The sequence below is a fragment of the Cetorhinus maximus genome, chromosome 8 (genome assembly GCF_964194155.1).
Source record: "Cetorhinus maximus chromosome 8, sCetMax3.hap1.1, whole genome shotgun sequence".
Classification (NCBI taxonomy): domain Eukaryota; kingdom Metazoa; phylum Chordata; class Chondrichthyes; order Lamniformes; family Cetorhinidae; genus Cetorhinus; species Cetorhinus maximus.
In genome coordinates this window covers 100912246-100984334 of record NC_135886.1, presented here as the reverse complement: position 1 = coordinate 100984334, position 72089 = coordinate 100912246, and the positions used below count along the sequence as shown (strand labels likewise).

Here is a 72089-nt window from a genome sequence, read left to right as displayed (position 1 = left end):
TCCCATCTTTCATTCCTGCAGATGATTGAGAACCAGTGTCGCTGAAGACTGCACATGTCTAAGGAACTGGTCAGTTACATCTGCCAGCTGCTGCAGGAATTAGCACCACGGGGGCATGGAGGGCATCCACTGCCAGTGACCATGAAAGTAACTGCAGTGCTCAATTTTTTTGTCAGTGGCTCCTTTCAGGGCTCCACAGGTGACCTCTGTGGGATATCACAAGCCTCCACCTACAAATGCATCCATGAGGTCACGGATGCCATCTTCGTGAGGGCACACTTCTTAGTGCATTTCGCCCGGGACCAAGACAGCCAGGATGACCAGATCTCGGGTTTACCTCAGGTACAGAATGTGACCGATTGCACTCATGTGGCATTCAGATCTCCATCACACCATGGGGTCAACTATGTCAACCGCAAGGGCTTCCATTCGCTGAATGTGCAGCTGGTATGCGGCCACCACAAACACACCCTGCAGGTCTGTGCATGGTTTTCGGGGAGTGTCTATGGCTCCTATATTCTCAGTCAGTCACAGATCCTTGATGTCTTCCAGGGTTGTCTCCTTGGGGACAAGGGCTACCCACAGAGGCCATGGCTGATGACACCTGTGCGGCGGCCTCAGACTGCAGCAGAGCGAAGGTGTAACGAGGCTCATGCTGCAACTAACTACTTGGTGGAGCAGACCATCAGGAAGGTGAAAATGAGGTTCCAGTTCCTGGACCGGTTTAGTGGAGCCCTGCAATACAGTCCAAAGAGGGTGTCACGCATCATCGTTGCCTGCTGCACCCTTTACAACCTGACACTGCAATGGGGAGACAAGCTGGCTAAGGAGGAGATACAGGGACAGGAGGACGTCGACAGTGATGAGGGTGAGTAGGTCCTCAAAGATGATGATGACTGCGATGAGGCCCTCACATTGACTAGATGAGGCAGGCACTCAGGAGGCCTTCATAGCTGCTAGATTTGTGGAAGATGTTGACAACATATGATGAAGGGACATCATAGATCTTCACATTGCATCTGTGAACGTTTCACTCCAGTCTGGCTTATAGCAGCACACATACCCTCTGTGATAATTCTCCTGTCCTCCACTGCTCCTACACAGTGTAGGTCCTTATAGTCACTCGATTACAGGATGATGATGACAGGCAGTGAGGACATTCCATAGATCTTCACATAGCCTCTGAGAATGTCTGACTCCTGCCTGGCCAAGGGCAGCTTGCTTGCACCCTGTGATCAGGGTCATTGCACAGTGATGCAGCCTTAAAATCTTTGTCCACCTTAAGCACCTCTACCCTTCAGGAGCACAACATCACTGGTCACAGATGCTGAAGAGATGGGGGCCAGCCCCACATTAAGGTGGTGAGAACATAGAGAATGACAGAAATCTGTGACGCCTGCCCATTATATTCTGGCAGCAATGACAAGCACCATCGAGGTGCAGGCATCAGTAATGTGTCCAGGGAGTGTAAGGCTGGACTATCACTTTGGTCTGAAGGCTGCATAAAGCACAGGGAAGAGGCCCTGAACAGAGACACCTACCTTTATCTTGTGCAGAAAGGTTTCACATCTGAGTGACAAGAACACTCCTCATCAGAACAAGGAGCCATAGGTAGGGAAGCATTCTTGGGAGTTTATTGACAATAGTGAACAGTATGTACAAATGATTAACACCCATGCCCAGGCTGGGCAACTACACCTTCCTGATAGCCTGGCCGAGTTGGCCATTAACAGGCCCAGGCAGCGGGCGATCGAGGGGGTCGTCCCGACTGTCTTACCCTCTTCCATGGCTGTGTTCACGGCCGGGTGTCCCTGGAGAGGGAGCACGCGGTGTCTGCTGGCACCATCGAGGCTTTCCGTGCCTGGTGGGCACCGCGGGGACTGGGGTGTTTTGTTGACCCCTTTAATCACATTTTGGTTTAATGTTTGTAAGGTTCCTTTAAACTTTGTCCTTGGTTTTACAGCTGACCTGACTTAGGGGCTGTGCCTGATTTATCCCTTATTGTGTTAATTTAGTTTATTGTTTTAACACTGAAAGAGATACACCTTCCTGATGGCCTGGCCAAGTTGGCCATTAACAGGCCCAGGCAGCAGGCGATCGAGGGGGTCGTCCCGACTGTTTGCCCCTCTTCCATGGCTGTGTTCACGGCCAGGTGTCCCAGGAGAGGGAGCACGCGGTGTCTGTCGGCACTGTCGAGGCCTTCCGTGCCCGGTGGGCACCGTGGGGACTGGGGTGTTTTATTGACCTTGTTAATCACAGTTTGATTTAATGTTGGTAAGTTTCCTTCAAATTTTGTCTTTGTTTTTGCAGTTTCCCTTTAAGGGTCTGCCTTTTACTTTATCACTAATTGTGTTAATTTAGTTTACTTGGATGACTCAAAAGAGTTGCACCTTCCTGATGGCCTGGCCAAGTTGGCCATTAACAGGTCCAGGCAGCGGGCAATCAAGGGGGTCGTCCAACCCGACTGTCTGCCACTCTTCCGCGGCAACGTTCGTGGCCGGGTGTCCCTGGAGAGGGAGCATGTGGTGTCTGTTAGCATTGTCGAGGCCTTCCATGCTCAGTGGGCACTGCGGAGACTGGGGTGTTTTATAGACCCCGTTAATCACATTTTGATTTGATGTTGGTAAGTTTACTTTACATTTTGTCTTTTGGTTTTGCAGGTTCCCTTTAAGGGGCTGCTTTTACTTTGTCCCTGATTTTGTTAATTTAGTTTAATTGGTTGTGACCTGCTAGTCTTACATTTTAACTTTACTAACCCTTTCATTACGTCTTGGTGCTACCCGGGCATTCAGGGCAGAGGTGGAGGCAGCCAGCTTGCTGATACGTCCTGTTTATGATGACCTTGGTGGGCTGAGACTGGACAGCCCTAGCCTGCTTTTGGGATCCTGCTATATGCCAGTGATACCTCCTCGAGCTGTGGAGCTGGAACTGCTGAGGTCACAGGGAGAGGGGATTCGGATGGCTGGGCACTCCTGGAGTCACCTAGATGGATGGCCCCGGGGTGTGCTGACTCTCCTCCCTATGGGTGCCCGAGGGCCCCAAGCTGACTCCTTGAGGAGAAGGGGTAGCTAGAGTGAAATCGGGCTGCCTCACATCCGTCTCGGGTACACACTGTTGGAGGCCAACTATAGCATCAGCAATGGAGTTCGGCCCACACAGCAGTGCGACACCCTGGACCAAGGTCTCAATGGCAGCTGCCATCCTACCAGTGTTGATCTCAGTGCATTGGCATGTTGGCACTATCACCTCAGCCTGAAGACAGACAGACTCCTTCATCATGTCTTGCAATCTGAGGAGTGCAGCGAACATCCTTTCCTGATGTCTTTGCCTTGCCTTTGCAGCTCCAGCAACTGAGACATGACCGAGTCCAGAGGCTCATCATCTGACTCGGACTGAGTGAATGCCTGGCCTCCAGCAGTCCTACGAGTGCCAAACGCCTGGGAAGACCCTGCCACCGCTTGCTGTGGATCGGACAGTGCGATGTGCTCACCAGACTGTGATTCCGAGGCTACTGTAGAGTTAGGCCCCACTGAGGTTTGTGTCTCTGTACTGGTGGAGTGTGTGGGTGAGTGCTGTGAGGGGTCTTCAGGAAGGGTTTCAGTGGATTCCTCTTCTGATCTTCTCTCAGGGCTTGATTGGAGGCCCTGGGTTGTGGACTCTCTTTGCAGTTTCCCAGATGTGCCTGCAGAAGAAAGGAGAGATAATTGGTACATGACAGTGGCCTGTGAAACAGGACACATCACTCACAGCATGGTTGTCTGATGGATGTTGCACTGCTGGATCCTCACTTGGTAGACCAGCGCTGACCTCACTGTCAGCACAGGATCTTCGCTGGCCAGTGGATGGCTCTGTTTTCAAATTCTATGAGGACCTTGATTTCAGGCATTCTTCCATCAGTCTGCAACCTCTCCCTCTTGTTGTGTGCCAGCTTGTTCTGCACTGATCGAGTTGGAGAGAGTGTAAGCAGGATACCTGCTAGGCCAGACAATAAGTATGCCTGGCATGTGTGGGTGGTGAGTGGTCCCTTGGATGGGATGCAGACAATGACGGTGTGTGTGAGAGAGTGAGTGGTGATGTCCCTTGAACTGGCAGTGAGTGAGGGCCTGTGGATGTGTAATGGGTTTGTGAGTGTGTGAGTTGAAAGTGATGAGAAGAGTGACTTCCCCTGACAGAACGAAGGAGATCATTCATCCTCTTTTGACACTGGGTGTCTGTCCTCTTCTGAAGGGCATTGATGCTGACCACTGCTGCCACTGCCTCCCATGCCGGAATTGCCCCCACCCTGCTGGATTATACGCCCACGTTGGCGGGAAAGCACTCCGGTGTAGAACACATCTTGACAACTGTGATGCGCAGAAATTGGGACTTACCTGCCAGGGCTTTGCTCACATCGCGGACAACTGAGGAGCAGAAGATGTTGGAGCCCAACACCAATGGCACACTGGAGGAATGTCCATCGCATGCTGGGTGGATTCTCACGGACATGGCTCCACTGCGAAGCAGCTCACGGAAGTTGGAAAGTCACCGTTGGTGCTCACAACAGATGATGGTCGAGGGCATGGGAGAAGAGGGGCTAGGATCTGGGTGAGGAAGAGGTGTTGTAGGGGAGTGAGGTTGGAAGGGGGGAATGAAAGCACCAGGATGGGGTCAGGTTGGCGCGGGGGGAGGAAATGAAGGGGTCAGGGTGGGGTGAGTGTGCGAGTTGGGGAATGAAGGTGTCGGAGGGGGAGGTTGGGAGTGGGGAAGGAGAATGGGGGAGTAGGGGGTAACGGGGAAGAAAACCACGACTGAGAAGGTAGGTGTAAGGGGCTTGAGGAAGCAAGGGAAGGAGTGCAGAGAAGGGAGGGTGTCCAGGGGAGGGAGAGGTACTGGGGGGGAAGTGTTTGCAGTGGGGGAAGGGGTGTGAAAGAGGGAAGGGGTTCCAGATGGGGAAGGGGTGCGGAGAGGGGAGGGTGTCCAGGGGGAGGAAGGGGTTCAGAGAGGAGGGGGAGTAAGGGTTAAGGAAGAAGCAAAAGTGGAGGGAGGAGTCAGGAAGGGGGTAGGAGTAAGGCTGGAGGAAGGAGCCGGGAGGAGGGAGGGACTAAGCTTGGGGGGAGGGGAGTCCAGTGGGGCATGAGAGTACTGGGAGGGAAGAGGCTCCGGGGGGTGGGGGAGGGCGGTAGTGGTGCGAAGGGGATAAGGGGTTCTGGGGGGGAAGGGGTACAGAGGGGAGAATGGGTGCGGAGGGGTGGATGTGCAAGTGAGCATGCACAGGAGGAGTCGGAAAGGTCCATGAATGCCTCCTGGGAAGCGAACTGAGGGTGGGTGTAGTGTGGAGGAAGGGTGAGAATGAACGAGGGCAGAGTGAGGCAGTGTGCTGGGAGGGTGAGAGTTCGATGATAGTGATAAAATGGACAGTGAGGGTGGTTGGTGGGGACTCGGAGGCAGATGCGGACCCTGGGGGTGGGAAGGAGGAGGTCACGGAGGTGAATGTGGATGGGGGTGGGAATTTTGGGAAGGAGGGGAACATGCACATTCACCTGGACATCCCCGAAGGAAAAGGGTTGTGGCTGGTAGGTCATGGGGGGGAGGTGGAAGGTGATGCTGGGAGGTTGGGGGGGAGTCAACTGTGATGGGGGAAAGGAAATGGGTGACTTGGGGAGGGTAAGAGAGGGAGTGCACAATGCGGTAAAACCAGGCCATGCTGGCTAAATCGAAAGTGAAGCGAGAGTCGTGGTGAGCAAGATTATGTGCTGCATGGGAGTGTGATCAGTGGTTGGGTGGAGATGCAGGTCAGCTCAGATGGACGACTAAAATCCCAGCAGGCAGCATTCGAAATGCTCAGGATGTTGAGATGATTGTGAAATGTGAAGGTCCCGTGTGTGTGTGAGAGTGCTTGCACGAGGCTCCGAAAGGCCCTACCACACACATACTTTTCCCTCCAGAATCACTTGTGGGCCAGCTGCTCCCTCTGCAGTGACAGGTCTTCCAGGCTGCTTATTTCCACCTCTTCACTGGAGGAGGAGTCCTCTTGGATGGAGGCGAGGATCTGGTTGGAGCTGAGGGACTGGTTGGCTGAGTGTGTCGGTCACTTGGCAGAGCTCCCTGTGAACCAAAGTAGAGATAATTTGTGTATGGCAGCAGAGTCAAAAGCAGGAGAGAGAGTTGTGTTGAAAGGGGATGATGGGGTGCAGGATCCTCAGGTGAGTATTCACTGTCGACCACATCTTCACCGGAGACATGGTTCTTGTCCTTACCAATTAGCGCGATGGCATGCTCCTCAAAGTGAGTGAGGGGCCTTAATGTTGGCCACTCCACCCCCAGTCTGGGACCTCTCCCTGCTGCTGTGAGCCAGCTTCTCCTGCATGAAAACAGATGGAGAGAGTGTGAACAGGACACATGGCACTGCGTGGAATGTTTGTGTGGTGAGCAGAGTCATGGACGAGATGAGGGTGCCAGCTCGAGAGGGTATGAGTCTGATGGAGATGTGAGGGTGCGTGTGAGAGTTAGTGGTGTTGTCCCGTGAGGTGTGAGATCTCTGTGCATGTGTGATGGGTTAGGTTGTTTGTGAGTTGAGAGTGATGAGAAGAGTGAGTTACCCTGGCAGAACAGATGAGACCATTCACCCTGTAGTGGCACTGGGGGGCTGCCCTCTTTTGCAGGGCATTGGCGCTGACCACCACCTCCCAAACCACCGCTGCTCATCATGTGGCCAGTGTGGAGGCGTGGGACATCATGGAGGGTCTCCACGGCGTCCAAAAGGTGACTTATCACTAAAGCTGGGGGCAGCAGTCTTTTTACCTTTCGTGGGTTTCTTCCCTCCAGTAGTTGTGGGCTGGAAGCACTGAGATGTGCGCACGCAGCTGGACTTTAAACCTGGCCCCTGGCGTGATGAAGCGGCGAGGTGATGGCGTGGCGGGCGAATGGAAATGGTGTGTTTCCCAGGAATGCATAATAATGCTGGCGGGATTGTGACGATACGGCATGAAAAGCCGCCATTGCAGCCGACGGGCAAAACAATGTTTTAGTTCAAACCTGGGCTGATTCTGCCGAATGCTTCGAGTCCATATGACTCTTCTTGAAAAAGAATCATCCGGACCCGAAGCGTTAAGTCTGTTTCTCCCTCCACAGATGCTGCCAGACCTGCCAAGTTTTTCCAGCATTTTCCATTGTTCTTTCAGGTTTCCAGCTTCCGCAGTATTTTGCTTTTATCTGATGTGAGATCTTATAGCTTGGCCAAATAAAAAGATAAAGTTTAAAAAAAAAAATTCCCAGATTACCCAGATGCTTGTTTATAGCTGAAGCTTCATTTTTACAGTAGCTGCTGGTACTGGGAGATGGTGACATAGTAGTAACATCACTGGACTAATAATTCAAAGGCCCAGGTTAATGTCCTGGGCAGAAGGGTTCAAATCTCAACAGGGCAGCTGGTGGAATTTAAATGAAATTAATAACCTGGAATTGAAAATCTAGCCTCAGTAATGGCAACCATTAAACCACTGTCGGTTGTTGTAAAAATCCATCTGGTTCACTAATGCCCTTTAGGGAAAAAATCTGCCACCCTCACTTGGCCTAGCCTACACGTGACTCCAGACCCACAGCAATGTGGTTGACTCTCAACTACACTCCGAAATGGTTCGGAAAGTCACTTGGTTAAAGAGCAATTAGGTGTGGGCACAAATGCTGGCCTTGCCAGTAATGCCTACATCCCATGAAAGAATAAATGACATCAGCTGCTCATTAGCTCTGCCACCTCCAGCCATACCTTCTTCACTAGGCTTGCTAGTCTCCTCCTGTTTGCTGGGAACAGGGCATCTCTCCTTTGCCTTACTCCCTGCAGGAGCGCATCCAGGGATGTGTCACTGAATCAACGAGCAACTCTTCCTCATGGCGAATCCTTTCCTTTGTACTATAGACCCCCTTTTTTTATATAATAAAAATAAAAGCAAAAAACTGTGGATGCTGGAAATCCAAAACAAAAACAAAAATACCTGGAAAAACTCAGCAGGTCTGGCAATATCTGCGGAGAGGAGCACAGTTAACGTTTCGAGTCCGAATGACCCTTCAACAGAACTAAGTAAAAATAAAAGAGAGGTGAAATATATTTGCCTGGGTCAGCAGCATTCCTGGGTGCTTTACATGTGCCTTTAGAAATGGCGTCTCACATCGAGCTGCCGGCACTATGGCTTCCCTGCCTTCACATCCCACTTAATTGGCTGGACCCCCCCACCTGCCAGCCCTCAGCCGTCGCTTCCTCGTGAAACCGCAGAGGAAGTCCTGCCATCTGCCTGAGTGGGCCGCCGACCTGGATATTCTACCCACCACAGCATCACCCATCCAATCAGTAAAATTCAGGCCAATGTTTCAGGTGGATGATGTTTCGTCAGACCTGGAAAGCGTTAGAGATAAAACAGACTTTAAGCATGTACAGAGAAAGGAAAATCGGGAAGGGGGGAAAAGAAAAATGGCAGACCTGTGATGGGGTGAAAGATAGGAGAGATTAAACAACTAAAAGGATGGCGAAGCAAGGCAAAAAGTGATGGTAATGGGTCAATTGAATGAAGTGAGAGATTGATTTAGAGGAGGTATAAATGAGAGAAATCAGAATCATCACCAGCAGCTATCATCCAAAAACAAATAACACAATAAAACATGAGAAAAAGAAATGGGGGTGGAGGTTATGTTCTGAAATTTTTAAACTCAATATTGAGTCTAGCAGATTGTAATGTGCCTCATCAAAAAGTGAGGTACTGTTCCTCAAACTCACATTGAGCTTCATTGGTACAGTGTAATAGGCCAAGGACATTGAGGTCAGAGTGAGTTCCAAGTGGTGAATTAAAGTGACAGGCAACAGGAAGCTCAGGGCTATACTTGCAGACTGAATGAAGGGTATTTCGAAAAGTGATTACCCAATCTGTGTTTGTTCTTTTCAGTGTTGAAGAGATCACATTGTGAGCAGAAAGTGTTGTGTGTGTTATAATGATATAAAGGCACCAATCACTCATAAGGGAATTGGGTAAATGCGTTGTGGGTTCATTTGCTGAGACCAGGCACATGGAAACATTTGTACAGAGGCATAAAGCATGAAGACACCAGCAGCAGAGTTCTGTGTATGTGTTCTGCTTGAAAGCAAAAGTGAAATTAAAACCAGATCGCATGACACACTTCCTTCATGCTGCAATTCCTTAAAGGCGTATTACATCCAAAGGAAGTACAAGTAAATAACTGTCCCATCTGGAAGGAGTGTTTGAGACCCTGGATGGTGGGAAGGGCAGAGGTATAAGGGCAGGTGCCATGGAAAGTGGAAGAGCTTTGAGGGTGACTGAGGAATGGACTCAATTTGTTGAAAAGGGAACAGTCCCTTCGGAATGTGTAAAGGGGAGGAAACAGGGAAGATGTGTTTGGTGGTGACATCACACAGGAGGTGGAGGATGATCCGTTGAATACTGAGGTTAGTGTGGTGGAAGGTGAGGACAAGGGGAATCCTACCATGGGTCTAGGAAGGAAGGGAAGGGGTGAGAGCAAAATTTCAGGAAAAGAACAGACATGGCCAAGGGCCCTATCAATCTTCAGTTGAGAATAAAGGAAGACTTCGCAGAAGCACTCGATGCAATGGATTTGGAGAAACTAGCAGAATGGAATTGAGTCCTTTTGGGTATAGGGAAGTGCAGTGAAGGTAGCTGTGAGAGTCAGTGTGCACAGAGTGGATATTAATCAACAGCCTGTCCCCAGAAATGGAGGCTACAATGTCAAAGATGGAAAGGAAGAAGTTGAAGATGGACCATGTGAAGGTGAGTGATGGGTTGAAATTGGAAGCAAAGTTACCCATGATCAGACCATAATCAAAAACCTACCCTTAGACTTTCGATTTCTTTAAAGTGAGAATTATTATTATACAAGCACAGAGTCATCCCAAATGGAATGCACTGTACACCGGTAGTAAAAGTTGGAAAATTGGAGAGAGTGGGAATTGGTGGGGAGAGGTGGAGAGGCGCCGTACAGCCTCGCGTGGGGGGAGAGGGATGGGGGGGAGGGGGCTCAGAGGGCGGGGGGTGACGGGGGTGGCAGACATATCTGGGCAGTTTATTCCAGGCCTCAGTCACACCTCACAGAGGTACAGATTCACAATGAGGCTGGTGTGACTAGGAGGTGCAGAATGAGGAGAACTCAGGCAAGGTAGGGAATGAGAATGCCCACAGAAATTGCTTCTAATCAACAGGTGTGACATACCTATTACCTGTGAAGATAAAGATAAAAACTATTGAAAGCACAGCCAAATTACTGACCATGAGCCTTAGAATATAAGGCTGTCCAAAAGTGGGGAGGAAGGGTGGTGGGGAAGAATAATGCGATAGTTGCAGGTGGTTCAGTGATTAGGAGGATGGATAGCATCCTTTGTTTGCAGGATTGAGAGTCCTACACGTTGTCTACCTGGTGTCAGATGAGGGATACATTGAACTGGCTTGAAAGGTTATTGGAGAGACAGGAGGAGAGTCCAATCATTGTGGTCCACGTTGAAAACAGCAACACTGGGAAGAGTAGGCCAGACGTCTTGTTTTGAGAGAACCAGGAGCTAAGAACCAAATTAAAGAACAACACTTCAATGGTTATAGTTATTACCTGAGCCACATGCAAACTGGCATTGGGCTATGGAGATTAAGGAGGTTAACAAGGTGTGGTGTGTGAACGAGGGGTTCCTGTTTATGGGATACCGACACCAGTGCTGGGACAGGAGTGGTAGAATGTTCGCTAGAGTTTAAGCTCAAGGGATCAAAGTCAAGTCATTGGCCTTGTTAAAAAAGTGGCCGTGGGAAAAAACAGGCACTATGAAACTCTTCCACAAACGGCAATTGTGAGATTAATAGATTTTTGTTAACTAAAGATATTAAGGGATATGGGCAAAAGCAGGAATATGGAATTAGGTCAGGGTCAGCCATCATCTCATTGAATGGCAGAACAGGCTTAAATGGCCTATTCTTTTTCCTATGTTCCTTTGTGTTTAACACCCACCCAAACTGTTTAATCAGTCTCTGCAGATTTGTTTTAACAATTCTGTTATTCATTAATAAATCCACACGATGGCACTGCGGCTGTATACAGTGTTCTGACATAATGGGTTTTCCATCCTGGTAATGATAGATGCTCCACCATTGGCGGGCATGCGCCATGCTTTTAGCCGGCTGGGCCCTAACCTCTGACTAAGCCTCTCTGCCTGTCTCTCCTCTTTTAAGGCATTCTTAATATCTGCTTCATCGACCAAGCTTGTAGTATCACCTCTCCTATTGTCACCATATGGTTCAGTATCAAATCTTGTTTGGTAACTACCGTTTCTGTGAAACCCCTTGGGATGTCTTTACTATTTTAAAGTTGCAACATGAATGCAATTTGCTGTTGATGTGTACTTCCAGCATTTTTCTGCTGTTATTTTAATTAAGACAACTCATCTCAGTGTTACCATTTATGTAGAAATTGACATTAAAGAACTAACAACTGTAACCTCCATACTCTGGCATATTGCTTTCCAGCAAGGTCCTGGACCAAGGTCTCCATGGCGGCCACCATCCTATCAGTGTTGACCTTGGTGCATTGGCATTCTGGCGCTATTACCTCAGCTTGAAGGCGGACGGACTCCTTCATCGTGCCTTGCAATCTGACGAGTGCAGCAGACATCCCTTCCTAGGTTTGCCTTTGCAGATCCAGCAATTGCGACATGACCGAGTCTAGAGGCTTGTCATCTGACTCGGACTCAGCAAAGTTCTGTCCTCCAGCAGCCCTCCAAATACCGGACACCAGAGAAGCCCCTGTCACCGCCTGCTGTGGATCAGGCAAATGCGATATGCTCACTAGATTGTGACCCTGAGGCTACTCTAGAAAGAGGTCCCACCGAGGTGTATGTTCCTGCCCTGGTGGAGGGTGTGGGTGAACTCTGAGACAGGTTTACAGTTGGGGTTTCAGCAGATTCCTCTTCAGAGATTTCTTTGGGGCTTAAGTCGCGGACCTGGGCCATGGACCCCCTCGGCTGCTTCCCAGATGTGCCTGCGGAAGCAAGGAAAGATAATTAGTGCATGGCAGTGGCCTGTAAAACAGGACACATCACTCACAGCATGATTGCCTGATGGATGTTGCACTACTGGATCCTCACTTGGTTGAGCACCGCTGACCTCACCGTCAGCACAGGAATGGTCCAGGTAATCGCCAGCCAGCTGGATGGCTCTGTTTTCAAAGTTCTTGAGGACCTTGATTTCAGGCATTCCTCCACCAGCCTGTGATCTCTCCTTCTTGTGTGCCAGCTTGCCCTACATGAAGACAAATGGAGAAAGTATAATCAGGGCTTTTGCCAGGCCAGATGATAAGTATGCCTAGCATGTGTAGGTGTTGAGTGGTGCCATGGATGGGTTGAGGACAATGAAGGTGTGTGGGAGAGAATGAATGGTGATGTCTCTTGAACTGACAGTGAGTGAGATCTCTCTGGATGTGTGAAGGGTTTGTGAGTGTGTTAGTTGAGGGTGATGAGAAGAGTGACTTACCCTGGCGGAATGGGGGAGATCATTCATCCTCTTTTGGCTTTGGGAGCCTGTCCTCTTCTGCAGGGCATTGGCAATGACCACCACTTCCACCGCCTCCCAAGCCGGATTAGTGAGTTTACGGCCCCTTCTGCAGCCAGGGGAGTGGTAGAGCACATCACGGCAGGCCTCCTTGATCTCCAAAAGACATTCCAGCGGCGCATCCTGAATCGGTGGGGGGGAGTCTGCAGCCTTCCTGTATTGCAGTCCCATGTCTTCTGTGCAGCAGTCCTGGGCTAGAAGCACTGAGAGGTGTGCGCGGCTGCACTTTAAGTATGGCGCCCGGCGTTAGGAAGTGGCGAGGTGATGGCATGGCGAGCGAATGAGCATCTGGCTGCCATGGAAACAGCTTGTTTCCAGGGAATGCATGATTAATGAGGCGGGATTGGGATGATACGGCGTGTAAAGCCACAATTGCGGTTGGCGGGTGAAACGTTCTTTTTCCCGCCCACTTCCGCACTTAGTGCAAATGTGCAACGATTCTGCCCTAGGCTTGTTTAATGATACCAACCCCCCAGGTTTATCTTGGCATCTCCTGGAATTTTTTTTTTTCATTTATGGATGTAAGGATCATTGGCCAGGCCAGCATTTATTGTCCATCCCTAATTGCCCTTAGCTGGTAATGGTGAGATGCATTCTTGAACTGCTGCAGTCCATGTGGTGCAGTTACACCCACAGTGCTGTTAGGAAGGGAGTTCCAGGTGTTTGACCCAGTGACAGTGAAGGAAAATCAGTATCATTCCAAGTCAGGGTGATGTGTAAGGGTGGTCCTGATCTTCTTGAGTGTTGTTGGAGCTGCGTTCATCCAAGGGAGGAGAGAGTACTCCACCACACCATGTCCAAATGCATCAAGACCCGGACAATATCCAGGCTAAGGCTAACAAGTGGCAAGTAACATTCACACCACACAAGTGTCATGCAATGACCATCTCCAACAAGAGACAATCTAATCATCGCCCCTTCATGTTCAGTGGCATTACCATCACTGAATCCCTCACTATCAACATCCTGGGGGTTACCATTGACCAGAAAATGAACTAGACTAGCCATATAAGTACTGTGGCTACAAGAGCAGGTCAGAGGCTAGGCATCCTGTGGCGAGTAACTCATCTCCTGACTCCCAAAGCCTGTCCATAATCTACAAGACACAAGTCAGGAGTGTGATGGAGTACTCCCTACTTGCCTGGATGAATGCAGCTCCCACAATACTCAAGAAGCTTGACAATGTCCAGGACAAAGCAGCCTGCTTGATTGGCACCACATCCACAAACATTCACTCCCTCCACCCCTAACGCACAGGGACAGCAGTGTGTACCATCTATAAGATGCACTGCAGGAACTCACCAAGGCTCCTTAGGCAGCACCTTCCAAACTCACAACTACTATCATGTAGAAGGACAAGGGCAGCATATAGTTGTGAACACCACCACCTGGAGGTTCCCCTCCAAGCCACTCACCATCCTGACATGGAAATATCTTGTCATTCCTTTATTGCCACTCAGTCAAAATACTGGGACTCCCTCCTTAACAGCACTGTGGGTGTACCTACACCATATGGGCTGCGATGATTCAAGAAGGCAGCTCACCACCACCTTCTCGAGGGAAAATAGGGATGGGCAATAAATGCTAGCCCAGCCAGTGATGCCCACATCCTGTAAATGAATTTAAAAAAATAATCCTGGCCAGTGCCTTAAGTAGATCGTGGAGAAGCTTTGGAAAGTCGGGGGTGAGTTACTTGTCGCAGAAATCCCAGCTTCTGGCCTGATCTTATATAGCCACATATGTCTGGTCTGGTCAGGTAGTTAGAACTAGGAAAGAGGTTCTGCAAAGTCAATATGAGGAGCTAGGTACCAAATTAAGGAACAGAACCTCAAAGGTAATAGTCTCTGGATTATTACCTGAGCCATGTGCAAATTGGCACAGGGCAAATAAGATTAGAGAGATGAATGCGTGGCTTAAAGACTGGTGTGGGAGAAGTGGGTTCCGGTTTGTGGGGCACTGTCATCAGTACTGGGGAAAGTGGGGGCTGTATCGTTGGGACGGTCTACACCCGAATCGTGCAGGGACGAGTATCCTCGCAAATCACATAACTAGGGAAGTAGAGAGGGCTTTAAACTAAACAAGAGAGGCAAGGGATCAAGCTTGGGTAGAGGTAGAAAATCAAGGTGTAGAGTAAAGACAGGAGAGCAAAATAGTATTATGAGAAATGAGGGTCAGAAAATGGCAGGAAGGGACAGAGAGAAAAAATCTAAGAATACATCAACAGTCAAGACTAGGTGTTACAAAGGTAACAAAAAGGCAAAGCTGAAGGCTCTCTATCTGAATTCACATAGCATTCATAGCAAAGTAAATGAATTGATGGCCCACATTGAAGTAAATAAATATGATCCAATGGCAATTATGGAGACGTGGCTGCAGGATGACAAAGGCTGGGTCCTTAATATTGAAGGGTACATGTCATTCAAGAAGGATAGGAAGCTAGGTAAAGGTGGAAGCGTAGCTCTGTTAATCAAAGAGGGCATTAGTGCAATAGTTAGGGTTGACCTTGCTTCAGGAAATCAGGATGTAGAATCGGTTTGGGTGGAGATGGGGTATAGTAGTGGAAATAAGTCATTAGTGAGAGTGGTCTACAGGCCTCCTAACAATAGTCACAGTATAGGACAAAGTAGTCAAGAGGAAATATTGTGCGCTTGTGATAAAGGGACGGCAATAACCATGGGTGATTTTAATCTACACATAAACTGGAAAAATCAGATTGGCAGTACTAGCCCGGATGAGGAGTTCTTAGAATGCTTTGAGATAGTTTCTTAGAGCAGCATGTTCTGGGAACCAACCAGAGGGCAGGTTTTATTAGACTTGGTATTGTGTAACATGACAGGATTAATTAATGACCTCAGAGTAAAGGCCACCACAATATGATTGAATTTTACATCCAGTTTGAAGGGGAGAGGAGCGGGTCTAAGACTTAAATAAGGGCAACTATGTGGGGATGAAAGCTGAGCTAGCTGAAGTGAACTGCGAAACTAGGCAAGAGGATAGATCAATAGGAAAGCAATGGCAGATATTTAAGGGGATATTTCAGAGTATTCAGAATAAGTACATTCCCACTATAAAGAAAAATTCTAATGGAAGGACCCACCCTCCATGCTTAACTAAAGACGTTAAGGAAAGCATCAAAGTTAAGGAAAAAGCATACAACTCCGCAAAGATGAGTGGCAGGACAGATGATTAGACAGAATATAAAGAACGGCAGAGACTGACTAAAAGGTTAATCAGGAGAAAGAAATTAGAGTGTGAGAGGGAGCTAGCTAGAAATGTAAAAATGGATAGCAAGAGTTTCTACAGGTATTCAAAAAGGAAAAGAGTAAGTAAAGTGAGTGTTGGTCCTCTAGAGAGTGTCCATGGGGAGTTAATAGTAGATAATAAGGAAACGGTGGAAGAAATGAACAAATATTTTGCTTCTGTGTTCACTATAGAGGATACAAAAAACATTCCAATAATAGCTGCAAATCAGGAGGTGAGCGGGAGAAAAGAACTTGGTGAAATTAAAATCACTAGGGAAACAATACTGAACAAATTGATGGAGCTGCAGGCTAGAAAGCCTCCAGGTCCCGATGGACTACATCCTAGGGTCTTAGAAGAGATGGCTGATGAGGTAGTCGATGCGCTAGCATTAATTTTCCAAAATTCACTAGATTCTGGAAAGGTTCCATCAGATTGTAAAGTAGTAAATATAACCCCTCTATTCAAGAAGGGAGGGAGGCAGAAAACAGGAAACTAAGGCCAGTTAGCTTGACATTTGTCATGGGGAAGTTATTATAATCGATCATTAAGGAGGTTATAACTGGGCACTTAGAAGAGCTCAAGGCAATAGGGGAGAGTTAACATGGTTTTGTGAAAGGAAAATCATGTTTAACTAATTTATTGGAGTTTTTTTGAAGGAGTAACATGTGCAGCGGAGAAAGGGGAGCCTGTAGGTGTACTGTACTTGGATTTCCAGAAGGCATTTGATAAGGTACCACATCAAAGGTTATTATGGAAAATAAAAGCGCATGGTGTTGGGGGTGACATATTAGCACGGATGGAAGATTGGCTGGCTGGCAGAAAGCAGAGAGTATGCATAAATGGGTCTTTTTCTGTTTGGCAAGACGAGGCGAGTGGAGTCCCACAGGGGTCTGCACTGGGGCCTCAACTTTTTACGATTTACATCAGTGACTTAGATGAGGGGAGTGATGACATGGTAGCTAAATTTTCAGATGACACAAAGATAGGTAGGAAAGCATATTGTGAAGAGTATATGAGGAGGTTGCAGATGGATATAGATAGGTTGAGTGAGTGGGCAAAGATCTGGCAAATGGAGTTTAATGTGGGAAATGTGAAGTTGTTCACTTTGGCAGGAAGAACAAAAAAGCAGAATATTACTGAAATGGAGAACGGCTGCATAATTCTGAGGTGCAGAGGGATCTAGGTGTTCTAGTACGAGTCACAAAAAGTTAGTATGCAGGGACAGCAAGTAATTAAGAAGGCTAATGGAATGCTATCCTTTATTCCGAGAGGGATTGAACTTAGAAGTAAGGATGTTATGCTTCAGTTATACAGGGCATTGGTGAGACTGCAACTTGAATATTGTGTGCAGTTTTGGCCTCCTTACTTAAGGAAGAATGTAAATACATTGCAGGCAGTTCAGAGGATGTTTACTAGATTGATACCTGGTCTTATGTGGAAAGTTTGGACAGACTGGGCTTGTTTTCACCGGAGCTTAGACGAGTGAGGAGTGATTTGATTGAAGTATACAAGATCCTGAACGGCCTTGACAAAGTGGATGTCGAAAGGATGTTTCCTCTTGTGAATGAGTCCAGAACTAGGGGGCACTGTTTTAAAATCAAGGATCACCCTTTTAACACGAGATGAGAAGAAATGTTTTCTCTCAGAGGGTTGTGCGACTTTGGAATTCTCTGCCTCAGAAGGTGGTGGAGGCAGGGTCTTTGAATATTTTTAAGGCAGAGGCAGATAGATTCTTGTTATGCACAGGAATCAAAGGTTATCAGTGTTAGATGGGAATGTGGAAATCGAAACACAAGAAGATTAGCCATGATCTTATTGAATAGTGGAGCAGGCTCGAGGGGCCGAATGGCCTAGTCCTGTTTCTATTTCTTATGTTCTTATGTTCTATGTTTTTGGTCAATGGTAGCCCCCAAGAATGTTGAATGGAGGATTTAGCAATGGTAATGCCACTGAATGCCAAGGGAGATGGTTAGATTCTCTCTCTTATTAGAGAGAGAATTCCCTCTATGGCGCTTGTACGGTGCAAATGTTATTTACCATTTATCCACTGAGCCTGAAGGTTGTTCAGGTCTTGCTGCATGCAGTCACAGAATGCTTCACTTTCTTAGGAGATGTAAGTGATGCTCAACATCGGGCAATCATCAGTGAATATCCCCACTTCTGACCTTATGATGGGCAGTAAGGTCATTGATGAAGCAGCTGAAGATGGTTGGGCCTAGTACCTTGGACCTGAGGAACTCCTGCAGCATTGTTCTGTGACTGAGATGATTGGCCACCAACAACCACAACCTACATGTGCTAGGTATGACTCCAACTAATGGAGAGTTCCCCCACCAATTCCCATTTACTTCAATTTTGTTAAGGCTTCTTAATGCTACACTTGGCCAAGTGCTGCCATGATGTCAAGGGCAGTCTAGTCTTCTGAACACTGCAGCCAGCAACTCCAGGAGAAAAATCCTTAGAGCATTAAAAAAAATGGTAACGTTTCATTGAGCACGTCTGCTTATTAATTGTATAAACATTGAAGATGAGAATGTTTGATTGACCAGGAGTGCTGGGGCAGCAATGAAGCCTCCAGGAATATGTCCAAGCAGAGTTAGCAACCTTCAGTCTGGTCGCGTCAACCGCTAATACACTGGATAGATTCCATTGCTCATCTTCACAGTCCAATTGCCACTTCTGTATCCTGGGGATGGGATTGTTGTATTCTCTTACCCAACCTCAGCCCAAACCTCTCTCTGTATTCTCCATCCTATCTGAATCTGCTGGTTATTTACAAATTGTGAATGGACAAGGATATCCATTTTCCTCCATCTTACTTCATCCTCCAAAAGAGCCCTGAGCTCCCCATGCTGCGGCCTCTTTACTTTTTCCAAATCATTCAAGGTTTATTTTATATGGGCTGATGCCTATGTTAAATGTTTCCATTTTAATCAGGCCCTGCTAGCTGTTTTATGGAAACTGGCTGTTCTGCCAACATGCCACTGGAAACTTTACAATAAATGAAAGAAACCAGCTGAGGGCCACAACTAAAGCAGGTGCAAGGCACAAATGGCCCACTGCCTTAAAGCCTAACAATATAATTAGAATCAGTAGTTATCCCTTGTGATGCAGTAATTATACTTTCTGATTATTGATATGATTATGGATTATAGTTTACAACTAACAGCTTTGCATGCAGGATGCCAAATACATGAAAGTCTTGGCTAATATGCTGTTCCCCTTTCTGTTTTTAAATATTTCCAAATTAGGTAGACAAGCTGCCTCTATTCTCTTCCATCAAATTGGATGAATGGTGACTGGAGCTTTAATTTTCAGTAAAGAAGGAAAAAGGAAAGCAACTCAGTCCCATATTTCTTGAACACAATGGGGGTAATTTTGATGATGACCGATGATCTACAGTAAAAAATATCAAATCAGAGACCAGTTATATACCTCTCCCAATATTAATTTCTATTGAAGTCAATGAAATGTCTGGTGGATAGATCGAAAAGAAAGACTTGCATTTATATAGTGCTTTTCATGACCACCAGATGTCCCAAAGTGCTTTACAGCCATGAAGTATTTTTAAAGTGTAGTCGCTGTTGTAATTTAGGAAATGTCATAACTAATTTGTGCACAGCAAACTCCCACAAACAGCAATCTGATAATGACCAGATAATCTGTTTCTGTGTTGTTGATTGAGTCCTGTTGGTCAGGACACCAGGGATACCTCTGCTCTTCTTCAAATTAGTCCCATGTGATCTTTTACATCCACCAATTTAGACAGATGGTCCTCAAGATCTCATCCAAAAGGCAGCAATTCCAACAGTGCCTTCTTCTTCAAAGGCAGGCCCTCAGGATCAAGGATGACTTGCTCCACTCCAATTCAATGGTTTTTGAGATGGCTGATAAGTCCAATATACAATCTGCCACAGGGCAGGTGATACTCAGTAAGTTGGGTAGATAAGCTGTTGGGAGGTTTTTGCTCTCCCTCCAGCACAGCAACTTCACCTCTGCACAGTCCCAACAAAGTTTCCTCAATATGCTCACTGCCTTCCCAAAGGGACCATCTCCATTTTAATCAGTCACAAGAGTAGCAGGAATGTTAGCCTAGGATTGTGTACAGAATACCTCATGTGGGATTTGAACCTGCAACCTTATGAATGAGAAGTGAGAGTACTACTACCAACTCAGCCACACTGACACACAGCAATATGTAAGAGTAGATGTCGTACTATGCTAAATTCTCAAAACTGAAGTAAATGGAGATAGTTGTGAATAGCATTTATGTACCAAATGATCTTTTCTCATATTCTCATCATGTGCCAAATATAACTGGCCTGACTTGTTTTCTATCTGAATTATCAACTACGCTTCTCTCCCTCATTTGAATAATTTGGACTCATTTACTATCCAGAAATCAGTTGCTCACTCCTTGTATTTGAATAACTGTCAGTTAAGTTGTAAAGGCACTGCCAGCCCCACTGAACAGTTCACACAGGAGCTGATGGTTGAATTGTGTAGCTTGCCTCCTCCCCTAAAGTCTTCAGCATTGGAGTCAAAAGTGACATTTGTATTGAGTTGGCGGTGGGGTAGCAAGATTCGAAATGATGTTGATATTAAACACCACCCATTGCTATTAATGAAAGAAATCACTATTAAATTAAAACAAGCAAAAAATTCTTCAGCTATATCAATGCAAATCTTTCTTTCAATGTGATATCCTCTGAGGAATTTCTTGTATAAATGTATTAAATTGTGAGGAAATGTGATATCAGATGCTAGATATAGCAGTGACATAACACTGCACCTCCACTGTGCTTAGCATTGCCTAGTGAATACTTTATTAGATCCAGGCTTACTTTATCGTCAGGAGGCTGAGGACTACAAATCCCAGCATGCCTGGGGAGTTCCACACATGCACAGGCTGGGAGCGGGTAGCTCATGCACAAGCCAACGTTTTTGTAGTTCTTCAGGATGAGGTCGGCCCCAGTTCACTTGAGCAAAAAGAAAACGGTGTGGAAACGCCAGTCATATGACCAGGAGAGGGGCACCATAATCTAGAAGAGTCCCAGGCAGGGGACAGGGAGAGAGAGGGGACAGGGAAAGGGGATAGGGAATGGGAACAGGGAAAGGGGATAGGGAATAGGAACAGGGAAAGGGGGCAGGGAAAGGGGATAGGGAAAGGGGACAGGGAAAGGGGACAGGGAGAGGAAACAGGGAAAGGGGACAGGTAGAAGGGACAGGGAGAGGGGGCAGGGAAAGGGGACAGAGAAAGGGGACAGGGAGAGGAAACAGGGAACGGGGACAGGTAGAGGGGACAGGGAGCGGGGACATGGAGAGGACCCAATTAAGAAGAAAGAGGAGCAGAGTAAGTAGCTCCAAGCAGAAAAAGGATCTGGTTGGCAGACCATAAGAGGTGAGGTCTCAGGAGAAGCTCTGGCAATTGAAAAAGGCAGCAGCAGGTTGGTGACTCTGTGCCATGGGTCACTGGGGCAAGGGTACCCTTTTGCAGTAATAGAGTTTCTCTTGGCGCAGCTGAAGAGCTGAAGCTCTGCTTGTGAGTTGGTGCCTGAGTGCAGGCTCAGGAATCCAGCTAGCTGGGTTGTTGTTGAGGCTTCCTGAGTTGGAGCAACTTTTTTAGAGAATTCAGAGTAGAGATCTTCAAAGGTGAAGACTGGGATCCCTCAGGAGAGAGAGACAGAGCTTCAAAGAGATTGGTTGACCCACGGTGTAACTGATGCCTGGGTGCGTTGTTGAGAAATCATGGAATCTGTCTTGGTCACACCTGTCATTTATTGCATCATGTGGTGTGTTCAACCACAATTTACCTGTTAATTCACATGTACCTCATATTAACCCTGAATGTTAGATTATTAAATTGATATTGTAAATTGTTTTATCTTTCTGGCCTTGTATAATAAAGTTTATTTTTGCTTGTCCAAAACCCGTGGAATATTGTGGCTTTATTCTCTTAGCAAGTGTCTTGAATCTCAAACTTTGTCTACTTAAAGCAAAAAGTTCCTGGTCCCTAACCAGATTTTACCAAAAACTTAGGGATCTGGTCCAGGATCATAAAAATGCAGATGCAAAATTTGAAAAGCTTTTTATCCATTTTGTGTCAGACAAGTGAGTTGTTGCAGAAGGGACCTAATCTTACTCCCGGCCACCCCATCTCTCATCTACACTCTGCCCCTTGGTTCCACCATCTGAAAACACAACACCAAGTTCCATAACCAGCTCTGCCTCGCCACCATCTTCAGTGTCTGCTTTGTCACATGGCTTCTCTGACATCCAGAGAAATTTACTATAACTAAATATTGTGATGACCAAAATCATTGTTTTTGGTCCACATTACAATCTCTAGTCCCAAGCCATCAATTCTGTCCCTCTCCCTAGTAACAACAGAAGATTAAACCAGACTGTTTGCTACCTTAGTTCTGAGATGAGCTCCTGACCACACATCAACACCATCACCAAGAATGCTTATTTCCTCTCCTGTTGCATCATCCACCCCTGCCTCAAATCATATATTGCTGAAACATTCATCCATGCCTTTGTTACCCCTAGACTTGACTATTCCAATGCTCTCCTGGCCAGCCTCCCACATTCTATCCTATTGTAGAATGTAGAACTTAACCTCATCCAAAACACTGCTGCCTGTATCCTAACTTGCAACAAGGCCAATTCACCCATCATCCCTGTGCTTGCTGAACTACAGTGGCTCCTAGTAAGACAACATCTCAATTTTAAAAGTGCCATTGTTATTTTCGAGTCCCTCAATGGCTTTGCCCCCTCTTAACTCTAATTTCCTCCAGCTCTGCACTTCTCTGAGATACCTGCACTCCTCCCAATTCTGGCCTCTTCAGTATTCTTGGTTTTGATGCCACCATTGGTAGCTGTCCCTTCAGCTACCTTCTTCTTGGGTTCTGTAATTGCCTCCCTAAACCGCCCTATCCTCCTTTAATGCATTCCTTAAAACTTACCTCTTCGATCAAGCTTTCTATCACCTATCCAATGTGCCCTCTAATTCTTTTTGTTGGAGCGCGCAGGTGATTTGTTTTAGTTTGTGGCCCCTGTAAATCTATTTGTGCGGCCGTGTATAGTTTTCAATGATTCTGTGTTTGATTATGAGAGTCTGGCAACTGATCTATGCTCACTGTGCTTGATTGGTTAGGGCTGGGTATGGGCTCAGAGCAAAGTATGCAGACACCACAGAAGCTACTTAAAGCTGCACTTTAAGCAAGTGTGCAGACATTTTGTGATTGCAGAGATATCTTAAAACTCTTCTAAATAAACCTGTGGCACACTTAGAAAATAGTGCCATTTCTGCATAGCCCTGAGGCAAATCAAGTATCTAAAATATACAATACCTCATGTGTGCAGTAACTTGAAGGTGCTGACTTGTGTGTGGCCTGCATAGGATCTTTCAGGTTGCCTCACAGCCTCACAGCTTAGGGAAAACATTGCACCTGCCCTAATATCTCCTTGTGTGACTAAGTTTCCATTTTTAAAAATTGTGCGGGGGGAGGCAGCAGTAATCTAAATTAATCTTGAAATGCCTGCAGCACCAACTCAGTTTACCCCAGCCCCACAAAAGTAATTTTAACCTTGCCTTGGTTTAGGGTTGTTTAATGCTTCTATCACCCAATGAATTCCAGGCAGGTCAGGTTAAAACCCACTCCAGCAAATCAGAAAACCACAAGAGTATGTAGCACAGAGGGAATCTATTTGGCCTGTCATCTCCATGCCATCTATTTTCCTCAGCCATGGTGAAGGGGAACAGTAAAGGATGGGGCAATGACACAGGGGTCAGAGTGGAATTAGGGCAGAGAATTAAAATGGAAGATGACCATACAACCTGAGGGTTTCTCTGCTTCTTCCTTGAACAGGTCCCAATCAGCCACCACCCCCATCTATCCTCCTTCGTCTGGCTGAACCTGAACGCAAATTGAGCAACTTCTCCTTTACCTCCACCCACTTCCTCCAAATAACAGGTGTTGCTACAGGAATCCTTATGCATGTTAGCAATGTCTGATATTTTGTGAGGCATGTGGAACATTCTTTGTTCCAATCCAACTCAGGCCCCCTCCCTCACCTTTTTCAGGTACATTGATGATGGTGTCAGTGTCATTTCCTCTTCTCGACCTGAATTGGAGAATTTCATTGATTTCTGTTCCAGTTTCCACCCTCTCCTTCACATAGTCCACCTCTGACTCTTCCCTTCTCTTCCTCCACTTTTATATCTCCATTTCTGGGGATAGGTTATTGGCCAATATTCAATTTAATGCCACTAACTTCCACAGCTACCTTGACTACACTTCCTCTCTCTCTACTTCCTGTAAGGACTCTATTCCATTCGCCACCTTAGTTGCATCTGTTCTGGCAGTACAACATCCATACCACAGTTTCGAATATGTCTTTGTTTTTCCCCAACTGAGGATTCCCCTCCACCATAGCTGATAGGGCCCTAAACCATGTCCATTCTATTTCACACACTTATGCTCTCACCCCTTCCCCTCCATCCCAGAACCATGATAAGGTTCCCCTAGCCCTCACCATCCACCCCACCTGCTTTCGCATTCAATGGATCATCCTCTGCCATTTCTGCCACCTCCAGCATAGTGCCACCACCTGCCCTCCCTTTTCAGCATTCTGAAGGGACATTTCCTTGCAGTACCCTGGTGCACTCCTCAGTTACCCCCAACATCCCCTCCCTTTTGTATGGCACCTTTCCATGAAAGCTCAGAAGGTGCAACATCTGCTCATTTACTTTCTCTTTTCCCACTGTCCAAGGCACTAAACACCCTTTCCTGGTGAAAAAGTGATTCTTTCAATTTAGTATAATGTTATCACTGTTCCTGATGAAGCCTCCTCTATGTTGGCAGACCAAATGCCAACATTTGGTGGCTGCACTGCAGAACGCCTCCACTCAGTCTGCCAATGTGTGACTACCTCCTGCAATGTTTCTGTGAAGCACAAGCTAACCTCAAGAAATAACACCTCATCTTTCAGTTCAACACTTTACAGCCTTCTGGAGTCAACACTGAGTTTAACAATTTCAGATCCTAGCCTCTGCCTCCATTTATTTTTGGGATGTAGCAGCTCCCCACTTTCCCCTTCCTAGGTGCTTGTTTAAAATCTAGTACGCCTATAACTTTTTCCAGTTCCAACTGAAACATTAACTCTGTTTTTCTCTCCACAGAGACATGTTGCCTAACCTGCTGGGTATTTCCAGCATTTTGTTTTCATTTCAGGTTTCCAGCGTCTGCAGCTATTCTGCTTTTTTGGGGGGATTATAGCCAGGCCCAGATTTTAAAATTGCCTGGGCCTTGTGCTTGGTATATGGAAGCGGCTGGGGTGTGGAGGTTGGAGGGATGGTGGAGAATTTGCTGCCTCTCTCATCCACCCACCCTCATATTTGCAATTGGTTAGAATCAGAGTTTCTGTGTCTGAAATAGCAAGTGTTGTTCCGCCCTATTACAGCCCACAAGTTGATTTTAAAAATTTCTATGTTTATGGAATGCACAAGTCTAGATATTTGATGACATTGCACAAATTTTTCAGGGGCTAAATGGGCACTTAAGCCTCCAGCATGGTGTGCGCACCCAATACCAGCTGGAAGTGTGCCATATTGGTTTGATAAAAATGGTCTCCATGGCCCGTGCCTGAAACAGGCATTCAACCTGTTATTTGCACAGGCAATGAGGCTAACGCATGTTCAAGGCCCATGCTACCCAGTTTGAGTTGGTCTGCTGCTATGAGAAAATTTACAGGCTTTTGTATTTTTCAAAAAAAGACACCCACTAAAGGTAAACATTTTACATACTTTAATGAATCCATCGGCTTTTCAGATTATGTAGGTTAGGCACAGTTCAGGCATAATCATAACCACTTAAACATTTAGAAAACACAATTGTGACAAATAAGTTAGCATGTTCAATAGAAAGTAAAGCACAACTGTCTTGTCCATCATTTAAATGTTTTGGGACGCACAGCAACGTGTGACTAACTCGTGTACAGCATTTCCATCAGCAAAGCATTCATTTGCACGTTTCCGATCAGTGGTCGAAAGAACAGTTGTGTGATAGCAGGCGCATTGATACTCTTTAAGGATGTCAGTGCAAGCCGTATCTGACTGAAGCGGGTTGTGTCCTGAAGGTGGACAGAGTGGGTGTATTCAGTGAGGGCTTGTTCAGCCTCCTGCTGCAGACACAAGATGTATTGTGGAGAGTGCAGCCCTGATACATCTGCAGAAAAAAAAACACATAAATATATTGGCACAGTTGGTTAGAGATAATAATTGGGCTGCATTTGTAAAATCCTAATAGATTTGTGTAAATTCCTGAGCTATTCGTGCCATGGGCCTTCACTAAAATAGCTACTTTCCTCTGAAAAATGTTGAACTTAGCACATTTCCCAGTAGGAATATTGGACAAAATCAGGCTGGCAAAACATTGATCTTCAAGGACATCCATTTGGCTCAGAAGCAATTCTTCAAAATTCTAGAAATTTAATCTCATGCTTGCATTTAAGGGAAAATTTGCATTTATATAATCATCCTTCATGTCCTCAGGGCACCCAAAAGCACTTTATAGCCCAGAAGATAATTATGAGGTGTCGTCATCTTTGCAATGTAGGAAGAACAGAAGCTAACTTGTGCAAAGCAAGGTCACAGTCACAGCAATTATATAACTGATCATGTAACCTGTTTTCGTGATGACGGTTGACAGATAAACATTTTCTAGAACACAGGGAGAATTCACCTACTCAAATAGTGCCATGGGTTCAATGTTTCCTCTGACAGTGCAGTGCTCCCTCACTACTGCAGTGAATGCCACCTTAGAGTATGTGCTCAAGTCTCAGGTCACAACCTCCTAAAACAGATGAGATATCAATTGAGCCACAGCTCATACCTCAAATATATATGGGTTCTGGCTTGGGTCAATTCACCTGTTTTCAAGCCCCTGAGAAAGTTTGTCATTAATAATTGCATTGCAACCTCAAATTCAATAGCAATTAAAAGCAGCACACATATTCCAGTGTTACTTTTTTAGTATTCCAACTGTTGTCAGAATTGAGTTCAGAAGGCTCTCCGGGCAATGTCTCAGCTTCATTCTGTTCCATCATTGTTATGTGCAATGAAGGGCATTGAACTGAAACCAATCCTTTTATAAGATCTTTAATCTGTGATGAGAAACTGGGCTCAGTAACTCATCTTTGGGGCACTACTAGTATTTTTAAACATCCAAAATTGCACATGTGATACTGCCACAGGATTTGATGCATGCCAGATGGCACCTTGGTAAAGAGATTAGCGCGCAAGCAATGAATGTCCAGTGGAAATATGCAGAGCAGGCAGATCATGATGTCAATCAGTACGCAACGAGCGCTGCCATTTTAGTGTCTGCATGAAGGGCAATTATATAAATACAAATTTTCCCTTAAATGCTCCACAATCCTGCCATGTCCCTTCTTAAGTTTGCACAGCTGAAAAGGTGTTCAACAGCAGGAATGATCCCCATCAGGGCTATTTAAAGAATCATTACTACTTTCAGGTTATTTTCTGGTTGCTTTCTTCTAGCTGTTGCTACAATTCTACACATCCTTTGGAGCTTTCCGTGATTGTCTCAAGTTTCAAAGGGAATGGTGTGACTGATGTAAAATTACTTCTTGCTGATTTTAAAGCTTCTGCACAGATTTGGGTGCACTAGTTGACATTGCCTTTGGAATACAGCATGATGGGGAGAATGAGCAGGTGCCACATTGAGCAGGACAAGCTACTGGAAGAGGGAAGATGAGGAGGAGAAAGCAGGAGGCTATGTCCTCCTAGAGTGTTCAAAGACCAATTCTCTACCTGAATCCCACAGAGTGTGCAATGTCTTTGCTTCACTGAAACCTGCCACCTGTGGCAGTGATAACATTAACCTCGGCAGGGCATGGACTGCATTACCAATTGCTGCAAAGGTGACCATGGTGATGAACTTTAGTGCATCTGTTTCCCTCCAGGTTGGTGCTGGAGATATTTGCAATATCTCACAATTTGCCATCCACAGTTGCATAAAGAAGGCTACTGAGGTTCCTTATTCAAAGAGAGTTAAATACATTTCACTCTCTTGCCAGGGACAAACAGATGGAGTGAGCACAAAGCCTCATGAGGATTGCAGGCTTCCCCATGATGCAGGGTGCCATTGATTGCACACATATAGCCTTGCGAGCACCATATCTCAACTCTGCTATGTACTGGAACGGAAAGGTATTCCACTTCCTTAACATCAGGCTACTGGGAAACCAAAACAACAACAAAAATACCTGGAAAAACTCAGCAGGTCTGGCAGCATCTGCGGAGAGGAGCACAGTTAATGTTTCGAGTCCAAATGACCCTTCAACAGAACTAAGTAAAAATAGAAATGGGGGGGAATATAAGCTGGTTTAAGGTGGGGGGGGACAAGAAGAGCTGGATAGAGGGCCAGTGATAGGTGGGGATAACCAAAAGATGTCACAGACAAAAGGACAAAGAGGTGTTGAAGGTGGTGATATTATCTAAAGGAATGTGCTAATTAAGGGTAGAAAGCAGGACGAGCAAGGTACAGATTACCCCAGTGGGGGTGGGGTGGGGGGAAGGGATCGGGAAACCATAGGCAGCAGATCTTGGAGGTCAACGACTGGTATCCTGGCAGCAGTCATAATGCCTTTATTCTACAGCAGCCCACGGCATTTCAACCACAACAGCAAGCCAAAGGAGAGGCGATTGGGTAACAGGGGTTTTCTGCTGACCACGTAACTCATGAGTCAGATTTGCCAACACACACACGCGCAGCATGCATAAAGCGAAAGCCATGCTGACACACAAAATGTGTTTGGTGTGCTAAAACAGTGCTTCTGCTGAACCGCACTGGAGGAGCCCTGCAGTAATTGGCAGACCGAGTGTCAGGTTTTTGGCTGTTGTTGCATGCTGCACAGCCTCGCCATCGTGAGGGGATAGCCCTTGGCTCCAGTTATCAGGAGAGAAGCTGATGAGCAGAAACACCAGAAGGAAGAGACGGAGGAGGAGGGGGGAAGGGTGGGGGTGGGGGGAAGAGGAAAGATGCAGAAACCTAGACAGATCCTTTCTAGCCAGGCTGCACACAAACGCCGGGATTTTCCGCTCCCGTTTGCAGCAGGAATCATAGCGGGCGGGAGCGGAAAATATCAGGAGATCACAAAGATCAGTTTCACATTGTCGTGACACCAGTTTGCGATCATCTGCCCTACCTGTCAATGGCAGGCTGCATTTCCCACCGCTGCACATCACAAACCTAATTTCAATACTTTAGCATCTCATTATAAGCCCTGGTCACTGGAACCTACCTCCTACATTGGATCATGAACTCACTTTGGTGTGATTTCATGCTGGTGTATTTCACAACAGTACATAAGGAGGAGAAAGCAGGAGGCTATGTTCTCCCAGGGTGTTCAAAGACCAATTCTCCTACCTAAACCCCACAGAGCGTGCAATGCCTTTGCTTCACTGAAACCTGCCATCTGTGGCAGTGATAACTTTAACCTCAGCAGGGCATGGACTGCATTACCAATTGCTGCAAAGGTGACCATGGTGATGAACTTTAGTGCATCTGTTCACCTGGTGGGCTGCACTTCGCCCGGGGCTCCGAGGTTCGTTTGCTTACCTGAAACAGGCAGCACTCGCAGTCATCAGTGTCAGGATTCGCTGGCAGCACCACATCGCTTTTAGGGGGTGTCACTGGCAGGTCTCTTCCTACCAGACCACTGGTGAGGCGGGGGATGACTTTTCAATGTCTGCAGGGCTAGGGCTTGCTTGGGGAAGAGGGGTATCCCAAGGTATATGTGGGGGCACATGCTGATCTGTGCAATTGGCCTCAAGATAGTGAGGGCTGAGGAGTCAGCCTCCAGAGGAGATGAGGCCAGATGGACATGTGAGGGCGTGTGTGAGAATGGGTGGTGATGTCCTTGAGCTGGCAGTGAGTGAGATGCCAGTGAACGTGTGATGGGCTTGTGAGTGTGTGAGTTTAGGGTGATGAGATAGCTGCCTTACCCTGGTGCCACAAATAAGATCATTCGTCCTCTTTCTGCACTGTATGGCAAACCTCTTCTGTGAAGCATTGGCACTGACCATCATTGCCACCGCCTCCCAAACTGGAGGAGTGAGATTGCTGGACCTCCTGCAGCCAGAGCAGGGATGGAGGACATCATAGCGAGCCTCGAAAAGGCATTCCAAAGACGGGTCACTGAACTCTTCTTGGCTTTCGGGGCCACATCTTCACTGGAGCAGTCCTGGGCTGCAAACATTGAGAGCTGTGTGCGCAGCTGCAGTTTAGATATGGCACCCGGAGTGAGGAAACAGTGAGATACGGCGTGGCGGGCAATTCAGAGGCCGCCCAACAGCAAAACAGTGCTTTCCTCTGGTAATGAGGCGGGAACCAGACAATATGCACAAAAATAATGATAAAAATAAATAATAAATAATAATAAATAAATAAATAATAATAATAATGCCTTTGCGGCTGGCGGGAAAAACATCTATTTTCATACCGGCCACCGCACATAGCGTAAATCTGGCAAAATCCTGCCTCAGGAACAAATTCAACTCCGATACCAGTGGCCTCAGCTCCAATTCCCCATTCACCAACAGTGCCAAACTCCTTACTTTCACTTTGTTACTGACCATCACAATGCTCGTTTGGCCACAATGCAAAAATAAAACATTCCAAACCAAATTTATAAACAAAATCATGCTCTACTGTGTACAAACATGCCTTCCTTTAGTTCCTGTCTCCTATGTGCCTTGGCCTGTCCTTGTGCTGTTACACAGTGCAAAGCTCAGTGGCAGCAGCTGGGGTGCAGGAGGACTCCTGGCCTTCACTGAGGGAGACTGCAGATGGCCTTGCAGGAAGACATCCAGCAGCTCTGAACCTAGAAAGCCAGCCTTTGGTCTGCACCAACTCAGCATGGGCAGCATCAGTCTGGCAGACTACAGCAGAAAGCAGTGGTGAGAAGATGAATGCTGTCATCCTCAGAGTGGACAACAGGTTCATGCTCTACACTTGCCACTGCTACTCCCCGGGCAACACGTCCGCAATTGTAGTAATCTGTTGGAGGGCAGACTGCTGAGCTGCTGTGACTCCCTTCAAGCCCCTCTTTGAGTTATAATATCCACAGTCATCACAGCAATGGTTGGAGCTTGCATGGCAGCAAACTGAGCTTCCACTACAAAACTCAAACTGTTGTTGGAGGGTGCTTGTTCTGTAATGGAAACTGACACATCACCATCAGACACAGCATTATGATTGGCTCCACAAGTGTGCTGATGGAGTTAGCCACCAATGCCATGTGGAAATGGTGAACTCCAAGCTCAGCACAAACCCCTGTGTCTGGTTTGTACCAGACTCCTCCATGGTCTGTGGCATTAAACTCAGGCTTCCTAAAGCATTGTGCATTCTGTTGTGTACATCCACTGGACATCTTCTGTAGTCTGCCTCATTGAAATCCTCGTCTGAGTCCTTTGCAGCAGAACTCACATGTAACATCATCCTCTGGCACGCTCACATCTGCACAATCCTTGCCCCCTGCCCTGGCTGCACTGCCCTTGTGCCTGGTTTCTCACCACATGCAAATCTCACCTCTACACTTTCCTCTAAGATGTGCGCAGTGTCAGAATGGGAGCTGGTGGCTGCGAATGTGACATCATGTGGTGGTGCATCTTCATCAGCACACAATTCTTTGTTTTCCTCCATTGCCTGGCCAAGGCATAGGGGTAAGGATATGGTGAGGGGAAGTGGGTGGGGTGAAAGTCAGGGCTGAGTGCTAATTATATCTGCAGCTTGTAAATCAGCAGAGATTTTGGGTGAGGAAGTGGGATGTGAGAAGGGTTAGGTATGAGGATGCTGCCATCTTCAATAGTTACAGCCCGCCCAGTTGCCACAACCTCAGCGATGGTACTCTGATTATGGCCAGCACCTTCACCTCCATGGGGCTTAGGACATGCAGCCAATCCTCTCCCTCTCCAGTTCTTTCATGCCTACTCCAGTTGTGCACCACCTTCTCCTGCAAGAGAAGGGGAAGTGTGTCAGTGAGTGTTAAGCAATCTATTTGGCTAATGTTATTGTAATGATTGAATTGCTGGCAGTCTGTGTAATCTGAGAGAAGAGGGCGTGAGACTTGTAGCTGCGTTAAGTGTGTGAGAGGCAGGTGGAGCCTATAAATGTCAGGTATGAATCATGGTTGATAGAGGTTGCTGATGGATGAATGATGGGGGTGTGGTGGTTTGAGACTGTATATGAAGCTAGTGGTGTTAGTGATTTAGCATTTGAAGATGTATTCACTGACCTTGGCCACTCCTGTGCGGCACATCTATCCAGATCCTTTGGGGCTTGACCCCTGGTATTGACTTCCACGGCTATCTGCTCCCACTGCTTTATCACTGTGTGTTTGTAAAGCTTCATAAGTGCCATTTAATATAAATAAAGAAATAGAACAGGATAAATTAATGGGGCTAGGTGGAAATAAATCCTCCGGGCCTAACAACCTGCATCCCAGGGTTTAAAAGAAGTGTTTACAGAGATAATGGATGCATTGGTTTTGATCTTCTAGAATTCCTTCAATTCTAGGACAGTTTCCATGGATTGGAAAGTAGCAAACATAACCCCACTATTTAAGAAAGGTAAAAGAGAGAAAATGGGGATCTATAGGCCAGTTAGCCCAACATCAGTGGTGGGCAAAATGCTAGAATTTATCATGAGGGACTTGGTAACGGGGACTTAGAAAATCATATTTTGATTAAGCAGCATCAACACAGATTTATGAAAGCAAAATTATGTTTGACAAATCTGTTAGACTTTTGAAGGATGTAACCAGTAGGATGGATAAGGGGAAACCAGTGATGTAGGGCTGGATAATATGGGAAGACAGATGCCAAGCACCAGCCCCCCCCACCCAAAAACAACATTGGCGGGGAGCCATAAAGTGCTGTGGGTAGACTAATGAGGGCTGAGTGGCACTTCTGCCCCTCATTGAGGCAGAGGTCCCACCCCCTGGAGCTGCCGGGCAATCTGATTAGCTGGCAGCTCCATCAGTCCTGACAGTGCCAGGAAGGCATGAATGGCCATGCCGGACCCATGGGTTCCTGAAGCAAATAAGTCCGGGGCTTTGGGCCGGGAGGGTGTGGGTAGGTTAGGGAGAGGGGCTGGGAGGGCAGATGCGGCTGGGTTTAGGTGAGGGAGTAGGTAGGAATGAAGATGGGGGGTGGGGTTCGACCTAAGGGAGGCCTCCCTGTGATCGGCAAAGGGCGACTCCCGAAGACCGAACCCCTTCTTCCTTCCTGCTCTTTAAACAAGGAAGTTAAAAAATCGGACATACTGCTCCCGCCTGGCTGCCCACGTCAAGTGTTTTATGGCGTGGGCAGCATACTACCAGCATCGATTGGCTTGACAACAAGCCTATTTGACCCTTAGTTATTCATTTAAATATGGTGGGTGGGCTGCCGATTTCAGCACCAAGCTGTGCCCCAGTGTCATGGGAGTGAGTTCAGGGGTGGGCGGGAAGGCGGTGGGGTGGGCACCCATTCTATTTTACGTGTTGCCCCTCCCCCACAGGAAATACGCCTGCTGGTGGCATATAAAATTCAAAAAGCATTCGACAAGGTGCCACACAAGAGGTTATTTCACAAAATTAGAATTAAGGGATTAGGGGTAATATATTAGCATTGATTGAGGATTGGTTAATTGCCAGAAACAATCTTCCGTCCCCCTTGGCCTCGGGCGTCATGGTGGGTGTGAGCGGGCAATATGGCGAGAAGGCCAAAAATCAGTTTCACGACCTTGTGGAACCAGCTGTGATCGTCCGCTCCACCCGTCAATGGCGGGCTGCGTTTCCCACTGCCATAAGTCAGGAACGTCACTTTAATACATTTGCATATAATTATAATCCCTACACATCTCCCCACATTGGGTCTTCCAGCTACGCTGACGTGTTTCACAACAGCATTTATAAGGGGAGTTGAACTTCACGGGGAACTTGGAGGTGACCGCTCACTAATGTTGAGCAATGCCCACGAGGGTCGCCCATTGGACTTCAAGGTTGAGGCACCGCACATTCAGGCAATGCCACATGCAGGCCACTTTTTCCCGGCTGGCTAACAATGCGATGCCAGTACAAGGGCTGCACTGCAGTTGGGGCGAGTTGTGGGGGACAAGACAGCACAGTCTGAAAGTAGTACACTAGCACACGCGGGGCGGCGGCCACGCATTAGGGACCCCTTGTATAAAGTGACCATTCCTCCGCAGCTGAGACAGTTCAGGTGCAGCCACATTGATATCCTTCGTGTCGGGCCCCTAGTTTATCTGCCCACTCAAGCAGCCCAAGCATGAAAGTGCCACCAAATGCTCCTGAACTTTTAACCCTCGGACATGAAATGCAAACTAATGAGCATTTTAGTGGACTGCAGAACAATTGGACGACTGGACAAACTGTACAATCTCCTTGTGAAAACTGGCCATATAGCAGTCACTGCTGGAGGTGCTCACAGCCCCTTGGCAATGTCAGCATCTCGGTTTGGATCAGTCTCCCCCATGGTTAAAGCTAACAGCGCAGCCTTTCAGTGTGGATTAGGAGAATGCCTGCGCCTGAGCTGAGGGCACAGCGTGCAGTCCAGTGGGCGAAGCTGCTGCCAATTGGTCAGGTGGAGGGGGGTGGAGTTTGGTGAGGTTTCAGGCAGCCATGCAGCGCACTAATCTCTGGCCATCTAAGTGGTGGCCAGCACTCTCTGGCATGTGTTAAGGGGCCTTCAGACTTAACCAAAAAAGGTTCTTAGTGCACCCATGCTAACCTCACATGTCTCTCTCTTTCATCCTGCAGCAGGAGTACATCAGGAGCATGGAGACTGATGACCTAGCTTTATGCCACATAGCTTCCAGGGAGCGGAGATGAAGGAGGAGGGAGCGATGGATGTACCTGGCTGGGCAGGCGGAAGAGAAACACCCTCAAGAAAAAGGGGTGGCTGGGGCTCCTGCACATGCCGCTGAAGAGCCACAGTGAGCCATTGCTGATTGGTGCCTAGCTAGACCCAGGGTGTACAGATGGCGCTTGTCATTCCTGAAGATTACTGAGAACCAGTGTCGCTGAAGACTGCGCATGTCTAGGCAACTGGTCGGCCACATCTGCCACAAGCTGCAGGATCTGTCACCACGGGATATGGAGGGCCTGTTCAGCTGGTGTGTGACCATCACAAACGTACTCTGCAGGTCTATGCATGGTTCCCAGAGAGTGTCCACAACTCCTACATTCTCAGTTTGTCTCAGATCCCTGACGTCTTCCAGGGTCCAGAGAAGCTGCAGGGTTGGCTCCTCGGGCCCAAAGGCTACCCACAGAGGATGTGGCTGATGACACCCGTGCGGCGGCCTCAGACTGCAGCAGAAAGAATGTAAAACGGGGATCATGCTGCAACTCACACTTTGATGGAGCAGACCATCACGATATTGAAAATGAGGTTCCATGCTTGGACTGGTCTGGTGGAGCCCTGCAATACAGTTCACAGAGGGTGTCACGCATTGTCATCATCTGCTTCACCCTTCACAGGCTGCAACAGGGGGAGGAGCTGGCTTAGGAGGAGGTGGAGGAGCTGCATATCTCCTTCAATGAGGAGGGTGTCGATGGGCATGAGGGTGAGGAGGTCCTTGAAGGCGAGGATGATGGCGATAAGGCCATTAGACTGTCCAGACAAGGCAGGCACTCGAGAGGCCCTCATAGCTGCTAGATTTGTGGAGGATGATGATGACATGCAGCGAGGTGACCCCATGGATCCTCACATTGCATCTGTGAACGTTTGACTCCAGTCTGGCTGATGGCAGCGCACATACCCTCTGTGATAAGACTCCTGTCATGGAGACGCAGCAAATGCCTATAGTTCCTACGTTCCAGGAGGATGATGACAACATGCAGTGGGGACTCTCCATAGATGCTCACAAAGCTAATGTGAATGTCTGACTCCTGTCTGGCTGATGGAAGGTCACTTGCACTCTGTGAACAGGGTCTTTTCATGGAGATATAGCAGGGAAACTTAACTTCTCCTGATCCTACTGCATCCTTTGTGAGCTGAACCCTGTGGCAATGACATTCTCCTCGTCCTATGGAGCTGGAGCTGCTGAGGTCACAGGAAGAGGGGATTTGGATGGGCCGGACATTCCCAGAGTCACCTGGGTGGATCGCCCTGGGGAGACACCTGCTTATCCTCCTCCCTATAGGTGCCCAAGGGCCCCACGCTGACTCCTTGAGGAGAAGGAGAAGCTGGAGTGAGATTGAGTTGCCCCGCACCCCTCTCATATTGACACTGTTGGAGGCCAATTATGGCATCAGTGATGTAGTTCAGCCCGCGCAGCAGTGCAGGACCAATGTCTTGAATCAAGGTCTCCATGGCAGCTGCCATCCTACCAGCGTTGACCTCGGTGTGCTGGCATGCAGGCGCTGTCACCTCAGCCTGAAGACAGATAGATTCCTCCATTGCGCTTTGTTATCTGATGAGTCCAGTGGACATCCATTCATGAATCAAACAGCATGTCCCATCCACTGTTTGCAATGGGCAAGCTACAGACTGTAGCCAACCAGCAGCGCTTGCAAAAATCATGACACTGTCCAACATTAAATGTAATTCCGCGATTGGACAATATTTACTAACTAATCCTCAATTACGCTGACAACCAATTTAAGATTGCCAGTTGGACTTGCAGTGTGGTGCATTTGTATACACAAGAAGCTACATATATTAATACACAGGCCTCTGTTCTTTGCAGATAGAAAGAACATGTACATGCATTGCGCTTGTTTCAGATAAACAAAATAAGTGACAGCCATTCACTGACTCATTCCTCAGGGCAATGCCATGACCAATCAAGGTCAAGCTACCTGGTTTAAATTTCAAACAACGGCAGATAACTGTCAGTCATCATCAATTGGTACATTTTCTATGGCAATGCCTCTACCAATCACGGTCCACTTGCCAACCAATCAGTACTCCCTTCTCATACAGTATAAATTGTTGTTTTCCCCCAATATTAGTATTCTTGCAGTGTCCTGATGAGTGCAAGATGAAAAGCTTTGACATATCTCTTTTTTCAGCAACACTCAAGTTCTGTACTACCAAACGACAATTAATTTACCACGACTCTTTGTTTCCTGACATTCACTCAACTTTGCATCCGTACTAACACTGTCCATTTTATTGCATGCTCTTCCACTTTGCTGGGAAACCTATTATGTAGCAATTTATCAATTGCCTTTTGAAAGTCCATGTATCAAGATCAACCACATTGCCCTCATCAGCTCTCCCTGCTTCTTCATTGAATAACTCAACTAAGTGAATGGAGGGGTATCAGGATAGTGTTGGAAGATGGAGTTGAGTTCGAAGATCAGCCATGATCTTGTTGAATGGCAGAGCAGGCTCAAAGGGCCAAATAGCCTAAACCAGCTCCTATTTCTTATGTTTGTATGTTCAATCATTCTTCCTTTCCACATTAGATTCAGCTCATACATGACTCCCAGAACCTGCTCCAGCCACAGTACACCTCCTCTTTAAGCAGTACAGTGTAACTGTGTGTGGGATTAGCAAATATTAGTGTTTGATGCCCTGGTGATGCAGCCAATCAACAGCGTTTTTAGAGATGGCGGCACACAGGAACAATGTATATAAACAAACAATACAAAGATGTTGTGGTGTCTTTATTACATTTAATGGGTGTGGCTTAACCGTGCATCATGATCCTCCAGGCCCATTGACAGGGTTAATGCAATCAAGGTCCCTGCATCTTCAAGCAATTGTATTCTGGCTTGTCAATCCTCCATGGGTGCTTTATAAAATGAATAACAGAATTTCCCTCAGGGCTGAACTCCCTCCTTTGGACACATGCAGAATTATTTATTATTGGTTTAAACACCATACTCTCATGGGGCTGAATCTTACACTGGGTGCAGGGTCCCCTCTCCCTGGCATAAAAGTTGGGGGCGAGCCTGCACCAGCTTGGTGGGCTGGCCCCTCAGCCATGTAATGGCCATCAGGCTGGCAGGTGTCTGGTCCCAGCAGCGCTACCAGGAATGGTGACCACTGCTGGTACTGCAGCAAATCCCAGAAGGAAAGTGAGTTACGATGAAGCCTGGCTTGGAGGTAAGTTCAGGACCTCAATGGGACCAGGCCCGCAGGCTGCAGCGAGGGAAGTGGTGGGTTCAGATGGACAGGGCAGGGAGGGAGGGGAAACACTTGGGGGGTGAGGGGGAGGTCGTGGCAGGGGGATATTGGGATGGAGATGCCTTGGAGGGAAGGGCCCTCCAATGGGCACAGGGGTCCAGAAAAGGAGGCACTTCCCCCACAACTCAGCCACTGGTCCACCAGGCTTCACCTGGCAGGCTGGACACTAGACGCAGATTTCCCCATCGCAGATAAAATCCCAGTGGCAGCAGAAAGAGGGCCTTAGGGGCTTCAATAGAACTACAGGTAATTGTGTTGCCTGATGTCCCTTCTGTAAAATTGTAGCAGGATGGGCAGGGGCTTGTTGGCAGCAGGAACCGTGCCAATTTTACTCCCCCCCCCACCCCACCAACCATGCCTGTCACCCTAGGGACAGCCAATTCTGGCCTTGTAGTCACTTGATGGCTTGCAAGGAAACAATATTTGCTAACAATGGCTGTATTTTTTTTTTTTTAGTTACAGCTGTTACCTTTACTCTCTGCTTAAACTTTCCCCCCACTGGATTGCATTGTGATCTATATTCAAAAGTCCTGTATTTGGCATCCGCTTGTCACTCTCCAGATGTCACACTTTGGTCTAGTTCCTCTGTGGGGTGGAAATCATTGTGGATTGCCACTCTGCTCGAGCTTTTCCACTCCTTGGCGCTGCTTTGCATTTCTAGCTAGCTCTTCCAAGCTGGACTTCTCCAGAAATGCGAAGAACAGTGTCCATCGAAGAGCTCCATCACAGCGTTGCAGCATCGGGCGGGGGGAGTGCGGGGGATGTGGGGATGACAGGACACACACCCTTGCCTTTTAAAGAACTAGCTGCCATATTGTAAGTTGAAATATCCAGTGTGAATGTTAGTGAATGCGTAAATTGGTCGATGGGTGAGGTAAATGGGTAGTGTGGGTAGTGTGGGTGAGGCAGTAGGTGGGTAGAGTGGCAGGTGGGTGAATTGGTGGGTGGATATGGAGGCCAGTGTGTAGGGTGGCAGGTGGGTGAAATGGGTGAGGTGGGTAGGTGGGTGAGGTGGCTAGGTGGGTTGGGATAGTTGGGACGGTTGGGAAGGGATAATTAGGTCAGGGGCTAATCCAGTCGGGTTGGGGAGTAGTCAGGTGGTGGGGGGTTGGCAGGTCTGGTCAGAGGGATAGTCAGGTGGTTGAGCATTAGTGTGGTTGAGAGGCGCAGTCAGGGGAGTTGGGGGCACGGTCAATGTGAGTGATTGGGGGACCTAGCTCAGGGTTGAAGACTTTTGTGGGGGGTCCAGGGGAGCAGGCGAATTGTCCATTGGAATTTCAAACCTCCTGAGCAATTTCCACAAAGGTCAGCAGGTCGGGACTGCGCGGGCTCCCGACACGCCTCTTGGGTCGTACGTCCAGTCTCCAACGACCTGGAAACTGAAAGTTCTGGCCCTTTGCTTTGTATCTGTAAGAACCATTAATGAAAGTAGAAAAGAAGTCGGGCATTTTATACTGGGTTCTTCTGACCTGGAATCAGGCATTTACAAAGAACTATGCTCCTTTGATTGACATCAGGAGTTTGTAAGCTGCTGCAATAATCAGGCTGTGCTTATGTAGACCACTGCTATACAGTTAAACTAAGCAAGTTTCTAATGTACTCAACACTCTGCTACGGGAGAGTGCCATGATCAGAGCAAACTAAACCTGCCAGAGTTCCAGACATTGAGAATTTAGGGAATTTCAAGCTTTAACTCACAAAGGTGAAATGTTTAAAATCCAAGGGAGGTGGAGGTGGAGTTAAAAGTGAGGGCTATAAGTGTAAATATATTGAACTATTTCATATTTTTCCAAATTAGACCCACTCCTCCACCATCCCCGCCCCCTTCACCACCACTGAGTTTCATTTAATCGGATTCCATATAATGAATTCAGTCACAGGGATCAGAACATCTCCTGTGACCCTTTGTCCAGCTTTGTGTCTGGAGGTCTAATTTATAAAATCTGCAGGTGGAATTCAATGTAAGGGATGGTTATTGAATAAACAGTAAATGGGCTCAAGAGACAAATAGGTATGTTTCTGGAGATAGAAGGGATTAAAGAACCTGGTAATGAGGCAGGAAAGTGAGGCCAAGATGGACCAAAATGAGGCAAATTTGTTGGGCTAAATAATTTTGTCAGCAAAACTTCTCATGTTCCTACCCAGATCAATAAAAAATGGTCCTGGTCAATGCCGACTCAAACCTCCTCCAGACCACAAGTGAATGTAAACTCACAGATCCCACAGGACTGGACACATTTCCCAATCTGCCAAGACTTTTAAGGAATGAAGACAAAGTGTCTCCTAGCTAAGTGTTTTTTCATGCAAAAGTTGTGGAAATCTGCAACTGCTTCTCCCAAAAGACCGTGAATGCTGGCAGGCGGGTGTAGGGGGGTCAGCTGAATCTTCCAAGGCTGAGATCGCGAGGTTTTTGTTGGCTAAGGGTTTCAAGGGATACGTGAAGGCAAGTGAATGGAGTTGAGCACAGACCAGCCATGGTATAGCTGAATGCTGGAGCAGGCCCAAGGAGCTAATTGGCCTACTCCTTTTGTTTCTCACCCCTCCAAATATACCCACAAGTCACTGTGGCTGACCAGCTGGGCCACAGTGATCTTTGATCCTGCACATTCCTATGTTCATGTATAAGTTTATGACTGCAAGCCCACTGGAGAGCCCCTCACAAAACTGCCGAGGATCAACAGCCACAGAACACTGGTTAAAGTAAGCTCAAAATAGGCTATCTCAGGTAGTATTCAGTAGTTATTTTAAATTTAATTAAGATCTTCCTGCTAATCAGGGCAACCTCTGAGTATTTGAGGTTGCAAGTGATGAAATATATTGGCACTTTATTGGATATAATATAATCCAATATGTGAGCTGCCAGTCATGATTTTGCATATAGCCCTTGCTGAAAACACTGACACCAGCATGTTCCTGAATCTTCTAAGGTGCCAATCAGCTCTGAAGGCCAACATTTCCTGTCAAGGTTAAACAGTTTTGTTCCTTATCAAACAATTTTCACAACACATTGTTGATCAGAGCTATCATTTAAGCAAAGCTCTCTTTTTCTCTCGTATAAAATTTGAAGCAAACACTTTTGGAAACAATAGTAATTAGTAACTACAGAGCACGTGATAATTTCCAGTGTAACACAACAAAATAGTTTACTTTAGTAAGAGATAGTAATCTAGCCATGGGCTTGTTGGAAACATGTATGAATTTATTTGACATTTCAGTCAACAGTTGTGAAGAGCTGCGTTAATTTTAATTCCTTAATAGGTAAAGAACAGACCTGCTGAGAGTTTTAACCAAAGAGATTGAACAATGTTGTGACATTTCTGAGAGAACTATTTCACTGAGAGTTAAACAAAAGCTGATTTTTCCCATCCTTTTTCAGCTTCTACCCCTACACCCCACCCCTTGCTTTTCTATTCAGCTTCTTCCCTCAGCTGCCTTCACTAACTTCCCTTTAACTGTACCACAAACACATCTTCCTTAAAAGTTTTTCATTGTCAGTTTGTACACACATTGAACCTTGCCAAACAAATAATGTTTCACCAGAGTGGCCTTTTAACTGCGAATGAATTTCTTGCTTTCTCATGAATGACACAAACAAGAAGATTTAGGTTTCCTGAATAACCTTAACAATCTTTCAATGTCAATTCAATCATTTCCGCACAGGTTTACTAAAAATAAAAATCAAGCTTTGAGTCAAGGACTCCAGTGGGATAGCTCACCTGGGCTGAATAAAATGATCCCCTTTAAGTAAACATACTCCTTAGTGCTGATATCAATGCTCCAGCACTTAGTTAGGAACGATTTGACTTTCTGTACCTCAGCAGCTGATGGCTCAGTGATTGTTTTCTCATCGCTGCCTTTGCCCTTCTGGTTTGTTAGAATCTCTTTCAGTATGCTGGTCTTTGATGGCTCAATCACTTCGAAATCCACCCCTTCCTGAGCCAAGCCCAACACGAACAGGGCAGCCCAGCAGTTCTCCAGCAATAGCAGCTGGTCTGGCTGCAGCAGCCCCCGAAAGGAGGGCAGATTTTTAATAAAGTTCACAGTCTTGAGCAGAACTTCAGAAGCAGCCTTGCAGGCGATGTAAGGCGATCCTAGTGCTATCTTCTCTTTAGTTTCATGCTTGCAGCTGCAGGTAGGCAGATGCTGATGTCTCTTGTGGTTTAAGATGTGGTAAAGGATGCTGCCTTGATTCATCTTATCCTTTTCACAGTGACATTTCCTTTGAAGGGCAGAGTGAGAACTGAATGCCATCGCCCTGTGAAGATGGTAGCACCCCTGTCAACAGTGCTGCGAGGAGTATCACTGTTTATGTTCAAGAAACAGGACCCTGATAGATCTTTTATACCCTGGCTGCCAAATAACCTTGAACAGCACTGTAGCAAGTTCCAAGGTTATCGCTGAAATAGTGGAGAGGTGGTTATGTGAAAATACAGGCATGGATCAGAGGCAGAGACAGAAAAATGGCATGGATTGCATCAGGAATAACATAAGGTGATGCAATACAATAGTTAATGCAATGAATAGATTTAATTTGCTTTTAGTATTCTCAAGGACATTCAGATACCAGGGTCACTTATTAGTTGCTAGCTAAATTTAAACAGCTCCATTTCTTTCTGAATCTTTCACACTTTCACTTGCAGTTGATTGTAGCCATGTGAAGTTCTGTGAGGAGAAATTGTGAACCATTTGCTGTCTATAACCATTGTATTCACTCATCATACTGGAGAGGCTGTCTTTTTGCTAAGTGAATATGTCTTGTCCTGATGACCTATTTGTCATGTTCACAGCCCAAACTGCAGTCACTTTCTGTACTGTGTCACATGACTTTCCAAAATGCATTAGCTTCAAAGTAATAGTAGGTGGAAACAAATATGCGTTTTGGAAAGCTTTCCATTAAATCAACAAATAAAAAGTGTGACACAAAATTGTCACTGAATTGAACACATGCCAGATTACTGATCAACATTTTATAGAAAACAGATTATTCATTTAACATCAATAAGCACTCAAATGCCCATACATTCCACTAAAATGCTTATTTGAGATTAACCAGAATGTGAAGAATAGATTTTTGATAAATTAGAAATTTCCAGATTTATGTGCTCAACTCATGAGAGTTAGAACACAAAGACAATTATGAATGAGGAAGACTTCCCAGCTCCTTTGCCTCGGAACATATGGCTCCCCCCTAATTGTGGAGCTGCCCCTTTGACTCCACTGATCTGTCTGGTGGCCTTTTCATTGCATGAGTCTTTGCATGAGGAAGTGTTACTGATGTCAATCCTGAATTAGCCTGGTATCAGTTTGTACCCATGTACTATATTCCTGGCTACCCTGCCCTGGGTTAGTTTTTTCAAAATTCCATTTAGAATTTTACCTGGCTATCTCCTGCAACTGGATATTTTATCTAAAAGCCCTGAGCAACAGAATACATTTCTTTGTTCCACTCATTAGAATCCATCCACCTGAATTAGGTTCAATGCAAGATGCAGAATAGAGCTGTCAGTGGAGAAGCCACAGGCACAGATTCGAGATAGGGTGATAATATTGTAGAGCCAAGCTCTCCCACTCATGATGACTGCGTATGCAGCTCCCCACTGGAAATATGAGCTTATGAAATCACTCCTAAAAATCTCCATCATTGAAACTTGAGTCCTTACTTCTCAGATTACTCCAATTTATACAGCGGAGAGGAAATTATCATTACTGGATTCAAACTCAAGATGCAGAATTAAAAGGAGAGTCCACCACCAAATCATCACTCATAGTTACAGTGACATTTTTATCAGTGTCTGTATGGAAAAAATAGTCAGTATCATGGAAACAGTAGGCATTCCATACTGCAATTTTCTTCAACTTTTAATGTTATATTCAGTTCCCCTTCCAACTTTCTCACCTCCTCTTCTGAAGGCATTGATTCATGCAGCAGTATGGTTCATTGGGTCCCATTGGTATCCTTTATTTTTGAACCTAGTGCAAACTATTCAACCATGGAGCATTTAACAGCTGAGCCAGGTGTTATCCACTGGACATCTCCACACCTACAAACACACAAACATATGAATTAAGAGCAGGAGTAGGTCATTTGGCTCCTTGAGCTTCCTCTGCCATTCAATAAGATCATGGCTGACCTGATTGGAGCATCAATGCCACTTTCCTGCCTACACCCGATAGCCTTTGATTCCTTTGTTAGTCAAGAATCTATCTAACTCTGCCTTAAAAATATTCAATGATGCTGTCACTACCACTCTCTGGGGAAGAGAGTTCCACAGACTTAAGACCCTGTGAGAAAACAAATTCTCCATCTTAAATGCAACATCCCTTATTTTTAAACTATATCCCCTAGTTCTAGTCTCTCCTAAAAAGGGGAGCATACTGTCAGCATCCACTTTGCCTAGTCCCCTCAGGATCTTATGTGTTTCAATATGATCATCTCTCATTCTTCTAAATTCCGACAGACACAGGTGCAACCTGTCCAACCTTTCCTCATAAGAAAACACCCCCACCCTCCCTAATACCAGGTATCAGTCGAGTGAACATTCTCTGAACTGCTTCTAACACATTTATATCCTTTTTTAAATAAAGAGACCAAAACCGGTCAAAGTGCTCTAGATGTGGTCTCACCAATGCTCTGTACAACTGTAGCAAAACATCCCTGCTTTTATATTCTATTCCCCTGTTAATAAACAACAACATTCCATTTGCCTTCCTAATCACTTGCTGTACCTACACACTAGCTTTTTGTGATTTATGTACTAGGACACCCAGATCCCTCTGTACCTCAGAGTTCTGCAGTCTCTCTCCATTTTGATAATACGCTGTTTTCCTGTTCATCCTGCCTCCACTTCCCAGTAGGATTGTGATCACGTTTGGGAACTCTGGTTGATTGTTCCCTCCATGACCAAAGGCATTGAGACTACTTTTGGTGTCTCCCAGCTGGTTTATTCAGCAGTAAGCAGATCAAAAATGAGTACTTCTCAGTCTGACTCACTTCTGCAATTGACTTTTCTTTAATTCATGTGTGGCATATGGACATCACTGGCTGGGCCAGCATTTATCACACATCTCTAATTGCCCTTGAGAAGGTGGTGGTGAACCGCCTTCTTGAACTGCTGTAATACATGTGATGTAGGTAAACTCACAGTGCTGTTAGGGAGGGAGTTTCAGGAGTTTGTCACAGAGGACATTTCAGGAACATATGAAAGCTGAGTGGCAAGGGGCTGCACTATCCATCTTATACTGCACACATAGCTGGAAGGCCTATTCATTACAGTTAATTCCGGATAATATGAGAATGATGTTTTGAGCCAGTGTTTTTTTTATATAAAGTGAAAACCTGACCTTTTTAAAAAAGATTGAAAATATAAGCACAAAGGTTAACATCCACAGCCATTGCCCTGGTGGTTCTGTGCAAAAACTGTGCTAAAACAATTGTTTTACATTGTGCCGAATATTACAAGGGATGGCAATCACCGACAGATTGCCATTCCCCTCCTGTTTACTTACCTTACCCTGGAGCTCCACATTTCTCACCTGGACTTCCAAGCCGGACCTCCTGAGAAACATGGAGCACAAGAACACAAGAACACAAGAAATAAGCTAGAGTATTGCGTGCAGTTCTGAAACCCGCATATCGGAAGGTTGTGATTGCACTAGAGAGAGTGCAGAGGAGATTTACCAGGATGTTGCCTGGGCAGGAGAGTTTTAGTTATGAGGAGAGATTGGATAGACTGGGGTTATTTTCCCTACAGCAGAGGAGATTGAAGGGGGACATGATTGAGGTGTATAAAATTATGAGATCATAGATAGGGTAGACAGGAAGGAACTTTTCCCCTAGGTGGAGAGATCAATAACCAGGGGGCATAGATTTAAGGTAAGGGGCAGGAGGTTTAGAGGAGATGTGAGGAAGATTTTTTTTACCCAGAGGGTGGTGGGAATCTGGAACTCACTGCCTGAAAGAGTGGTAGAGGCAGAAACCCTCATAACATTTAAGAAGTATTTGGATGTACACTTGTGATGCCATGGCATACAAGGCAATGGGCCTAGTGTTGGAAAATGGAATTAGAACACTAAGGTACTTGTTTGACCGGTGCAGCCTCAATGAGCTGAAGGGCCTTTTTCTGTGCTGTGGAGCTCGATGACTCTATGATTATAAATACGACCAGGTGGTCCCAACATCACAGATACCTGTCTTCAGCCAATTCGATTCACTCCATGTGATATCAAGAAACGGCTGAAGGCACTGGATACTGCAAAGGCTATGGGCCCTGACAATATTCCGGCAACAGTACTGAAGACTTGTGTTCCAGAACCTGCCGCGCCCCTAGCCAAGCTGTCCCAGTACAACTACAACATGGGGATCTACCTGACTATGTGGAAAATTGCCCAGGTATGTCCTGTACACATAAAGCAGGACTCCAACCCGGCCAGTTACCGCCCCATCGGTCTACTCTCAATCATCAGTAAAGTGATGGAAGGGGTCATCAACAGTGCTATCAAGCAACACTTGCTTAGCAATAACCCACTCACTGACGCTCAGTTTGGGTTCCGCCAGGGTCACTCAGCTCCTGACCTCATTATAGTCTTGGTCCAAACATAGACAAAAGAGCTGAACTCCCGAGGTGAGGTGAGAGTGACTGCCCTTGACATCAAGGCCACATTTGACCGAGTGTGGCATCGAGGACCCCTAGCAAACCTGGAGTCAATGGGAAGCAGGGGGAAAACTCTCTGCTGGTTGGAGTCATACCTAGCACAAAAGAAGATGGTTGTGGTTGTTGGAGGTCGGCCATCTCAGCTCCAGGACATCACTGCAGGAGCACCACATCCACAAACATTCACTCCCTCCACCACTGACACACATTAGCAGCAGTGTGTACCATCTACAAGATGCACTGCAAGAATTCACCAAGGCTCATTAGACAGCACCTTCCAAATTCCCAACCACTGCCATCTAGAAGGACAAGGGCAGCAGGTGCATGGAAACACCACCACCTGGAAGTTACCCTCCAAACCATTCACCACCCTGACTTGGAAAAATATTGCTGTCACCATGTCAAAATTCTGGAACTCCTTCCCTAACAGCACGGTAGGTGTACCTACACCACATGGACTGCAGTAGCTAAGAAAGCAGGTCACCACCACCTTCTTGAGGGTAATTACGAATGGACAATAAATGCTGCCCTAGCCAGCAATGCCCCCATCCCATGAGTCAATAGAAAAAAGAGTAGACCTTGTTGAGCCTGCTCTGCCATTCAATGCAATTATGGCTGATCTTGGGCTTCAACTCCATTTTCCCACCCACTTCACATATGCCTTAAGTTCCCTGCGAGACCAAAAATCTGCCTATCCCAGCCTTAAGTGTATTCAACGATGGAGCACTCACAACCCCCAGGAGTAGGGAGTTCCAAAGATCCACAAGATGGGTGTCATCAGGGTGGGGGGGGTGAGGTATCGTCGGCGGGTCGGATGAGTAGTTAGTTGAGGGGTGGGGATGTAGTCAGGTTATCATGGGGGTGATAGCCGATGGGTTTAATGGGGAGTCTGGGGATCAGTAGTAAAGTTACCCTGGAGTTAGAACTGGTTTTAATCCTTCTAACCTTTCCTGGGTAAATATTTTGTTAACTGAGTGGGAGCCATCCGAAGCCTCCAAAATTAACTCTGAACTTTGAAGGGTCCAGGCACAGGGGAATTGTGAAACGGAAGTAAAAACTTCCTGGGTAATTCCCATGTAGTCAGTGCATGGGGACTTCTAAGTGTTCCTCAGTTCATTATCTGGAGTACCTCAGGGGAAAGACCACCCAGACCCAGAAGATCTGGGCCATTATTTCTTGATTATTGAACGACTCATAAATAATACACTTGATATCAGAAACTATATCAATAGCAAGGGACTACTATATACTGAGTTAAAGCTTTAACCCTCCTCCATTGCACTCTTTTCCCAGTTAATACATTAGAATTCAACATGTAATCTTGCTGAAAATCACCTTAAACATGATCTGCTTTTAAGACGTTTATTTTTCACTGGGTGGATTAAGCCGGGAACAGTGTGTTTTGCTAACAAACAGTCCTGACCTCCATTCTGCTTCAATGCCTCCTGTCTCTGATCGGCATGAACTTCAAGAGCACGGTGCAGCTCAACAGTATCTGTAAATGAAAGGCACTCGTTTCCAACCTCAATCTGCACAACAGTTTAAAAATTCTCACGAGTGTTTCCTTGAAATGAATTCAGTTTTGAATCACTCTTTCTGTTCTAGTTTAAAGCTCACCATATTGGCATCGCTTACAAAGATAGAACTAAATAGAATGTATAGCGCAGATACAGGCCATTCAGCCCAACTGGTCTATGGCAGCGGTTCTGCTCCACACAAACTCCCTGCTCCTCTCCTTCATCTATCCCTGCATAAACTTCTACTCCTTTCTCCCTCACATATTTATCTAGCTATTATTTTTGCAAGTTTCATTAGTGTTTATTTTATATATTTGTGTGATGTGGGTAATTTCTTACATTGTCTTCCCTTAGTTGCCCTGAGATAATTAGTGACTGCCTTCTTCTTTAAGTTGTTTAGACCATTCTAGTGTGGCGTTAAGAGTCAAGCATTCTGTGTGGAACTAGAGGGACATGTAAGCCAGACAATGGAGTCTTGGTTCCCTTCTCTGATGCCATTAACAAACTAGTTGGGATTTCACAGCAATCAACAACTTTCATGGCCATTTTGTTTGCTGATGCCAATCCTGATTTATTGAATTCAATTTCAAAACTTGTCATGGTAGGATCTGAACACATAACCTCTGATTTTATTAATCCTGTAGCAGAACACCACCATGTCTAATGTATAAATCTCATGTGGAGAGAAAATTTCCTGCAAGCTCTGTAGACAATTCTGCTGCTACCTGGTTGGCCTATCAGGGGCTGTCTAGATCAAGGCTACTCACCACCAACTTGCAGTACCAATCGCTCCTTCATTATCCCAAGGCTGAAGCTATGGAATACTTGTGATTGAGGGACTAACTTTTCCTCATAGGCTTCATGTTGATTCTCCAGAAATGCTGAAGGTGGATGGGCTAGACTCAATTTTAGGAGTTTTTTGCTCCATTGGATTGTTTGAATGAGGGAATTTACTATATATACCAGATTTAATGTTTTTTAAATTCTTTCATGGGATGTGGGTGTCACTGACAAGGCCAGCATTTGTTGCCCATCTCTAATTGCCCTTGAACTGAGCAACTTGCTAGGCCATTACAGAGGGATGTTGTGAGCCAATCACATTGCTGTGGGTCTGGAGTCACATGTAGGCCAGATCAGGTAAGGATGGTAAATTCTCTTTCCTAAAGGAGATTAATGAATCAGATGAGTTTTTACAACAATCAGTGATGGTTGTCATGGTCATTGAGACTTATATTCCAGATTTCTTTTTAATGGAATGAATTTTAGTAGCCACGTGGGATTTGAACTCACATCCCCACAATGTTAGCTAGAGCTTCAGGGATTACTATTCCAGTGACATTACCACTACACCACCATCTCCCCATCCCCATCATTGGTTGGGAAGCACTTGGGATGTGGGACTTTAGGTATAAAAGATGCTGCATGTGTGCAAGACATAAGAACTGGAGTAGATCATTCAGTCCCCAGTTCCTGTTCTGCCATTCAAGTAGATCATGGTTGATTCATACCTTTCCTCCATATCCTTTGACACGCTTATCCATCAAAAATGTATCGATCTCAGTCTTGAAAGTTTCAACCGAACATCCATAGCCTTTTAGAGATGCAGAATCACAGAATCACAGAGTGCAGAAGAGGCCCTTCGGCCATTCGAGTCTACACCGACACTTGAGAAACACCTGACCTACCTCCCATTTACCAGCATACGGTCCATAGCCTTGTATGTTATGATGTGCCAAGTGCTCATCCAGGTACTTTTTAAAGGATGTAAGGCAACCTGCCTTCACCACCCTCCCAGGCAGTGCATTCCAGACTGTCACCACCCTCTGGGTAAAAAAGTTTTTCCTCATATCCCCCCTAAACCTCCTGCCCCTCAACTTGAACTTATGTCACCTTGTGCCTGACCCTTCAACTAAGGGGAACAGCTGCTCCCTATCCACCCTGTCCATGCCCCTCATAATCTTGTACACCTCGATCAGGTCATCCCTCAGTCTGCACTGCTCCAACAAAAACAATCTAAGTCTACGCAACCTCCCTTCATAACTCAAATGTTTCATCCCAGGCAACATCCTGGTGAATCTCCTCTGCAACCCCTCCAGTGCAATCACATCCTTCCTATAATGTGGCAACCAGAACTGCACACAGTACTTCAGCTGTGGACTCACCAAGGTTCTATACAACTCCAACATGACCTCCCTACTTTTGTAATCTATGCCTCGATTGATAAAGGCAAGGGTCCCATATGCCTTTTTCACCACCCCACCAACATGCACCTCCGCCTTCAGAGATCTATGGACACACACGCCAAGGTCCCTTTGTTCCTCAGAACTTCCTAGTGTCATGCCGTTCATTGAATACTTCCTTGTCAAATTACTTCTTCCAAAGTGTATCACCTCACACTTTTCAGGGTTAAATTCCACTTGCCACTTATCTGCCCATTTGACCATCCCGTCTATATCTTCCTGTAGTCCAAGACACTCAACCTCACTGTTAACCCAGCCAATCTTTGTGTCATCTACAAGCTTACTAATCCTACCCCCCTCATCATTTATATAAATGACAAATAATAGGGGATCCAGCACAGATCCCTGTGGTACGCCACTGGACACTGGTTTCCAGTCACGAAAGCATCCTTCTGTCATCACCCTCTATCTCCTACAACTAATCCAATTTTGAATCCACCTTATCAAATTACCCTGTATCCCATGTGCATTTGCCTTCTTTATAAGTCTCCCATGTGGGACCTTATCAAAAGCTTTGCTGAAATCCATATAAACTACATCAACTGCACTACCCTCATCTACACACCTGGTCACCTCCTCAAAAAATTCAATCAAATTTGTTAGGCATGACCTCCCTCTGACAAAGCCATGCTGACTTATCCCTGATCAAACCTTACCACTCCAAGTGGAGATAGATACTCTCCTTCAGAATTTTCTCCAATAGTTTCCCTACCACTGACGTGAGACTCACTGGCCTGTAGTTCCCTGGCTTATCGCTACAACCCTTCTTAAATAGTGGAACCACATTAGCTGTTCTCCAGTCCTTTAGCACCTCCCCCGTGGCCAGAGAGGAATTAAAATTTGTTCTGGACTGGGGGAGAGTGGATTTTAATAAAATAAGGCAGGATCTGGCCAAGGTAGACTGGGAACAGCTACTTGTGGGGAAATCTACAGAGGAACAGTGGGGGGCATTCAAAAAGGAAATGGGGAGGGTACAGGCTCAACATGTTCCCTCTAGGGTAATAGGAAGGAGTAACAAGCCCAGAGAACCATGGATGACCAGAGATATTCAGGTTACGATGAGAAGGAAAATAGAGGGTTTTAGTAGGTACAAGAGAAGCAAATCAGCGGATGCATTAGTGAAGTACAGACAGTGCAGGGTGGAGCTCAAGAAAGCAATTAGGAGAGCAAAGAGGGGATATGAGAAAGCTCTGGCTGGTAAAAGTAGGGAAAATCCCAAGGTATTCTATAAGTATATCAATGGGAAGAGGATAACCAGGGAAAGAGTAGGGCACATAAGGGACCAAGGGGGCAATCTATGGGTGGAGCCAGAGGACATCGCTAGAGTGTTGAATGAATACTTCACATCCGTCTTCACCCAAGAGAATGAGGATGAAGGTATCGAACTCGGGGAGAGGGACTGCGAGGTCCTTAAGCAAATTGATATAGGGAGTGACAAGGTATTGGAGGTGTTGGCAGGCTTAAATGTGGACAAATCTCTAGGTCCGGATGATTTGTGTCCCAGACTGCTGAGGGAGGCAAGGGAGGAGATCGCAGGGGCTCTGACCCAAATTTTTAAGTTCTAGATTTCAAATACACTGCGTGAAAAAGTGATTCCTGATTTCACTCCTTATTGGCTTGGCCCTAAGATTATGTAAAGATTTCCCCGGCAGAGGAAATAGTTTCCCTGTACCTATCCTCTCAAATCTTGTATCATTTTAAGCATCCCAATTAGATTACTTCTCAACCTTCTCCACTTAATGAAATACAAGCCAAGTGTATGCAACCTGTTCTGAAGATTAACTCTTTAAGTCCTGGTATACTTTGCTTTACTGAAGCCAGGACTGCCATTAAAAACCCAAAAATCTAACTATTGCATCTCATAAGCCTGCAGATATTTCTGAGTATAACAGGAATTTTTCCCTGCACCATTTTCTTTCTTTTTTCCAGATGGCATGTTGAAGACTGCCAAATTTGATTAAATCTCAGTGGGAGTTTCAATCAACACCGGCCCTTTCCATTATTGAGAATCTAAAAAAGCTTAGCATTGTAGGTGGGCCCCGCCTTCTGTTTTCATTTTGGCTGTTAAATTAAAATTGATATCCAGCTTTTGGGGTCAATGACAAATGAATTATTAAGTTATATAAGCAGCTATTTGTTTAGCACTTCATGCCAAATGAATATTATGAATTCTAATTATCTAACCTTTCCTAATGTCTATACAGAGCTTCAGTTTCTGTAGAAGAATCAATAAGCACAAGTTTAGAAGCAGGCTATTCTTAATACTGTTCAATAATGTGGAGAAACCCCCAGGCAACAGATAAGGCAGTCGAGAGAGTGAGATTAGAGGAGTATCCTGGCTGGTTCCTGGGGTTATATACCTGACACTATCTAAAGGATTGTCATCAGACAAATAGTGACACCCCATCCACCACCTTAAACATTCTGCACCACCGATGCACAGTGATAGCAGTGTGTACCATCTACAAGATGCACTGCCGCAATTCACTAAGGCTCCGCCAACAGCACCTTCCAAACCTTCAACCCCGACCACCTAGGAAGACAAGGGCAGCAAATAGATGGAAAGACCACCACCTGGAAGTTCCCCTCCAAGCCACTCTCCATCCTGACTTGGAAATATATCACCATTTCTTCACTGACACTGGATCAAAATCCTGGAACTCCCCCCCTAACAGCACTGTGGGTGTACCTACACCACATGGATTGCAGCGGTTCGAGAAGGCAGCTCACCATCATCTTCTCAAGGGCAATAAATGCTGGCCTAGCCAATAGTGCCCACATGCCGTGAATTAATTTTAAAAAGTGTCAATGACCTTGAGGACATTCACACACTATGGAAACATAGAAATATTATTCAGTTATTTTTATACACATTGTAGGAAGGATGTGATTGCACTGGAGGGGATGCAAGGGAGATTCACCAGGATGTTGCTTGGGATGAAGTTATGAAGAGAGGTGGGATAGACTTGGGTCGTTTTCGTTGGAGCAGAGAAGATTGAGGGGCGGCCTGATCGAGGTGTACAAGATTATGAGGGGCATGGACAGGGTGGATAGGGAGCAGCTGTTCCCCTTAGTTGAAGGGTCAGTCACGAGGGGACACAAGTTCAAAGTGAGGGGCAGGAGGTTTAAGGGGGATGTGAGGAAAAACTTTTTTACCCAGAGGGTGGTGACGGTCTGGAATGTGCTGCCTGGGAGGGTGGTGGAGGCAGGTTGCCTCACATCCTTTAAAAAGTACCTAGATGAGCACTTAGCACATTATAACATTCAAGGCTATGGGCCAAGTGCTGGTAAATGGGATTAGGCAGGTAGGTCAGGTGTTTCTCACGTGTTGGTGCAGACTCGATGGGCCGAAGGGCCTCTTCTGCACTGTGTGATTCTGTGATTCTGTGATTTTTAAAATCTAGCAGAACTCTCTTGGAGCTGCTTGTGGTGAGTCACAGGAATGTTTTCTATTATCTGCCTCAGTTATCATTGTACTAGTTCTTAGGAATGTCCAGGATCCATCTGGCTAATTCCAATATCTATGAAACATTATATTCTATGATATTTGCTTTTCTCCATGTGCTTATCCAGCTGTCTATTGAATTTGCTGATACAATCAAGCCCAATAATCTCTTTTGGCCATCTACTCCACAATTTATCCTATCCATAATATTTCAGTCTTCTTCAGTTTCTCTTCATAACTCAGGTGTTGAATATGTTGACTAACAGTTTACTTGTCCTTTGTTGCACTCTCCTTAGATCTCCAGTGATGCCTTTATCACCTCCAGACTGGTTTACCCTGATACTCTGCTGAATGGCCTCTCATCCTCCACCCATCATAAACTTCAGTTTATCTGTAGTGGCTGCACCCAGGCTAGAGGCAAAAGTAATCCATCAGAATCCTGACTTGAGCTTTATAGATGGTGGGGAGGCTTGAAAGAGCCACTCATCATAGAAGACCCAGCTTATGGAATGTTTTTGTAGTCACAAAGTGGATATGACTGGTCCAATTCAGCCTCTAACAAAGTCCAACACCCCACCCTGTTGACATTAATGATGGGGTCTCAATGATGCTGCCATTGAAAGTGAAGGGGAGATGGCTGGCCTTTCTCTATTTTGTGATGGTTATTTCCTAGCATTTTTTGATCTTGGGAGACATATCTCCTCTGTATTTCATCTGCTGATCATATTCCATATGTCATCTCTCAAGAACTTCTGATTTAATGCACTTCACTTCAAATGCAGGACTGGTGAGACCAGGTATACATTGGACACCCATGCTGTTCTTTATCTCATCAGTCGTGAGTCTCACTTACTGCAGGATGTATCACTTACACCTTTCTTGATCTTGTTTTGAAGGAAACCAGAAATGGCTCGTTGGAATCTGAGGCAGTCAGGGAGTCATCTTCTGAGCTACAAGAACATCAAATAGAGGGAGGGGAAAGCAGCTGTTTTCTTGCCTTATGTGTAGCAATAGGATAAACAAATCCTTTGCAGGTTTATGATTCTGTTATTTCACACTTCATAAATCTTCAGTGCGAGTGGCTTCAATGTTATGTTATCAAGTTGTGGCCCCTTTAATCATTTCTTTATTCATTTTAATTCTGCAACTCACGCAGTAATTCAGTTTGCAATCAGAGATATGCATGCATATCATTTTCCCTGTGGATGAATAAATATACTACAAAGAGGAACTAATAACCTATTTAAAGCAGTGGTTTAATGATGCAGAATCACACAGACTGAGTAATGTAGACATGATTCTACACAGAGGTGATAATATATCAAAGGATTGTATAGAGAGAGCACAGTCACACATCATAATAATAGTCGTCTAAGAGCAACCCTGAGCAGAGCCAAATTTCAATAGGAAAAATGTTTTCTCTTCTCCAAAACCATTCACATTCACTGTAGTATCATTTGCTATAAATGCAACCACATTTATTTTAGAATTAAAAATGCATTGATGAGAATGATTATTTATCAGAAGCTATAAATGCCACTAATTCAATTCAATGTTAATGCATTCTTAGTGGAGTTGAAGTGAAAGGAAAGCTCCACTGAGATATTTGGAGCTACATCTTTAGTGACTGTGAGGGAAAATTGCTGAAAGTCATCAAGTGAGATTAGAGGCACGACTCAAAACACTGCAGATGCTGGAAATCTGAAACAAAAGCAGAAAATGCTGGAAATACTCAGCGGGTCAGGCAGCATCTGTGGAGACAGAAACAGAGTTAACATTTCAATCAACAAACTTTTGGGTCTGTTTTTATTTTAAAAAGCATGGCCCCTACAAAAGTGGCAATATTGCCAATTTGTCTTTGCAGACCAGGTGAACTAAAGACACTGCCCAAATTTAACCTGACTAATGTCTGCTGATGGGAAAATTCCAGATGATGGGTGAGAGATTAGTTAACAAGGGAAAATGGGTGGGGTAATCGCAGCCCATGTTTAACTTATTCCTAATCATTATGTTGCGGGCTGCACATTAAGTTCATACTGCTTTACATAATTGCTGCATGAAGCCAGTGCTCCCTGCGTTGTTTATTGGCTGCACATATCAGTAGGGAGCAATATCATGGCTAATGCTGCTTAAAAGTGTCCTGCGCCTCTTAAAGGGGAGGTGCATTGTGGCTTCAAGAAATGGTGAGGTTTTTTAAAGGTAATCTGGACTTTGATACTTTGCAAGACAACGTGCACCAAAGTTTAGAGATAATGCACTGGAGGTCTAGATGAGAGGTGTAGAAAGAGCGAGAAATGTCTTGTATCTGCAGGGAGGCAAGAGGCCCTCCAGACAAATGCGCAGGAGGTAATGGGACCAGATAGAGAGGAGATCAATGAGAGGAGTGTCACTCCAAGAGCATGGATATAGTGCAGGAAGGAGTTGAACAAACTGACATGAGTTATCAAGATGAGTGAATTCATCTTCAATGCTATATTCTGCCAACTGCACCATTAGCCTCATTTGCTGCTCAACTCACCACACTCTCATTACCCACCTTAATGCCAATTCCTATCAATCAGTATTCAACCATTTAATTCATATGTTTTACCTCACCGTCACACACTCAACCCTGTTGCAAGCCTTACACCCACGACTCACAGCTTGCACACAGAGGTAGCTAATCACCCATGACAGCCATCACATCGACATATTGCACAAAACTCTGACAAACTTTGCTCTTTTTGCAGGAGAAGGTGGCGCAGAAGAGGAGGCAGCAGGAAAGAACTGGAAGAGAGATTGCAAACATGCCAGCGGGTTTGACCTAGCAGAGGAGACAATGCCACCCTTGATGAGGCCATGGCCACTGACTCAAGCAATTGATGATGAAAGTGTTAGCATGCTTAACCCTTTTTCTCTCATCCCACTTCACCCTAATCCCTCAATCTCTTCTGATTTACAAGCCACACTGGGTGTAAGCATAAACTCCTTCTCCCTCACAAACCTTTAGCCCTTTTTAACTTCAGATACCCAGGAACTGAAACATCCCCAGACAGAAGATAAAGACAGTGAAGATGAAGAGTCAACATCATTGTTGCCCAGAAACTGACACTGTGTGCGTTTTAGAGTCCAGGATAGCATAGGAGTCTGCACATGATGAGAAACTGGGTGTAGGTGCACAGGAGCCAGGTCAAGGGGAAAGGATGGTGTAAGTGCCAGCTTGCTGGGAGTCGAGAGCGCAGATGAGTTCTGCCACAGAGGACCTAAATGGGGACTTCTATGGACCAGGCTACAGAAGAATGTTGATGGGTTTACATAATCAAATGCTTGGTGTGTTGGCATGCCAGCCAGAAATCCTGTACATAATGTCAAGTAGCATGTAGAAATCCAGCACCAAATAGGCACAGCCCTTTGCACAGAGGTTGGAGCCATTCTGTCTGACCTAGAATGGGTGGTAACATGGGTGGTAACACTGGACATCAGCACACCTGCAAAACCCACCATTACCACAGAATCATTCTGGTGCAGAAAGAGGCCATTCGGACCATTTTGTCTGCACCAGCCCTCCAAATGAGCATTATGACTCAATGCCATTCTCCTGCCTTTTCCCCGTACTCCCGCACATTGTTTCTACCTAACTAATCATCTAAAGCTCTCTTGAATGCCTCAATTGAACCTGCCTTCACCACACTTCCAGGCAGTGCATTCCAGACCCGAACCACTCGCTGTGTGAAGAAGCTTTTTTCTCACATCACATTTGCTTCTTTTGCAAATCACTTTAAATCTGTGCCCTCTCATTCTTAATCCTTCTATGAGCGGGAACAGTTTCTCCCTCTTTACCCTGTCCAGTCCCCTCATGATTTTGAATACCTCTATCAAATCTCCTCTTAGTCTCCTCCTCTCCAAGGAGAACAGTCTCAGCTTCTTCAATCTATCTTCACAACTGAAGTTTCTCATCCCTGGAACCATTTTTGTAAACCTTGGTGTCTGGTGACTGATGGGACAGCTTCCATTGCAGCTTCCATTAATTGTCTGAGTACAGCAGTGGAAGCTCAGACTGCTACCAACAAGGTACTGGATATCAGTGCTCAAAGGGGCTTCAAGGGCATCACAGCAGTCTATCATTTTGATGCCTGGGGTGCCACCCCAGGACAATGCCAGTGGCTCCATGAACACAAACCTGCTGTCCTCTCTCAGGATGACAGCAGTTCAGCTGCCATCCCTGCCACTTCACCTGTGCCCTTTTTGTTGCCTGTCAGCCAACCAACAGCAGCTTCTGCAACCCACACTGAGGAGCCGGGTCTTCTAGGCCCAGAGCTGCTCGAGGTCATCTCCTCAATTAGAGATCAGAAGCCTTCCACCAACCATGCTGCAGCCATTGGGGAAGCAGCTAGAAGCAGAGAAAATTTACAACACAGAAAGAGGCCATTCATCCCATCATGAAAAAACAACTATCCTGCTCATGTATCCTGTGATACTGCTTCCTCAAAGTGGGTGACCTCCTTTGAGGAGTCTTTGGCCTCCTCCAGCACTGCCTCTGAGGGAAGCTTGAAGGGCTGTGACAGATGAAGAACATGAATTAGTACTAACACAGTGAGATAGCTCTAGGTCATAATTGAGCAAACCATCATATTTTAGTGACTTCTGACATCAAGTCAATGTGAGCAAGTGTTGCATGTCATGTGGCTTTATGACATTTCATTCTATCACTTGGTAGCTGGGAGTCTTCCATCTCCCCATATCCAGCGACCAGACATGGGAGACCTGACTTATCTCCATCACCAACTCCTCTACAGCTGTTCGGTGGAGGTGACTGAAGGGCCACCCCTGGTTTTCTGCCTCTTCCTGGTGTTTGGTGTTCTTATCTCCTCTAAGGAGAGAAAGGAGAGATCAATGAGTGTGAGAAGTGAAATGTTTTGAGATGATGGAAGGACAACATTGATGGAGAGTCACTGTGAGGAATTGGCATGATGTTGCAATAGGATGAGGGTGAGTGTCAGTAGTGGCTGGTCAGATGGGAAATGAATAGATACCTAGACAGAGAAGGATGGGAGAACTTGCCAGCTGTACTGTAATGAGGAGTGATGTGAGGGAGAAACATAGGGAAGGCAGAGTGAGAGGCTTTGTACTAGAAAGTGCCATGCCACTTACCTCTCCTGCCCTGATCAAGTCATTGAGCACTTTGTGGCACCGTACCCAGGAACAAGGCACTGCATTCCTGCTACTGACCTCTTCACCCACCTCCAGTCTCGTCTGCTTGTTCTCTAAGGCTGCCTGCTTCCTCCAGTTCATGGGGAACAGAAACTCCCTATGGCCTTACCGCCTTACAGCCCACAGCAATGCACCCGGGATGCCTCCACCAGTGCACTTCCTGGCTCTGTAATGACACTTCTGCAAGGCTTCAGTTTTGACCCTAGCAGGGTCCATTTAAATAATGGAACTGAAATGCAGGTAGTTATCATGCCCACCTGCTATAATTGGCCGGGAGACCAGGAAGACAAATGCCAATGCAACGGCTGGGTTGAAGTTACGGATATCCAAAGCTTTGCCTGACTCTTCCGTTATGAGCGAGTCTGAAAGTGAAAATTCAGCTCTTTCTCTCTGCAATCGTGGTCAGTGTGCTCGGAAGGCCTGTAAATATATTACACATTTTCTGCTGCTGCTGATCAATGATTCTCCTTTGCATCAATAGCCCCCCGAAGGTTGCAGCATTTTTTTCACCCAACCAGGTAGTTCAGCTATAGGAGGCAAAATATGCCAGAGCTGGAGACCCTCTTGAACGACTTGTCAATGTCTAAACATCAGTGGGGAGGAAAGCCTGTCTAGAACGGCTGGACCCAGTACTTGAAGCAACCTGGTAGAGTTTTTCTGGAAAAACAGATTCACCCGGAGAATCATACTTCACAAGTGAGCAAGAGCACTGTTGGTGGCAGGGGCAGAAGTAGACAGACCAATGCGGAGGGTGCAGCCCTCTTTAAACTCCCCCAAATTGGACACAATAAGTTGCGGGCTTCCATCAAGAAATTGATCATTTTTCATTCACTATTAAAATAAAGTCAACATTACTGAATGTTGCATGGCATGTTGTTTAATTTTAGCACCATGTGGCAGGGAGTCCCTGGATTGGATCTTATGGGGGGCATAGGGGATGGGGGGCATATTCCTCTCCCCATCCTCCCCACTAACTGAAAAGTCCATAGGCAGCCCACCCACTTGAAACCTAGCCGCCCTGCAGTGATGGTACACTGGGTACAGACTTAATTGATTCAGAGTGGGACTTCCGCCCCCATCTGGGAGAAGGTCCTGCCCTTGAGAGCTGCCGGCCAATCTGATTCACTGACTAGTTGCTACTGCTGGGAGTACAAGCAATCCCTGAAAAGGAAGACTGATGGCCATACCAAGCTTCAGATAATTCTGGGGATTTTGGACAAACCTCAGTGAGGGGTGGTCAGGGGTGGGGGCTGTGTTTTAGAGGCTGGGGGGAGGCTTAAAGAGGAGGAGAATGGACTTCAAAGGGGTGGGCTGCCTCTGATGGACACAGGGATAACACCCTACTTGACAACAACCTGCGCAGTGAAAGCTGATGGGCTATCTGCTGTAGTAGAGGGTTAACAGATGGGATATGCTAGTGTATGATGAAAATAATGATATACCACTGCCACCAGTTAGTCATGTGCTAGAGAAAGAGAAAGAGAGAGAGAGAGGTTGGAATCATGCCTAGGAGCTACGTTCCTACTGTGTAACCTGTTTAGATGTGGTACTAATAAACAAGTGTTAAGCAGATACCAGAGTATGTCTACAGTCTGTCTAATGACCAAGTCCCAGACCTGGGGTGAAATTTTCCCATCCCGTCCATGGTGGGTTTCATGGCGGGTGAGAGCGGAGAATTCAGCAGCTGGCAAAAAGTTGGAAATCCACCAGTGTAAAAACAGCTTGCAATTATTCCGATGGTGGGTTTATGGCAGGTCGGTTATCCTGCCAACTAGTGGCGTGAATTCCATTTGCATTCATTAACATATCATGAATGCTCATTAAAATAGCTGCACCCCCGAATCTTGCCAGGTCTTCCAATCTTGCGTCACGCCAGCGAGAACTTATGTCGGCCTCAAATCTGTTTGAAAATAGTTGGCGTGCACAAGTCAGGCCTCAGTTCACTGGTAACTTCGAGGTGAGTGGAACATACAGAGTCTACCTGCCATAGCGCTGTGCTGGTCTTGTAGTGATGAATGCCGCACTGCTGGGCTGTAGGGTTGGTCTGCTCCTGCTCTATACCTACATTGTCCTGAAGAACATCACTGTTCTGTGGTACTCATGCAGGCCTCCACTTTCAGAAACTAGCACTTCAACCAGGGGTGGGCTGTAAAGCGATGGTGGGGTTGATGAACACGATGAGGGCAACAGGGAAGGAAGGCTGTGGAATGGCAGTGAGGGGGAAGGGCGAACATGAGGGGAGCATTTCTGGGGTCACCCTCTAACCTCTTGTTGCCACAGGAGCGAACAAGTGTCTCCTTAGTAAAAAGGAGGAAGACCTCCTTGCGGTGAAAGCCACTGAAAGCCAATGGCTTCATTAGTACTGTTAAAGGGCTACTCAGAACTGATTGGCTTCACATCACAGTCGCTGCGTCTCAAGAGTAACACATAGGAATGTAGAATTTGGGAATGCAGGCAATAGTGAGGGAGACACAGCTGTAACATATATGGCATTCCATCAAAGAAAGCCTGTCATGTGTTCACAGGATTTGACACTCCTGACGGGCCAAAGGGCATCCGCACATTGACCATGAGCAACTGATTGGTCATTAATATGCCACATCAGAGATTGGAGCACAGAGCTAGGTTGGGTCACTCATCTCACTGAAACTTTAGTATCCCACGCAGGGCTCAAGATGTTACTTATTTGCGATGTCATCTTGGTCACCTCGATGTGTGTGTTAGTGTCTCAGGGACAAGGCAGCATCAGCCACCATGCAAGTTGGGCAGGAAAAGATATTGACCCTTACAGTATCCAAACGTGTCATCCTCTGAGCTTCACTTTCTTACCCCTTGAATCATTAATGTCTTCAATGTTTCCTTTCAGAGAGAAGACAAAAGCAGATATGGACCCAGGGCTCAATGCTGCCTTTCTCAGGGTCCTAAAGCAATGGAGGAGGAGAAGGAGGGAGAGGTGACTCCGCCCGCAGCTCCAGCAGGAGGGATATGGTCAAGCGGAGCCAGAGAAAGAACAGGCGGGTCAGGACGAGATACCCAGACAACTGGGGCAACTCACCAGATCTAGGGTTTATCGTAGAAGAGTCTCCTATTTACAAATGAGTGAGAGGCAATACCGTGCATGTTTGCGCTTGTCCCGAGCTCCAGTACATCACATATGCACATTCTTTGTGAAGACCTGATGCCACGTGGAGTTGGAGGGTATCCCCTGCCAGTGGCTTTGAAGGTGACTGCAGCACTAAATTTCTTGACCTCTGGTTCTTTCCAAGGATCAACAGGGGACCTGTGTGGCATCTCTCAGTCCACAACACATCAATGCATAAACAAGGTCACAGACCCCATATACAGGAAGGTCCATCATTATATCAGGTTTGCCCTGGATGAGGGTAGCCAGGCTGTGAGATTCACTGGCTTCACCACCATCTCAGGTTTCCCAAGAGTCCAGGGTGCAATAGACTGCACCCATGTGGCTATATGGGCTCCATGGCAGCAGCCTCTAATGTTTATAAACCGCAAGGGCTACCATTCCATCAATGTACAACTGGTGTGTGATCACTGGAAGCACATATTGCACATTTGTGCACGGTAACCCTGGGAGTTGCCATGACTCCTACATCCTGAGTCACTCCCAGGTGCCTGAGATTTTCGAGGGGCCGTTATGCCTGGAGGGATGGCTGCTTGGGGATAAAGGGTACCCACTGAAACTCTGGCTGATGTCACTGATGCGTCACCCTCAGAGTCGTTTCGAGAAGAGGTACAATGCTGCCCACAGCTCCAAACGCTCCCTTATAAAGCAGAGCATAGGGATTCTGAAGATGTGCTTCAGATGCTTGGACCACTCTGGTTGCTCAATACAAACACTTCCAATAGGGTTTCCTGCATCATCACAGTGTGTTATTTCCTTCACAATCTGGCTATGCAAAGGGGTGAACCCCTGCCAGAGGGTGAACTGGACGAAGATGCGAGCTTATCGGAGGATAAAGATCCGGAGGCCCAGGAATCTCAGGAGATTGCTGAGGGTCAGTATGACCAATATCATGCCAGGGAGGAAGGAAGTCATGGGAGATATGCCCATGATACGTTAATTGCTGACAGGTTCCAGGAAGAGTAAAGTCAAGTGAGGGAATATGGCCACATCTCTCCTAACCCTCAATGTCATTTTCTTTCAACTCAGGGGATGTCCACCCACTTGCAGTGAGAATGAGTCCTGCATTCACACTTGCGCATTCTGACCTCATGAATTGCCAGGCCATGATCTTTGCTTTAGTCCATGGGGCTCTGTGAGTGAGCTCACTCTGGGAACTGAGAGTCCACTGAGGAATAAGATCGATGTGAGAAAAGACTTGAAGGCTTCGCCGCCATCTAATGATGCAAACACTGCTGCGACTGAGATGTGAACATGCCTGGGGGCTCCCCCTCCTTGTGCATGTCTTTTCTTCTGTCTCTACCACTGAGGAGACACACATGCCGCTAGAATATTAATGCTGATGAGCTGCCCTCACTCAATGGTGTTCCTTGAGTAAGAAAAGTTAGAAGCGCTTACATCACATACCTCAAATTAAGATTTAAACACATCTCCCTGGCATCACACAAGGGTGCGGAGACTAGTTCAACTGAGGTTGACATCACAGGAATGTGAATCTCACAGTGGGACACCATCACAGAGTGGGAGGAAGGCTAAACCTTGAAATAAGAGGATTCTAAAGTGCAAAATCACAACGCCTTCAGCTGCCAAGAACATTCACATAACCATCAAATATATTCATAAAAGTGCAATTTCTTTACATGTATAACACAACCTTGACCCAAAAGTGACATCAATTTTTATTAACTTTCCTAACTCTACCGTTATGCCTGGGTGCAGCCCCAACATCTGCAGCAGAGGTGGAGACATGCTGCTGACTGCTATGTCCTGATGTCTGTGATGACCTTGGCAGATGTCCTCTGGTGGCCTGAGGCCGGGAGGGCACTGGCCTAATAAAGTTCACCCAACCAGGGGCAGAAACGCTCTCAGTGACCTGAGAAGCTGGAGTGGATGGGGTCACAGGCAGAGGGGTATGTGAGTGGCTGCATTCCTTTGGAGTGTACTGAGAGGAGGTCCCGGGGTATCCGGCTGACGTTCATCCTCCTTGTGGGTGCCTGAGGGCCCAGCCCTGACTCCTGCAGGAGATGGTGCTCCTGGAGGGAGATCAAGGTGCCTCATCCTATGTCGCCTACATATTGATGGTGCCCATCAGGGTGTGTGGCTATGGAGTTCATGGCCTAGCGCAATTACAGCAATTACATTTCTGTAGTGTTTCCATCCCTCCCTCCTCCTCAAACCTAAAAAAAAAGAGAGAGAGGAAGAGGCAGTGCCTTCAGGAGTGCATCAGACATGCGAGGGACACTCTTCTGAAAGTGGATTTTAAAGAAAAAGCAGCTGATTGGTGAGTAAATCCTGGGAACAGACTTGGAGCGAGGAGCACTGGAGCGGTGAGTATAAATCTAGCTTACCACAGGGATTCGCGGCCTTGTCTCCAGGGAGCAGACTCGGATGGAGGAGCACTGGAGCGGTGAGTATAAATCTAGCTTACTTCTGGGATTCGCGGCCTTGTCTCCAGGGAGCAGACTCAGAGGGAGGAGCACCGGAGCGGTGAGTATAAATCTAGCTTACCTCAGGGATTCGCGGCCTTGTCTCTAGGGAGCAGACTCAGAGGGAGGAGCACCAGAGTGGTGACCTCAGGGCATAGAGTAACTGAAGCCAAAACTGAAAAAGTGATGTCACAGGAAAGCTGTGATCTGATTGGTTCGTAGGAAATCTGTGCCAAATTTGAAAAAAAAAACACTGCAAAGCTAATTAATAAATTAATTATCTAAGTAGAGATGGCTGGGCAGGTGATGTGCTGTATCTGTATGATGTGGTAGCTGGCAGATCCCATTGCGAACTGCAGTGACCACATCTGCAGCAAGTGTTGGTTGCTCGTGGAACTCCGGCTCAGAATTGATGAGCTGGAGTCCGAACTCCGGACGCTGCAGCACATCCGGGAAGGGGAGATTTACCTGGACGCTTTGTATCAGGAGGCGGTCACACCCGGTAGATTAAGTACCTCAAGTCCGGTCAGTGGCCAGGGTCAGCAGGGTGTGACTGCAAGTGAGGCAGGTAGAGGGATCCTGTGTTCAGGAACAGAGGAGCCTCAGCTCTTGACCTTGTCCAACAGGTACGAGGTACTTGCTCCCTGTGTGGATGAGGAAGAGGGCTGTAGGGAGGATGAGCCAACTGACAACGGCACCGTGGCAGAGGAGGCCATTCAAGAGGGGGGAGCAAAAGGACAAGTGGTAGTTGTAGGGGATTCTATAATTAGGGGAATTGATAGCTTCCTTTGTAAGCAGGATCGAGAGTCTCGCATGGTATGTTGCCTGCCCGGTGCCAGGTTGAGGGACATCTCTGACCGGCTTGAAAGGATATTGGAGAGGGAGGGGGAGGATCCAGTTGTTGTGGTCCACATCGGGACAAATAACATAGGTAAGACTAGGAAAGAGGACCTGTTTGGGGATTATCAGGAACTAGGAACTAAATTAAAGAACAGGTCCTCAAGGGTTATAATCTCCGGATTACTACCCGAGCCATGTGCAAATTGGCATAGGGACGCGAGAATAAAGGAAATAAACACATGGCTAAAGGAGTGGTGCGGGAAAGAGGTGTTCCATTTCTTGGGGCACTGGCATCAGTATTGGAACAGGAGAGATCTGTACCGTTGGGATGGTCTCCACCTGAACTGATCTGGGACCAATGTTCTAGCGAAAAGGGTAAATAAGGTGATCAACAGGACTTTAAACTAGAAAGTGGGGGGGGGAGGGAAGGGTAAAACTCCAAGAAGTATGACTAATGGGAAACAAAGCAGCAGGTTAGCGTGTGGGGGGGTGGATTCAACTTCATGGAAAATTATGAAAAAACAGAAAAGAAAGAAGAGCCCAGGAGAGGCTATTAAAGTCTCCTGAACACAAAATAGGACAGAGTGTTTGGAAAGGGCTAGGAATCTAACTTCAAGCACATCAGATAAAGGGACGACAATGAGAAAGGAGACGGGAAATACAGGACTGAAGGTGTTGTATCTGAATGCATGCAGTATACGAAATAAAGTAAATGAGCTTGTGGCGCAGATTGAAATTGGCAGGTATGATGTGGTGGGCATTACGGAGACATGGCTGCAAGGGGATCAGGACTGGAAGATAAATATCCAAGGATATACATCCTATCGAAAAGATAGGCAGGTTGGCAGAGGAGGTGGGGTTGCTTTGTTAGTAAGGAATGAAATTAAATCGATAGCAAGAAATGATGTTGGGTCAGATGATGTAGAATCTGTGTGGGTAGAGTTGAGGAACCGCAAAGGTAAAAAACCCATAATGGGAGTTATGTACAGGCCTCCGAACAGTAGTCAGGATGTGGGGCACAAGATACACCAGGAGATAGAAAAGGCGTGTAAGAAAGGCAAGGTTACAGTGATCATGGGGGATTTCAATATGCAGGTAGACTGGGAAAATCAGGTTGGTAGTGGATCCCAAGAAAAGGAATTTGCGGAATGTCTACGAGATGGCTTTTTGGAGGAGCTTGTGGTGGAGCCCACTAGCGAACAGGCAATTCTAGATTTAGTGATGTGTAATGAGGCAGATTTGATAAGGGAGCTTAAGGTGAAGGAACCCTTAGGAGGAAGTGACCATAATATGATAGAATTTACCCTGCAATTTGAGAGGAAAAAGCTGGAATCAGAAGTAACGGTATTACATTTGAATAAAGGTAACTACAGAGGCATGAGGGAGGAGCTGGCCAGAATTGACTGGGAGATGAGCCTAGCAGGAAAGACAGTGGAACAGCAATGGCAGGAGTTTCTGGGAGTAATTTGGGAGACACAGCAAAAATTCATCCCTAGGAAGAAGAGGCATACTAAAGGGAGGACGAGGCAACCATGGCTAACAAGGGAAGTCAGGGACAGCATAAAAGCTGAAGAGAAAGCATACAATGAGGCGAAGAGCAGTGGGAAACCAGGGGATTGGGAAGCCTACAAAGACCAACAGAGGACAACTAAAAAAGAAATAAGGAGGGAGAAGATTAAGTATGAGGGTAAACTAGCCAGTAATATAAAAGAAGATTGCAAGAGATTTTTTAGATATATAAAGGGTAAGAGAGAGACAAAAGTGGACATTGGGCCGCTGGAAAATGACGCTGGAGAAGTAGTGGGGAACAAAGAAATGGCAGAGGAACTGAATAGATACTTTGCTTCAGTCTTCACAGTGGAAGACATGAGTGACATCCCCAAAGTTCAAGAGAGTCGGGGGGCAGAGGTGAATATGATGGCCATTACCAAGGAGAAGGTGCTAGGAAAACTGAAAGGTCTGAAGGTGGATAAATCACCTGGACCAGATGGATTACACCCCAGAGTTCTGAAGGAGATAGCTGAAGAGATAGTGGAGGCGTTAGTGGTGATCTTTCAGGAATCACTGCAGTCAGGGAGGGTCCCAGAGGACTGGAAAATCGCTCATGTAACCCCCCTGTTTAAGAAGGGAGTGAGGCAAAGGATGGGAAATTACAGGCCGATTAGCCTGACCTCGGTCGTTGGTAAGATTTTAGAGTCCATTATTAAGGATGAGATTTCAGAATACTTGGAAGTGCATGGTAAAATTGGGCAAAGTCAGCATGGTTTCATCAAGGGGAGGTCATGCCAGACAAATCTGTTAGAATTCTTTGAGGAGGTAACGAGTAAGTTAGACAAAGGAGAGCCAATGGATGTTATCTACTTGGACTTCCAGAAGGCCTTTGACAAGGTGCCGCACAGGAGGCTGCTCAGTAAGATAAGAGCCCATGGTGTTAGAGGCAAGGTACTAGCATGGATAGAAGATTGGCTGTCTGGCAGGAGGCAGAGAGTGGGGATAAGGGGGTCCTTCTCAGGATGGCGGCCGGTGACTAGTGGAGTTCCGCAGGGGTCAGTGTTGGGATCACAACTTTTCACTCTACACATTAATGATCTAGATGAAGGAACTGACGGCATCCTGGCTAAGTTTGCAGATGATACAAAGATAGGTGGAGGGACAGGTAGTATTGAGGAGGCAGGGAGGCTGCAGAAGGATTTGGACAGGTTAGGAGAATGGGCAAAGAATTGGCAGATGGAATACAACGTGGGGAAGTGTGAGGTCATGCACTTTGGTAGGAAGATTGGAGGCATAGACTATTTTCTAAATGGGGAGAGAATTCAGAAATCTGGAGTGCAAAGGGACTTGGGAGTCCTAGTCCAGGATTCTCTTAAGGTTAACTTGCAGGTTGAGTTGGTAGTTAGGAAGGCAAATGCAATGTTGGCATTTATTTCGAGAGGACTAGAATATAAAAGCAGGGATGTGCTGCTGAGGCTTTATAAGGCTCTGGTCAGACCACATTTAGAATATTGTGAGCAATTTTGGGCCCCATATCTCAGGAAGGATGTGCTGGCCATGGAGAGGTTCCAGAGGAGGTTCACGAGAACGATCCCAGGAATGAAAAGCTTAACATATGAGGAACATTTGAGGACTCTGGGTCTATACTCGATGGAGTTTAGAAGGATGAGGGGGGATCTGACTGAAACTTACAGAATGCTGAAAGGTCTGGATAGGGTGGACGTGGGGAAGATGTTTCCATTAGTAGGAGAGACTAGGACCCGAGGGCACAGCCTCAGAGTAAAGGGAAGACCTTTTAGAACAGAGATGAGGAGAAACTTCTTTAGCCAGAGAGTGGTGAATCTATGGAATTCATTGCCACAGAAGGCTGTGGAGGCCATTGAGTGTATTTAAGACCGAGATTGATAGGTTCTTGATTGGTAAGGGGATCAAAGGTTACGGGAAGAAGGCTGGAGAATGGGGTTGAGAAACTTATCAACCATGACTGAATGGTGGAGCAGACTCGATGGGCCGAATAGCCTAATTTCTGCTCCTATGTTTTATAGTCTTATGGTCTTAAATCTGCAAGAACTGATGAGCCAAGGTCTCTATAGTGATTGCCAGCCTTTTCATGCTGACCTTGAGGTGCTCGCATGTCAGAGCCACGACATCAGACAGAACGTGGATGGACTTCTCCTTCGTTCGCCCTAATCTGCTGAGTGAATCTCTGCCTGAAAGTAGACAGTCCTCCCAAAAAGTCATTGGGAAATCATCTCTTCTTCTTGTCCTGACATTCTTACAGGAAGTTGGTTGTTTATTCCCTTTGTCATCTAAGCTCATTGAAATCTCAGGTCTTTAATGCCTTTTCAGTCTTTGATCCAGCAGTCAAGGGTACAGCTGTGACAGGCTTTCCTGAAGTTGAAGATCTTTCCTCTCCTGAAGCTTCTTCCCAGAGTCCATTGGGGGAGCAACAAGTTCCTCAGAGTGTCCTGTGTTCTTCTCTTCTAGTCCTAGAGGGTCCAAAGGCCGATCCTCTTCAGTCTTCTGTTTTGGATCTTTTGTTCCAAAGTCTCCATCGTCCTTACAGCTCAGTCATCCTGAAATCTACACTCAACTTCTCAGCTATGCTGGCAGCAATGCTGCTCAAGTGCTGTCCTATTCTGTGAGTGATGATATCCTGCTAGAAGCAGAAGAAAGCCCTCAGTCTCCAAGACACCTTCCCTAAGGGTGGAGAATACTGAGGGAGGTTGAATCCACCAGTACTGTGACTCGGGAGGAGTAGAATTAGAGTTGGTTAGAGTCTGTAGTTCTAAACAGGGAGTTACACAAATGTAACATAAATAGTTAAAGACATAGTTTCATGTTGTAAAAAGCAGGATAGTATACTTGGCGGGAGGTGTAGTATTAAGGGATGCTATTGTATGACATAGATGTTGATGTACCACTCACACCAATCACTCATGTGTTAGACTCTCGAGAGACAGAAAGAGGTTGGAATTATGCCTAGGGGCTACTTTTTAAAAATTCATTCACGGGTTGTGGGCTTCGCTGGCTGGGCTAGCATTTATTGCCCATCCCTAGTTGCGCTTGAGAAGGTGGTGAGCTGCCTTCTTGAACTGCTACAGTCCATATGGTGTAGGTACACCCACAGTGCTGTTAGGAAGGGAATTCCAGGCTTTTGGCCCAGTCACAGTGAAGGAACGGCGATATATTTCCAAGTCGGGATGGTGAGTTACTTGGAGGGGAGCTTCCAGGTGGTGGTATTTCCATCTATCTGCTGCCCTTGTCCTTCCAGGTGGTAGTGGTCGTGGATCTGGAAGGTGCTGTCTAAGCAGTCTTGGTGAATTCCTGCAGTGCATCTTGTAGATGGTACACACTGCTGCTACTGTGCGTCAGTGGTGGAGGGAGTGAATGTTTGTGGATGCGGTGCCAATCAAGCGGGCTGCTTTGTCCTGGACAGTGTCCAGCTTCTTCAGTGTGGTGGGAGCTGCACTCATCCAGGCAAGTGAGGAGTGTTCCATCATACTCCTGACTTGTGCCTTGTAGATGGTGGACAGGGTTTGGGGAGTCAGGAGGTGAGTTACTCGTTGCATGATTCCTAATCTCTGACCTGCTCTTGTAGCCACAGTATTTATGTGGCTAGTCCAGTTCAGTTTCTGGTCAATGGTAACCCCCAGGATATTGATAATAGGCGAGTCAGTGACGGTAATGCCATTGAACATCAAGATGGGATGCTTGGATTCTCTCTTGTTGGAGATGATCATTGCCTGACACTTGTGTGATGCGATTGTTACTTGCCACTTGTCAGCCCAAGCCTGGATGTTGTCCAGGTCTTGTTGCATTTGGACATGGGCTGCTTCAGTATCTGAGGAGTCTCGAACGGTGCTGAACATTGTGCATTCATCAGCGAAGATCCCCACTTCTGACCTTGAGATGGAAGGAAGGCCATTGATGAAGCTGCTGAAGATGGTTGGGCCTAGGACAATACCCTGGGGAATTCCTGAAATGATGTCCTGGAGCTGAGATGACTGACCTCCTACTACCACAATCATCTTCCTTTGCGCTAGGGATGACTCCAATCAGCGGAGAGTTTTCCCCCTGATTCCCATTGACTCCAGTTTTGCTAGGGATCCTTGATGCCACACTCGGTCAGATGCTGCCTTGATGTCAAGGGCAGTCACTCTCACCTCACCTCTGGAATTCAGCTCTTTTGCCTATTTTTGAATCAAGGCTGTAATGAGGTCAGGAGCTGAGTGGCCCTAGTGGAACCCAAACTGGGTATCAGCGAGCAGGTTATTGCTAAGCAAGTGCCACTTGATAGCACTGTTGATGACCCCTTCCATTACTTTACTGATGATGGAGAGTAGACTGATGGGGCGGTAATTGGCCGGGTTGGATTTGTCCTACTTGTTGTGTACAGGACATACCTGGGCAATTTTCCACATTGCCAGGTAGATGCCAGTGTCGTAGCTGTACAGGAACAGCTTGGCTACGGACCTGGCAAGTTCTGGAGCACATCTTCAGTAATATTGCTGGAATGTTGTTAGGGCCTATAGCCTTTGCAGTATCCAGTGCCTTCAGCCGTTTCTTAATATCACGTGCAGTGAATCGAATTGGCCGAAGACTGGTACCTGTGATGTTAAGGACCTCCTGAGGAGGCCGAGAGGATCATCCACTCGGCATTTCTGGCCGAAGATTGTTGCGAACGCTTCAGCCTTACCTTTTGCACTGATGTGCTGGGCTCCTCTATCATTGAGGATGGGGGTATTTGTGGAGCCTCCTCCTCCAGTGAGTTGTTTAATTGTCCATCACCCTTCACAACTGGATGGGGCAGGGCTTTGATCTGATCTGCTGGTTGTGGGATCGCTTAGCTCTGTCTATCACTTTCTGCTTATGCTGTTTGGCATGCAAGCAGTCCTGTGTTGTAGCTTCACCAGGTTGACACCTCATTTTTAGGTATGCCTGGTACGGCCTCCTGTACTCTTCATTGAACCAGGGTTGACCCCCTGGCTTGATGGTAATGGTAGAGTGGGGAATATGCCAGGCCATGAGGTTATAGATTGTGTTCAAGTACAATTCTGCTGCTGCTGATGGGCCACAGTGCCTCATG

The 72089-nt window shown here is 46.4% G+C and overlaps 1 protein-coding gene across 1 annotated transcript; it reads right to left on the bottom strand.

Annotated features, from left to right (window-relative positions):
• Positions 1-25622: 25622 nt before the first annotated feature.
• On the bottom strand, positions 25623-42366 carry LOC144683317 (nuclear receptor subfamily 0 group B member 1-like). Its single transcript, XM_078546255.1, has 2 exons — positions 41775-42366; positions 25623-26059 (listed from the first exon to the last, which is right to left on the bottom strand). Exons 1-2 carry the CDS (start codon positions 42307-42309, stop codon positions 25818-25820), a joined length of 777 nt encoding a protein of 258 aa, XP_078402381.1. The 5' UTR covers positions 42310-42366; the 3' UTR covers positions 25623-25817.
• Between the last annotated feature and the right edge of the window lie 29723 nt (positions 42367-72089).

Excerpts from the sequence above, each read along its gene's own strand:
- LOC144683317 (XM_078546255.1), bottom strand. The coding sequence starts at position 42,309 with ATGGCATTCAGTTCTCACTCTGCCCTTCAAAGGAAATGTCACTGTGAA. Across the intron at positions 26,060-41,774 it reads GATCATTTTATTCAGCCCAG|ATGTATCAGGGCTGCACTCT; the intron begins GTGAGCTATCCC and ends TTTTTTCTGCAG.